At 35.5% G+C, this 72,089-nt stretch overlaps 5 protein-coding genes and 1 long non-coding RNA gene across 24 annotated transcripts; 3 read left to right on the forward strand and 3 right to left on the reverse strand.

Moving 5' to 3' along the window:
* Nucleotides 1-6,673: 6,673 nt before the first annotated feature.
* Nucleotides 6,674-14,235, reverse strand: LOC132627748 (kinesin-like protein KIN-7N). The gene is made up of 18 exons (XM_060343311.1): nt 14,003-14,235; nt 13,834-13,923; nt 12,273-12,391; nt 12,005-12,118; nt 11,839-11,920; nt 11,635-11,702; nt 11,458-11,514; nt 10,869-11,011; nt 10,689-10,791; nt 10,527-10,607; nt 10,039-10,107; nt 9,901-9,960; nt 9,654-9,806; nt 8,750-9,010; nt 8,215-8,301; nt 7,793-7,951; nt 7,449-7,703; nt 6,674-7,216 (listed from the first exon to the last, which is right to left on the reverse strand). The coding sequence occupies exons 1-18, from the start codon at nt 14,148-14,150 to the stop codon at nt 6,779-6,781; spliced, it is 2,487 nt and encodes an 828-aa protein (XP_060199294.1). The 5' UTR covers nt 14,151-14,235; the 3' UTR covers nt 6,674-6,778.
* A 2,603-nt stretch (nt 14,236-16,838) lies between these two features.
* LOC132627749 (uncharacterized) lies at nt 16,839-23,537 on the forward strand. 18 transcript variants are annotated; one of them, XR_009577977.1, is made up of 6 exons: nt 16,839-18,966; nt 20,978-21,108; nt 21,284-21,409; nt 21,891-21,955; nt 22,717-22,795; nt 23,247-23,537. XR_009577977.1 is itself a non-coding variant. In XM_060343315.1 (6 exons), the coding sequence occupies exons 3-6, from the start codon at nt 20,982-20,984 to the stop codon at nt 23,408-23,410; spliced, it is 456 nt and encodes a 151-aa protein (XP_060199298.1). In that variant the 5' UTR covers nt 16,839-17,058; nt 18,683-18,966; nt 20,978-20,981; the 3' UTR covers nt 23,411-23,537. The 18 variants fall into 18 exon arrangements, 8 of the variants coding, with proteins under 8 accessions (XP_060199298.1, XP_060199301.1, XP_060199300.1 ...); XM_060343315.1 differs by lacking the exon at nt 22,717-22,795 and having other exon boundaries at nt 16,839-17,058; nt 18,683-18,966; nt 21,310-21,409; XR_009577976.1 differs by having other exon boundaries at nt 16,842-18,966; nt 21,894-21,955.
* Nucleotides 23,538-25,291: 1,754 nt separating this feature from the next.
* On the forward strand, nt 25,292-25,977 carry LOC132629068 (protein MAIN-LIKE 1-like). The gene is made up of 2 exons (XM_060344808.1): nt 25,292-25,813; nt 25,924-25,977. Exons 1-2 carry the CDS (start codon nt 25,292-25,294, stop codon nt 25,975-25,977), a joined length of 576 nt encoding a protein of 191 aa, XP_060200791.1.
* An 8,329-nt stretch (nt 25,978-34,306) lies between these two features.
* Nucleotides 34,307-36,551, reverse strand: LOC132629069 (uncharacterized). Its single transcript, XM_060344809.1, has 2 exons — nt 34,406-36,551; nt 34,307-34,326 (listed from the first exon to the last, which is right to left on the reverse strand). Exons 1-2 carry the CDS (start codon nt 36,549-36,551, stop codon nt 34,307-34,309), a joined length of 2,166 nt encoding a protein of 721 aa, XP_060200792.1.
* A 12,775-nt stretch (nt 36,552-49,326) lies between these two features.
* On the forward strand, nt 49,327-54,042 carry LOC132627750 (uncharacterized). Its single transcript, XR_009577980.1, has 3 exons — nt 49,327-51,149; nt 52,938-53,013; nt 53,776-54,042. It is a non-coding gene; the product is annotated as an uncharacterized LOC132627750 (long non-coding RNA).
* A 6,617-nt stretch (nt 54,043-60,659) lies between these two features.
* LOC132627751 (uncharacterized) lies at nt 60,660-69,654 on the reverse strand. Of its 2 annotated transcripts, none has more exons than XM_060343322.1 (12): nt 69,419-69,654; nt 67,553-67,742; nt 67,367-67,432; nt 65,669-65,775; nt 65,236-65,296; nt 64,939-64,998; nt 64,764-64,838; nt 63,661-63,807; nt 62,896-62,950; nt 62,047-62,166; nt 61,298-61,524; nt 60,660-61,176 (listed from the first exon to the last, which is right to left on the reverse strand). In XM_060343322.1, exons 1-12 carry the CDS (start codon nt 69,448-69,450, stop codon nt 61,153-61,155), a joined length of 1,164 nt encoding a protein of 387 aa, XP_060199305.1. In that variant the 5' UTR covers nt 69,451-69,654; the 3' UTR covers nt 60,660-61,152. The 2 variants fall into 2 exon arrangements, with proteins under 2 accessions (XP_060199305.1, XP_060199304.1); XM_060343321.1 differs by having other exon boundaries at nt 67,367-67,441; nt 69,419-69,652.
* Nucleotides 69,655-72,089: the final 2,435 nt, after the last annotated feature.

The raw sequence follows: 72,089 nt of genomic DNA on the forward strand, positions 1-72,089 counted from the left end.
TCAAGAAGATAGAGTTCTAAGGTAAATGGTTCTTGTTGTTCTTGAAGGAATTCTCCAAGCACCTTTGACATAATTTTGAACTAGCTATGTTATGCTAAAGGAAATTGATAGTAATAAATTTGAAAGATTAAATGCGAATTGCTGGACAGGGCAAAAGGATAAGCAATTGGGCATTAAATTGGGAGAGACAATATAGGCATCTCTTTCCAAGTTTTGTGACAGAACAAAATATTTGTTTGGATCAGAGAGATGAAGAGAAGAGAAGAATAGTCCTGCAGTTTTTAATTTAAAGGGATGGGTCATTGGAGTAAAGACAATAAAATTATTCGCTTTTGTGCAAGAATGGATTTTCATATTAAATTTTTTACCGAACATTTTGTGACCATGCAATCTGAAGTCAATGAGCTAGGTATTTCTATAGTTTAAGATACCAAACCTCGAGAAGGTAGTAGCCCTGGTGGTCCCATCCCCCCCCCTTTTTTTTTTTACACGGATGATGTAAATGTTTTTTATACTATCAGTGTAGTTTAGCCAATCTATGAAAATGGGTATTCTCAATAATATGTCCTTGAAGAGGACTTGAACCTCCATGCTCTTTAGGATGATATTTTGAGCTCACAATGTCTAATATCTTGTGTCATGTAGGGAATATATTCTAAAGTGGATATATTGATTGGGAGTCCGGAGCCTAAAGGTATAAAAATATACGGTATTTACCAAAAGGGGATGATCAAAAATTTATATACCAAAAGGGGTATATCGTGGATCAGCCCACGATATACCCCAAAAATTTTTTGCGGCTGTCAACAAAAATTAAAAAAAATAAAAATTAAACGTATAACGTGGACTGATCCACGTTTTACCTCTAAAGTTTTTTTTTCTTTTTCCGAGCATTAAAAAAAAATTGGTAAACTTTTTTTTTTTTTTTTTTGCAACACTTAGTGTGTTTTTTCATACTTTGACCAATGATTAGTCGTGTGTGAAGACTCCGAAACGTCAATATTTTATATAGAACATGATATTTTTTTCTGTGTACAATAATGTAGGCTCAATACATCAAGGATACGTAGACGTTTGGATAGTCATTTTAGGGGTTGAAAAGGTGCCCGAAATAAGTTTTGTTTGAAAAAACTTAGTGTTTGACTGTAAGGTTATTTTAGTCAACTTTATATATCGAGAAAATTAGTCAGCTTTATTTTCAAAAATTGAAACCGCAGAAGTGAAATTGACATTCACAACTACATTACCTCGAGAGTTTTACGTTGAAATCTATTGCGTATCATCATCTTATAAGTAAACAAAACTGAAAATTTTACGCCAATTTGGGGGAAAATCGAAATTGAATAGGATAAAAGGCGTTTTTTTAAAAATCGGCTTGGCCAAACCGCCTTATGGCAGCTTGTCCGCATAGATCTCGAAAAAATACGCAAGTTCAAAAAAAAAATCGCGTAAAACGGACATCCGAGCGCAAAGTTATGACCATCTAAAGTTTGACGACTTTACAACTAGTTTTTCTCCCTATATTTTTTAGAATTATATTTATATTCAAAATAAAGTTATGTCGTGATTAAAAAATAACACGCGTAAATCAAAACTTTAAAAAATAAAACACTTAAACCTTAAACAAAACTTACTTCGGGTACCTTTTCAACCCCTAAATATGACTATCCGAACGTCTACGTATACTTGATGTATTGAGCCTACATTATTTTACGCAGAAAAAATATCAAGTTATATATAAAATATTGACGTTTTGGAGTCTTCACACACGACTAATCATTGGTCAAAGTATGAAAAACACTAAGTTTGAAATTTTCAAACAAAACTTACTTCAGACACCTTTTCAACCCCTAAAATGACGATCCGAACGTCTACGTATCCTTGATGTATTGAGCCTACATTATTGTACACAGAAAAAAATATCAGGTTCTATATAAAATATTGACGTTTCGGAGTCTTCACACACGACTAATCATTGGTCAAAGTATGAAAAAACACACTAAGTGTTGCAAAAAAAAAAAAAAAAAAGTTTACCAAATTTTTTTTTTTAGTGCTCGGAAAAAAAAAAAAAACTTTAGAGGTAAAACGTGGATCAGTCCACGTTTTACAAATATAAATATATTGTATAACGTGGATCAGTCCACGTTATACGTTTAATTTTTTATTTTTTTTAAATTTTTGTTGACAGCCGCAAAATTTTTTTGGGGTATATCGTGGGCTGATCCACGATATACCCCTTTTGGTATATAAATTTTTGGTCATCCCCTTTTGGTAAATACCGTGTATTTTTATACCCTTTAGGCTCCGGACTCTATTGATTGGTCATGTCACATAGGCCTGAGTTGGACAATCAGTTACTTGAAATTATCCGAAGATACTATGATAAGCAATACTCAGTGACCTGATAAATATTGTAACTCTATTGGGACCCTATTCCTCTTTGAATGAACTGAGAAATAAGTTTGATCATTTATCTTTTTTAATATATATCGAATAATTTAAGAAAAATAAATGATCAAACCTATCTCTCGATTCATTCAAAGAGGAATAGGGTCCCAATAGAGTTACAATATTTATCAGGTCACTGAGTAATACTTTTCATAGTATCTTATAGTAGTTGGATTAATTGTGTAAATCTTTTTACACTGTTAGTAGTTGAACTTGAAATTCAAGGAAAAAGAATAGAAAAAAGCAAAAGAAAGCTTGGATTTAGTATAGTGTGTGGTCCTGATAGGTTTTGGTTTTATTCAACAGCAGCCTATCTAAAAGAAGCAAAAAGGAACAAAAGAAAAATTGAAGACTTCTGCATGGCAAGTTTAATTTGGTAACGTGGATGGTCACTGATTTTGTAAGCAATAAGCTAAAGGAAAAAATAAATATTTGCATTATATAATAGTTTGAACACAAAATTTGGGAAAAGTTCATTCATAAGTCATAATCAACAAAATTGGGCATCCAGTTAAGTAATATAAGGGAGGATAATTTGTCTCTCATATATGCATGTGCATCCATCCTCAAACTTCGTTTTCATGTCTCCTTATCTTTTCCCCCTACTTCTTTAATTTTGACAATAAATTTGGTGGGAAAGTATATGAATTTATTCTATTATATTTTTGGAAAGCCACATGGTAACATTAGACTCAGACCTACTTCGTTTCAACATTTTAAAATAGTTCATCTAACTAATATGTAACGATTGCAATGGTAAAATCTTGCTAAATTTTGTGATGAATGGTAAACTAGCCATACAATGTACTAACCAACGGGATAAATATGCTCGCTTATGGAGATATTTTCCTTCAACTTGTTGGATAGCAAGAGCGATTTAGTGTTTTAGCATCCGATTCATACGAATTTAGTATTTTCGATGAGGGATATAAATTTATATGTGAGAATTCACTATAATTTCAATAGATATTATATTTGAACCTATAAATTTATCAGTAAAACGAGTTAGGAATTTAAAAATTCAAACTTATCAAGTTAAAATTTGAGATCTGCCCCTATTGAAAGACTATATAACAATAATATACTCAGTGTAATCCTACAAGTGGGATTTGGGGATGGTAGAGTGTACGCAAACCTTACACTATTTCTGAAAGACCCCCGGCTCAAGAAAAAAAAAAAACACGACAAAAAGGGTCAGATAAGAATTGACGAAAGTAATGAAGTCATGGCAAAATACTATAGATAAGCAATATGAAGAAAAGTAGCAGTAACTGCAGCAAACTAATACGATACACGAAGTACAAGAGACGGCAGTTAGCAAGAGATAATCGAAGGACAAAAAACTACAAAGTTAATACTATGTCTACTAGTATGAAAGGATACACAAGACAACGCTCTACTACCTACTGACCGTCTATCCTAATTCGCGTCTTCCACAACCTCCTATCTAAGGTCATGTCCTCGGTAAGTTGTAACTGAGTCATGTCCTGTCTAATCACCTCTCCTTAGTACTTCTTCAGCCTACCTCTACCTACCCTGAAACCATCCATAGCCAATCTCTCACACCTCCGCACTGGGACCTCCGTGCATCTCCTGAAAGACTATCTATGTCACGATATTAATTTCTTGTACAAATTATATGCAGGCTAATTAATTCATGTCACTGTGATAAGACCCTTTTAAATATCTTTTCATAGATCACATATGTCCATTTAAAAATCTAATGATTTAAACATCATAGACGGACTCCAGAAAAAAATATCTCTAATGTTTTTGTGGATTCTCAATCCTAAGTCCTCAAAAGTTAAAAAAAAATAAAAAATAACCGAGTATTATACTAAACCAAACGAAATTAGCATTCAAAAGTAGCTAGTAGTTGGAGTATATGAACAAAAACCTTTCATTTCTTTCGCTTGTGTAATGAAAACATGATTAAACCAGTTGTGAAGATTAATATGCCAAAAACTATATGGTAATATGTGTGAGAAAAGAAATGAGAGAATGAATGGACGAACATAGTGCATCAGCTACCGTTTTGATTCTCTTGCACCAACAAACATTAATTTTCTGAGCATATTTCCTCAATAATTGTCGAGACAAGGCGCTGTTTGTTTTCATTATTATAAAATTAGATTTCATTTTCGGTCCGAATACGAGGAATTCTACCAAAATCTTCAGTTTTGTCTCACATTAGACGAATATATTAAACCCCAACATCTTCCTAAGTTTTTGTTTGGTCACTTTTTTTTTCCGCATAGGATTTCTTCGTTTGTTGAATACTGTACCATACAATATTGTATTGTGAACTTAGCTAATTTTTGGGGGGTTGTTGCATTGATTAATTGTTTTTGCCGAAGAAATTAAATATCAATTTTTGTGTCTTTTCTCCATCCAATTGAGATTGAGAGATCTATAAAGAAACTTGTCTTTCAATCAAGAACATGTCAAAACTCGGGTTTAGCTGGATATAATCAGTATTCTAAACATCACAATCTAGTTTGTTGCTATTTTATTGGTTTTCCTCGCTATGTTTGGTATCCATTTTGGAATTCAACTAATTCAGGTCAGATTTGCACCAAGAAATCCAACTTTGAAGGGTAAAGCACACCCTACAAAAAATTATCACTTCATATTCAGGGGTCGAACCCGAGATCTCTATGCTCTGCCAGTGTTCGCTTGTTTGGTATCTGCTTTGGGATCTAATTAGTCTGAATTTACGTCGGAAAGTCCTGTTTTGAGGGTAAAACGCTCTCTATTAAAGACGATTTCATATTCAAGACTTAAACCTGAGATTTTTAATTATGGAAAAGAAGTATTTGTCACTCCACAAAATAAGGACAGAAGCTCAACTCTTCAACCTAAAGTTCATTTCGTAAGGAGAGTCTTTCATTAGGGCGTTTAAGAGAGTGACACGGGAAATGACCAGCGTAAAATATCTAATAATCCTTTTCCAATTCATTAATATTTGACGAGGACACCTATGTTAATCTTTCCTCGTTCCTTTTTCCTTTTCTTTATTTTTAACTTTCTGGTGAATTGCAAAAAAAACTTCAAGGAAAAAAGAAAATGATATAACTGAGCCCCAATGTTGAACATGAGGATATAGAGCAGACACGTATTACATCAACCTTCATTTGCTTTCAAGACTAAGATGCCTTCAGGCTACATCTCACTAAAAAGAAAGAAAAGAACTAAATGCCAAAAAAAAAAAAAAAAAAAAAAAAAAAGGTACAAAAATACAGTAGTGTGTGACAAAAAGTTTAATTTGCGGGAACATAAATATTCAAAACTTTAATTTAATAGATGCAGCATAGCAATTTTACCTATTATTTTTTTGTGACAAAAAGTTGTAAACTTAACATAAATGTGTGTTTTTGAAAAGAAAATTCAAATATACACCCTGCCCCAGGGGGAGTATCATGGACACAAATGCAATTGTACTTGTTACTGCTAGTATAGTTTTTGACACGGATTATAAATATATAAATAAAATTTATTAAAATTCCAATAAATATTAGATCTAAATCTGTAATTTTAACGGAAATAAGTTCAGTGTTGAAAATCTTAAAAGTTGAATACATTAGTTTCAATCTTGTATCTGCCGCAGGCATAATATCAATTAAAAACTTACTGGTTACAAATGAAACATTCTCTGAACAGATAGAAAGAATCCTCAGCTTATTAAGCCTTGAGCAAATTGTTGCATTAAAAGAGCAGGCAGAGTTATGGGCACAATAGATGATTTGCTAGTGACTTAACTATGGAAGACCATACTGTTCATGTGCACTGTTTCAAACTTCAAACACGAAAAGACAAACAGGTACCAAATCTGCAGGTACTATCCTGCTCAGGACAAAACTACCAATTATATGTCTCTGTAAAACCATGCACTAAAAGACAAGCAGAGACTTAGGACAATGACGCTTTTTCCTGTTTACCATTGTAGTCCTATTTCCCAAGTATGGCCCTCTGGCAAGTGATCTGTGTTTGCTGCATTTTGTGATTTGCATTTGTTTGATAGAGTGAATTTACATATAGCAATATGCTGGAGTCCCCTTTGTGACTCGGTTATTCTTGTTCCGTGATTGTAACTTTTATGATAAAAATTCTAAAAGAGAATATAAGGAGTTGATGTCTTGACTCATCATTTGCAAGAAAGGTTTCAAGTGAGGGGGCTCAAAGAAAATGTAGGTACATGACGGTGTAAATTCGTCTACAACAGGACTATGAAGTCATACAGATAGGTTATTCAATTAATAACGTGCTCCTGAACAGTTTTTAGGTTATTTGAATACATAACAAATTGTGCATGAGTTTGGAGAAATTCAACTCACAATCCAGGAGATCTGGACACTGAAATAAGCTTCTGTGCCTTAAAATTGTCAATAACAGATTCGAAGTCACTACGAAGAGAGATCAGGGATCTCTGTCGAAATGCAAAAGCAGCACTAAACTGTTTAATCTCTTCTTCAAGGTCTTTCCTCCTCTTAACTTCAGCATTCAAATCTTCGAATACCTTTTCATTTTGGTTAGTAACCAGTTCGAGCTTCTCACTTGAAGAGGAAACATTTTGCATCAATACATTCCTCTCTTCTTTCAAGAGATGAAACTCTCTTTCTAAGCTATTATATCTATCTCTGGAAGCAGCAAGAAGCTGATTATTGGCATCCAACTCCTTTTCCAATTTCTGGTACTTTTCCTGGATTGTTTTGATATCTTCATCCAGTTTCTTCTTCCAACAAGCAATCTCTCCACGCATAGTGCAGTCCTTGATCATGTTAAAAACATACACTTAAGAGAAAGGGGGAAAAGCGTCTATAACTATCAAGATGTTTAAGCTAAGACATGATTCCCATTTTGGGTTAAATACTGATGCTCATGGACCTCACAACTTAAATTGCCATGAGACTTGAACTTAGCAGATAATATCCCATTGTCAGAATCGAAAAACATGTAAGAATCAATAAGTGAGACCTTGAGAACTGTGACTGGGCAGCTACCTTATATTGGGAGCTGAGTGGTGGATTTCCTGAGATTTCATCCTCTGATAGTACAAGTGATGAAATTGTTCTATTCAACTGATCGTAAACCTTGATATGTTGCACTTCAATTGAAGAATTATTTCCAGTAGAGGACTTATCGCTGTCCATAGCTTCCGAGAAGTGAGATTCCAAAGTTGCAAAAAGACAAGTACCAATCTCACTTGTTGTAGAGAGCAATTTGGCCACTCCAGATTTGTCCGTACCTACAAATTTCTGTCCAAAGGACAAGAGAAGGCTGATATTACAAAGAGAACTTCACCAGCCACAGAAATTAGCCAACTTACACTATAAGCAGGCATTACCTGTATAACTGAAAAGACGTCCTTGTATATATCTTTACAAGTTGTCACAGACTCGCACAATCTTTGAGGGATCTCATGGATCAACAGTGCCTCTTGCTGGAGTTCAGATACCTCACTCATGAGCTGTTTATTTACTGATACTTGTTCTGCGTGTTGTCTCTGAAATTTAAAGATTAAAGGATAAGCTGAGAACTTAGTGCAGCCTGAAATTAGTTTGTCACCGTTCTCCTCAAATGACTGGTTCTATACTTAAAGAGGTGATGTCACTCAAAATTTAGTCTCTTGAAAAGAACTTGCACCAGGAATGAACAACTCAATCAGGAAAAACATCTTAAACAGTTGAATGTTAAAACAGGTGGTCAGTGACCTGTCAACTAAAGCAAGCATTAAGTAACAAGAAAACGATCTCAGTAGATACTTACCTTAAGTTCATCTCTTTCCTCTGAAACAAGTTCCAACTGCCTTCTGAGATCCTGTACCTCTTGCTTGTAATTCTCTATTGACAAATCCTGGTAGAAATACTGGTAAGTCTTACAAGCATGCATGGAAGGATTTGTTTATCAAGAATAAGGATTTGCGAAATAATTGGCTGACAATTGAAACTGCAAATCATAATGTTCGATACAGTTAATCCATGTTAACAATTATCAAATGAAAAAGATGACTTCCCCATTCTGTACTCCCCCCCGGAGCGCTAAGAAAGAAGTTATAAATAAAGGGTGAGAACCTGCAGAAACTCGTGCTAATAACTATTTGCTCATCAGATTTGTAAAACATAAAGAAGGGTACATATAACTTTCCCAGTGTAACTAAAAGTAATGTAAAGCAAGTTGTGTCCTGCATTCTGTTGGGGAAGAGAGCGTAAACTACACTGGGGCACAATGGCATAACTACTAAAAGCAACTGTAGGACACAGAGTTTTGGTAAGAAGTAAGATTGCAGCAAAAGTGGACTCACTTCATTTTCATCATCGGGTAAAGATGGTTGAACTTTCACTGCAGGAGTCATATGAAGTGAATCAAGATCAGCAACAAAGCCTTTATTCATTTTCATCCATGTATCTTCATCTGCAAAATTGCTAAAGGCATCTGGCATTGGGCTGTATTCTGCCTGTTGAGTCCGTTGTGATCTCTTAGCAACAAAGGCATTGGGAACCGCCTTCATACAAGGCGTACTAAAAGCATCTTCCTGGCAATTGTTACTGCTACCGCTTTCCTCCTGGTGTTAAGAACAGAAACAGAAGAAATTGTCATTCAAATTAGAGCTCTCAGATAAACAGCATGAGGGAAACCATTATCTACTTTTTGGTAGTCAATTTAAAAAGTCAAGTTTATCAGCACGATGAAAGTACAAAGTGCTAGAAAATGAGAAAATTTTAAGGTTTACTTTCTCACATATAAACTAAGTAAACATTACGCACAAAGCTAGCAAAAATCCTGTATGTGTGGCTCCCATACACTTCCTTTGTAAAGACGTCATGGAGGACATCTCTTTGTTCTGTCATCTGTGCAAATCATCTTTTTGAACAACGAAGTTTATACCATAAGAGGGGTTCAAAGGACATGAGGAACAGAGATAAAAAAAATGCTAAAACCACAGAAATTTCAATGTGAAAGGAGATGGCACTGGTAAAAACTGTAAAATATCACTCTCATGTATGGGATGCCTAACCACATACACACAAACTGAAAAACACTATACTTTAAGAGATGAAAAAGAAACAGGAATTAGGACATGAAATCCAAGCATCTCATTGGGTCATAAGTGGAGTGTCACCTGAAATTCTAAAAAAGAGCTGAGCTCGGACAAAGGGACAAGATAGTCTAAGGAAGTCCACAGCAGCAGAATTCACATATCTTACCTGTGTAGCACGCCCATTAGAGTCTGAGAGGGATGCAAGATTACTGAGATTATGGATTTTTTTCTGTTGTTCAATAATGCATTGCTCTCGCTCTTTCTGTGATCTTCTCTCCTCCTCCAACTCCATGGCAAGCTTCTCCCGCTCTAATTCGTACTAATAAAATAAGAATAAACAGTCATGAGCTTATGCAAGATAAGATCAATCTTCTATCTTTAACAAAAATAAAAAAGTAGTCATAAAAAATTACCGTCAGTAGATCATTTCTAAGTTTCAGTATCTCTTGCTCGAGCACCTCGGAATGTGATCCCTACGTAAGAGGTTTCATCCCATTTAAGAAAACTTTACGTGACTTATGAATATGAAGCCAGAGAGACAAGACAATCACCTGAAGTTTCATGCGCAGTTCCTCTATTTCCCTTTTTTGCCGCTTCAATAAGGCTGCATCATTTAGTATCTGCAAAGAAGTTGAACCACAATAAGCTTTGCCTTAAACGTCAAAGAAATAAGCCAGCAATTAATAAGAAGTTCCATTATTTGGTTTCACTGGGAAGAAAATCTGCAACAAAGGATTTGTGGTTTAACTGTTGCATCATTTAGGAACTTTCAGAAAAACGCATTTTATCGGTAGGGATTTGTTAAGCCTTGGTTATGACAGTAAAAGAATGTACTTCCTAAGTGCTGAAATTGAATTGGAGCGTGATTTGAATCTTTTGAATGCAAGCTATAGTGTCTGAGCAACTAGTATTAAACTAACCTTATTACAGTAAACTTCTATTTACAGGAACCTACGTGGCCATTTAATCTCATTAAGTGTTCCCTAGAGTGGATCATGAACTAGTAATTACATAAAAGGAATAGTAAATGGAGGCAGACCTCATTCACTTGAACACAGTTGGTGATCCGTTTAGCTCTGCTAGCAAATTGGAGTGTGCCCTTTGATTCCTCTATGTGAACCTGCAAATATGCATTGAGCTCTTTAAACTGATGTCCAGTTGATTCCTGCTGTCTCAACATGGGTAACAATAACTAGGTTACCTCTTCTGGTGCTACTGTGCAAATTATTGAAGTTTTAGCATTGCCACCCAGAGCAGGTTGAAGAATGCGAGTGAGTTTACTGTCACGGTAAGGAATGTGTCCCCTGCTCAAGTACATAATCAGTCACACGTCTGTGCTGTGCATGAACATACATTCAACAGAGGTTTCAAAAACAACTACCTTTGCTTTCCACCTTCACTTAGTTTATTGATAACATTACCAAGGATCATTAGACTCTTGTTAATGTGCTTTCCTTCCTTCAGACGAACTCCCCCAGCTCCAGTTTTGGCTATCCGTTCAGACCCAGCTAAATCTACTAAATTCTAGTTTCAGAGAGGTAAATGTTGACAAATTAGGAAATTAAATGAAGTAAACACTATAAATGAGGGTAAAGGGCAAGAAGCATGAAGGACCAGAAAGCTAAAAAGGATAAGAATGTTATGGATTTTGGATTCATGCTCTCCAGCCCAATGGGCTTCTTAATCAACTACAACAAATCAAAACCAAATGATATGCATTTACTTCTTTGCACCAAACAAAAACATAAATCAGATGATTCAAAAGAACTTGACATTCACAATGAGTTAATGACCAAGAAAAAGATAGTTCAACAACAAAAAGTACAAATTTTTGAGAATTTTCGAGATTCTTTGAGAGATCTATTACTCTTCTTGTAATCAATTCTAAGAATTTTTATATTAAAACCCCCCTAGGAATTCATATGGAATAATAAATTGCTTCCAGAGAACTTGAAGAAATGAATACCAACCAAAACAGAGACACGAACAGCATCATCAGGATTATGCTTTCCTTTGCTTTCAATTACCTGATTACAGAAAAGCAAAGGGAAAAGAATCACTCAATATTCTCATATAATAATTGGAGTCAATATGCATTAGCATTCAGTGGAAACATGACCAATTTACAGTTGACTCAAGATTATTACCATCCTGAAGATGGTGTGAGATCTACTGCTTCTAACATTCATGTTAGTTTCACCAAAATGCCTGTTAACTGCAAAATTTATTGCCACGTGTATTGAATGGGTAACACAGATAAAAAGAGTATCTTCAATAATTATAATAATCAATAAAAAGTAAACTAGTTCTGCAGAGAAGAGTGTCATGTATTATTGTTCATGATGTCAAACCTTCTCCTTGCTGAATGAGCTCAAGTACTTGTTCAGCATCATTTACGATTTCCTCCCTCAGTCCTGCAACAAAAACTCCACGCTGGTAGATAATATATATTAAGTTTTGTTGACATCAAAATAGACTTGTGAAAGTATATGATGTACTGTCCAATCCATAACTTACATCCAAACTTTCATGAATCTGCAGTTTCTGGTTCTCTACAGCAAAAAGATCATTAATGTCTTCATTGTAGATTTCCATATAAGAGACTCGAATCAGAAACTCCCTATTAGTCGTCTGAAAAAACAAGAAGTAAAGTAAGTGGAAAAAAAAAGGAAGCTTTATTAGCAAATGCCAGTAGGAACATACAAGAACAAAAGCTGGAGAAAAAGAATATAATTATTCTACTGATAACAGAAGTTATTGTAACAAATTAAAAAGTAAATAATACCATCTCAATTTTCTGAAATATCTCATTGACTGCACGCTGGATGATTCCTGGATCATTCTGAGTGCCGTTCATGGTAAAAGTTTTACCACTACTGGTCTGCCCATATGCAAAAGCAGTTCCTGAACAAAATTTCAGCTATAACATAAGGACCTTTTGAGTTGAGTAAAGTGTATTTTCGAGAGAATTTTCACATTAGACTAACACAAACACCATCTCTTCTTTAAAGCAGAAATGTTATTTCCCAAAACTAGGATTCAAAAGACTACATAAGGGATTAACTTGTTATGAAAATACTTAACATAAACTCAAAGCAGCAAAACTGGTTCAATGAATTTGTGAATTCTGCAAATGTTGATCAACAGATAACACATTCATTATGTTCTACCGTATTTTCCTACTGAAATTGACAAATTTGTCTATGTGGGGTTAGACGTCAGTCCTAAGTCTTTCCAATAAATTAAAAATTTGGCTCGCTATTCATTATAACCTCCGAAAATGTTATAAAAATCCTTGTTATAACAATCCTTAACATAAAGCTCAAAGCAGCAGAACCAGTTCCAATGAATTTATGAATTCTTCAAATGTTGATCAATCGATAGCACATTGTTTATGTTCTGATGTATCTTCCAACTGAAATTGACTAATTATTTAAGTGGAGTTACAATAGACCCTTGTGGTCCGCCGTCCCTAGGACCCGCGCATAGCGGGAGCTTAGTGCACCGAGCTTCCCTTCATTTAGCTATCAGTCCTCACCCTTTCCCAAAAAAAAAAGAAAAAGAAAATTGGTATACTATTCCTTATAACCTCCCGAAATGTTACCTTTAAGCAAAACAATGAAGTTAACTATCCCTCTGTTTGGATGGTTGTTTCCCGTAGTTCATTAATGTACAGTATGGTATGGTACAGTATGGTGTTGTATTGTACTGCATTAATGAACATAATGTTTGGATAGACTGTATCATTTGTTGTGGTCTAATACCATTTGTATTATTTGGTTTGACTGTATGGTACTGTATAATAACTTGTAACTCAGGTAAAGAATAAAATAGGAACTTTAAAAAATAAGTAGGCATTGGGTGGGAGTGGTGGAGGGGTGGGTGGTGTGAGGTGGGTGGTTGTGGGATAAGGGTCGGGGTAGTTGGTGGTAGGGTGGGGGTGAGTGGTTATGGGGGTGGGGGTGGTGAGGGGTAGTGCGTAGGGGTGAGTTGTTGTGGGGTGGGGTTGGGCAGTGGTGGGGGTGGGTAGCAGAGGAGTGGGGTAGTTGGGGTGGGGGTGGGTAGTAGGGCGAGGGTGGGGTGGGGTATAATGGAAAAACCACCAAATCTGTGGTTACAAAAATTGGGACTTTTTATGATTATATAACCATGGGATGAACCACGGGTTTACAACACCATACCACATAATTTTAAAAACAATGGAAACAAACATGGTTTCATAGAAAACCATACATTAATGAACCACGGGAAACCACCATCCAAACAGGGGTAGCAAAATTGTACTAAAATAAACGCAGCTACAATTGCCTCCAAAGCAAAAAAAAAAAAAAAACACATTCACATACCATTGAAACCTTCAAGAGCAGCATGAATAACGTCCTTAGTAAGAAGGTCATAAACCCTAGCATTCGAACAATCCTGATCGAACACATGATCTGTCAAATCAACACTCAACAGGTCAAACTTTTACTTCAAATAAACACACATATCTAATCACAGAAAAGTTTACGATACCAAATGTATAGGAGACACCGGAAGTAGGAGTGCCGAGAGACTTGTGTAAGGAAATGCGATTGTCTTCAACCTTCCAGAAGGTTCCATTGAAGTTCTCGTCGTTACACCGAGCAGGTCTAACTCGCACTGCTACACACACCTTTTCCATTGAAATCAAGCTGGATCTGATTGGGTTCAGAGAATTTGGGGATTTTACAAGTTTGAAAACGGCTATGGGCGGGGTTTTATTTGAATCTTTTTTTAGTCGTTGTTGGTTTGAATTTTGCTTTTTTTGCTTTACAGAAATGTCCTTGTTCCTGTCTTGAATTTACAAGTTATTTTGATGGGCTGATTAAAAGTGTAATTATGTTTTTGGGCCTGTGGACCGACATTCACAGTCCGATTAATGAGGTCCAGAACGCGATATGGACCGAATCACCCAACGGATTTAGCTGCAAAATTATTGTGTGATATTTGAAGGGAATGTTCAAACTCCAAGAATTAATTTGTTAAGTCTGTAATATTAAAATGAAATAATGTTGTTTTTGGCAGGGGCGGAGCTATAGTGTAACGTGGGTTCAGACAAATTCAGTAATTTTTTCGCAGACCGGGTATTTGCATTAGAAATTTCAGTAAATATATGTAACTATTAGGTGCAAACCCATATACAAAACCAAACAATTGGTTCAGCTGTAAGAAAGTGTGTAAGAAAGTCCTCGTGTTTGTCTTAAGCGGTTTCCTTATATTTTTTATGCTAAGAAAACATAATGCTGCGTGTGCAGATTTTCTTTTAAGACTTTAATAACAATTTCTTTTCTTCCCTATACGTTTTTCTCAGCAATATATATATAAAAAAATTAAAATATTTTTTAAAAAAACAAAACATAAAATTGAAACTTAGAAAAAGCAAAAATCACGTTAACGTTTATATTTATATAGTGTTTTAGTGGTTTGTTGTTTTTTTTTTAATATGTATTTACCGGTACTCGTTCATTAGTTTGGCCGTGATTATATATTAGCTTGAGATGGTTGTCCTGTCTTAAAATTTCGAACCCACTAACCTCAAATCCTAACTTTGTCTCTGATTATTCTCTAGTAATATGAAAACACTGTAAATGTATTGTTTTGTTAGATATCACATGGTATATCTTTTGAATTCCAAGATAACTATTATTGGAGTTTCAAGTTCTACAAATCAAAATTGGCACAATGTGTTGGAGTTTAAATAAGTCTTGCTATGTAAAAGTGAAACTCCAAGATTATCTATAGTAAAAATCCTCTAGTTCAAACGAGCAATGAATTGAAGGTCCAAGTGGAACTCGATTTTTTTTCCTTGAATTCGAAATGGTGCAAGTGAAACTCCAGAGAATGTTCAAAATGGTGTAAGTGGAATTTTGTATAAAAACTCCATGACACTGTATTAGAGTTCTCTAAGAAGACAATTCAAACTTCATGAATCTTCGCCGAACTAATAAGTTCAAACTCCAGAAAATTCTTTGAAGTATGAACTGCACATTTCAAATTCTGTGAATTTTTCAAACTTCAGCACATTGTTGGAATTTCACATGTAAAATCTTTGAAGTCTAACAGATTGTACTAAAACTTTTTTATCTTTTAACTAAGGATATTTTTGTTCAAACTTTTATTTACGTATAGGAAGGCCTAAATTTTTGGATAAATTTGAGACGCTGTCAACAACTTGATCAGCAATCCAAAAAGTAATTATTTTGCCAATATTTTCCGTCAAATTGCTCTATTGTACTATTATCTGCTAAAATCATTTATTTTTTCTTCAACATTTTGGTCCATGTGAGACTTTTCTTTTCTTTTTTCAAAAATAAATAAACATCCTTATGGGGTCCATGTGAGGGTTCATAAAGGTTAGAACCTTAATGCTAGAGTAGGGCTCGATTGCTTTTCCAAATAAGATAAAATAATCTTAGCATAAATAAAATACAATACGTGTGGTTGCTCTTGCTCTCTCTGCATTATGAGTACAACACTTGATTCATCATTTTGATTTTTCCTTTTATAACTTGAACAATAATATATGCACTTATATTATTTATGCATGATAGAATATGAAGTACGTTGTATAGTTAAAATTCTTGATCATAAACTATGGAGTTATATACTTAACGGCTAGTAATGCCGCTAATCTTATCTTATACATATATAAAAGCAGGTCAAAGGCCCGCTGACGTGACATCACAGAAATGGAAGGTTAGTATTTATCTTTTTTTATAGATTTTTCAAGGGAAAAAACATATAAAAAATTACCGTCAGTAAATCATTTCTAAGTTTCAATATCTCTTGCTCGAGCACCTCGGAAAAAGTCAGATAAAAGTCAGACTTTTCTTTTCTTTTTTCAAAAATAAATAAATATCCTTATAGGGTCCATGTGAGGGTTCATAAAGGTTAGAACCTTAATGCTAGAGTAGGGCTCGATTGCTTTTCCAAATAAGATAAAATAAACTTAGCATAAATAAAATACAATACGTGTGGTTGCTCTTGCTCTCTCTGCATTATGAGTACAACACTTGATTCATCATTTTGATTTTTCCTTTTATAACTTGAACAATAATATATGCACTTATATTATTTATGCATGATAGAATATGAGGTACGTTGTATAGTTAAAATTCTTGATCATAAACTGTGAAGTTATATACTTAACGGCTAGTAATGCCGCTAATCTTATCTTATATATATATAAAAGCAAGCTAAAGGCCCGCTGACGTGGCATCACAGAAATGGAGGGTTAGTATTTATCTTTTTTTATAGATTTTTCAGGGGAAAAAACATATAAACACGCTTTTAAAACTAAACAACGGCTAATAGCACCGCTTCGCCCTTTGCATCCCCAACAACCGCGGCCACAAAAAAACCCCATCAACATATCACCCTTATTTCCCCATCAAACGACCGATTCTTCATCCTTCTCTGTCCCTTCTTGCCAACATCATTCTCTTATTTCACCATTGTCACGCTGCCCAGAATAACACCAAACCCCGTCCCAGTTACATTCTCAACCACTATGCACCACTTCTGCCTGCGTACTTTTTTTAACTTACAGGGTAACCGGTTTCTTCGTCGACTTATTCTCATTTTTCACCTCTGAACATTTGTTTCACTCTTTTGCACCTAAAGCTAAGCGGAAGAAGAAAACTCGTACAGAGGCGAAGCCAGGATTCGAAGCTTGTTGGTTCGGGGTTTTAATTCTTTAAAGTTACTGGGTTCTTAATTAATAATTTGTACATATTTGACAAAAATTTTAATACAAATATATGGCTCGGACAAAAGCTACTGGGTTCGGCCGAACCCCCACCCGAAGGGCTGGCTCCGCCCGTGAACTCGTAGCCATAGGCTCCACTCCCATTGTCATCATCTGCTTTGTGATTTTGAGTATGTTTCCAATTTCGGTGCGCAGTGCCGCCTAAGGCATAGAGAAAAATCAACAGAAGAGAAGTTTACCCCAATCTATGTATTCTAATTACTGATGCAGGACATGACGCCAGACCACATCCTACTCAGTTTTCCGCCTTCTGAAATTAATTATTTTTGTCTACATGATAACCGGGACTACAAGAGTTGAGGATAACTATTAGAAGTCTACTTGCTTGTATTGTTGATCCAAAATCCCTTTTACTTATTCAAATCGGTGGTTATACATTGTGACAACTTAAAGTTAATTAATTGATTTATCTGTATCTCATGCTTTCTTCATCCTTCACTTTCAACTTAGATAATCATGAATTCTTACCGGAACTAAAAAGTAATTTTGTTTCAGGGGTTAATTGCAGTTTGTTTTCCTGGTACAATTAGTAACTAACAAAAAGTATAGTGATCTGTCAGGACCGATTAATAGAGAGAATACGTGAGTTTTGCAGGCTTAGTTTTGAGTCTTTATTCAGAAGATGAGAGATTGATAGTTGTGAAACAGTGAATGAATAGGAAATATCGGCTGAAACTTGAAACAAAAGATGAGGAAGATGAATTGCCCACACTGTACACGACACCAGTGGCTGCTTCTGCTCCTGTTAAGGATGAGACTGAGAATAATGTTGCCATACTAGCCTAAGGTTGAAGAAGCATCAAGAATAACAACTTAAGTTAAAGGCTTAATATGACAGTAAATAATGAACAAATCAATTTGGCTGGGGAATTCTTTCTCTATATGTAATAATTTTTCTTATAATCTTTTTTATTGTGTGCTTTTTCCCTCTTTCGCTTAAAGTAGACAAAAGCTGGATGAATTATTATTCATAGTTCTTCTTCTTTCTTCCTTATCCGTTGTAAGTTTGTGTGCAATTTCTCAAGCCAGTGTTCCTCCTGATTCCTCAAAGCCTTTTTCATTAGTACAATACAATATATGTTTCCTCCTTTTTCATTATTTCTCTTAATTGCTATTTATAGTATTATTGTTTATTTAGTATGATAATACAGAGGCGTTTCATTAAGATGAGCCTAGATGTGATAATCTTATGTTTTGACTTTCACTTTTAAGTGAGTAAGGATACAAATTTAACTGATATACATGATAGTGTAAAAGTTTTTTGTTGTTAATATAGTTTTTCCAGTTGTGTTATACAATTTACCCTTTATGATAGTTCATGGTAGAATCATGAAGAGATTGTAGTTGATAAAGATTGTTAGTAATGCGAATTAATTATTTACCCATATTTTTGTTTTTGTTATCAGTACGGATTGCGAAATCTCCTTAAATAGCCCCATGTAAAGCATATACTCAACTACCTATCATAATATTCCCGCCGTAAACAAACAACTACCACCAGAATTTATGGCGGCCCCGTCACAGAACAATGGTCGCTCTATCTAATAGTAACCAAATATTGCTCTCTCTTCCACTGTCTTCCTCTCAATCTGCAACTCCTCGAGTATTTAACCACCTCGGATTTTCTTACATTCGTCGGAGAGCTCATTCAAGGAAGTACAAACTCTGGAGTCAACTCCTCATCCTCTAGGTACTTCTCCAGATTTTTATTTGCGTATGATGCAATACTTCCGATTGCGTGGATTAATCTAGAATTTTAAGTCAATGTTAGGAAATATGGTTGCATCCACTACTCAGTTGTGGCTGTCCGTGCAAAGTTTGTATAAATGCATATATGTGTGCATGTCTTTTTTTATAGCTGTGTATTGGTTCTTTGCTAGCGTTTGTACATAAATTTGGTTGAAACTTGAAAAAAAAGTTTTTGAAGATGAGAATAAAATTGGCTTTTGAAAGTTGAAATTGTATTTGAACATGCATTTTACTTGAAAAAAGTTCAAAGTTTTATGAGTTGAAAACTTCAAAAACTTGAAAAACTAATCTAAACCACTTTGCGGAACTTGAAAAATACATATTCAATAACTGCCCAAAAACTGGTCACTTTTCAGAGCCAAACAATGTTTTCAAAATATTTTTGAAAAACAAAGTGGAAAAAAAAAAAAAAAAACCTTATGGCCAAACAGGAGCTTAGTTTCTATTTTTCAAGGTCGTGAAAGTTTGACAATTTGAAGCTTCGCAGTACATTTGATGATTCTTTTTCTTTGCTACTTTAGGATGCTAGCTCTGCTCATTTAAGCTTCAAAAGCATACTTAGGTCTTAAGCTTGAATTTTCTATGGATGGAGCTAGATTTGGTTACATGTAGTTTTCAATGTTATGTAAGTTGTAACTTAACCTTGTGAGTACAAGGGATATAAGACGTGAAATTTAAGTCCAAATGGCATTTTGAGATTGTTTCTATTGGTACGTTTTGTTTATAATTTAAGGTTGTTTATTAGATTATTGGTCATTGTGAAGCCAAAACAAACTGCCCTTCCCTACTACATGTAATACATACTTTAATTGGTTGGGCAATCCCGTTTTATTTTTCTTTTACGATAGCCCGAAGCGCTGGCAAATACACCAGGTGTCTATATATATATATATATATATATATATATAAAAGCCAGACAAAGGCCTGCTGATGTGGCATCACAGAAACGCAGGGTTTGTATTTATCTTTTTTTACAGATTTTTGAGAAAATAACTCAATTAAAGAAGCTTAAAAACTAAACAACGGCAAACACACACTGCTTCGCCGTCCACCGATTCTCTTTAAGAAATTGAATTCAGAGAATTTAGGAGTAAGGGTCTTCTAGCCTATAAAACTGTGATTGCATTCATATTTGTAATGCCCACTGTGATGTGCTTTCAGCTTTAGATACATTGCGAAGATTTACAACTGTTATTCCAATTTATAAAGTTCCACTGTTCTTTCTCTTTAATTACTTGTTTACTTTTCTTATTTCTTAATTAGCCTCCCACTCTTCTTCCTCATTAATTCTCTTGATTACCTTTCATAAACCAGAAGAGAGCGTATCATTAAATCTGAGTTTTAAAGAATACCTTTTGAAAACAAAATTTTAAAATGGAGTCTTGAAACGTATGTATTGTTATGGGTTTTCTAGAATTCTTTTGCTCTGTATTGTATTTCTGACGCCGAAAGAAGGAATTAAAAACGGAACTTCCAAAGCAAAAGACTTAGCAGAGGCGTCGAAGGTTGCCAGAAAAATAAAGGCAAAGGCACAAGGCATCTTCGGCGGCCGTTTATTCACGGAACGAAGCGCCAATAGGTTTTTTTGGGAAGTGCCAATAGTTTAGGTAGAACTTTCCCTCCTTTCTAGCAAACTTTACTGCTCCATCATTAAGGAAATTAATTATGTGTATGTGAATATCTTAAATTAAGAACATGTGCCCAGATTCGTTGCAGTAGTTCTATTGGGATTATGCAGTTTGTCATCTTAACTCCATTTAACTAGGCTTTTAGTTATATCTTCAGTTTTGTGGTGCTTCATTGATGGATTATAATTTTCATGATTACTTATTTATTAGTATTATTACTCCTTATTTGAAAAAAAAACATATGTTTTCTCACTGGGAAGCTTCCAAAGTTATTACTTATGTCGTGGCATTTGATTTTGATTATCGTATTGGATGTTTGATTAGGAACATGAAAGGACGACGAAGAGAATTGGCTACGTCAAGTATAACTCCTTTGGCTTTCCCAACTCTAGCAAAAACGCAGTGCACATCTAGATGCAACATCTATCAACAGGCTGGGACTATAGTTTCTTGCGGTATAATCATCTCTATTCGATAGGCTCTTTAAAATGGTGATATGATAATACACAGTCAATTTATGTGCATAATTAATTTGATCACTAGAGATAAAAGTCTATTATTGTTAACATTCAAATTATGGCGTATATTGTTTTATACCTTGATATTTTGCTATCTTATTTTTCTTGCAAGCCTACATTGACTTCGTTTTTTTTTAGCCGAGGGTCTATCGAAAACAGCCTATCTGCCCCACAAAGGTAGAGTTAAGGTCTGCGTATATCCTACTCTTCTCAGATCTCACTTATGGGATTACACTAGGTATGTTATTTTTATTGTTATTCAAATTACCGTGTATACATTAGGAGCGCCGATTAGATTTTTCACTAATTAATGGTTCTTAAACCCTTTAAGAAAATTCCTACACTGAAGATACCTTCTACAACCAAAAATTCCTACACTGAAGATACCTTCTACAACCAAGAAACGTGAAGTCAGTTTTAAAAAAAATGAAGTTGTATAACTTTACCATGATCAGATGGAACGAAGTTGTAATTACTCTTTGTTTGTAATAAGTAGAGAATAGGTCCCTTTGAAAATTGTTATGACTCAGTATGTATGGTTTTTCTTTACTTTGTGCTGTAAACCTGTTCTTTTGTGACCTGCACAAAATTAATACTCCAAATTTAAGTATAATCTCCTTATCTATTGATTAGTGTGAAGTTGTATCTATGGTTTGTTATGGGATACAGAATTATAAACCTCGAATATTTGACTTTCGGATTTGCATTTGTCCTTGAAGTAGGAAGTGCATATGCAGCAGGTTGAAAAAGGAAGTTAGGCTCTCTTTGCCAGGAGAACCATCAGGTTCGCTTCTTTATGTTTTTGTGTCTTTTTTCCAATTATACAGCGATTGAAAATGGAAGTTGACCTCTCAGATTTTACTGTTCTGGCTATATGTTTGTCTTGCTCTGTTATAAATCAATCATCAGACAATCTGTTATAAATCAATCATCAGACAATCTCAAACTTGTGAGCTGCACCATGGTAGGATTGCATCAACTTGACGATGCTTTAGTTTCATCTTAGTGCTATCTGAAATTGTGATGGAAGGGAAATGGAATTTAAAGTTAACTAAAGCTGGTGCTTTCCCATTTAATAGTTCTTTTTCCACTTGCAATGCCTACTATTTTTGAGGTACTCTACCCCTTCTCTATTCTTTTGAATAGAAAAGATTTCAGGTTGATTTTATTGTTATCCGATTTTTTTGGCTCTATAATGATGTCTTGGCAATTTATGAATTATTTAGTAGTATTTTCAAATTCCAAAGATAAAATAGACTGAAGTTCTTATGTCTTTCTATGAAGTAGTTTAGAAGATCTGGTTAAATTGAATCAGTTGGATCATAAAAGATGTGTCGGGTGACATTTTTTACATTTGCCGATTGAAGTTGCTCTAACATATAGTTCAGTTGATTTACATATTATTATGTTTGTTTTCTATTTTCTTTAGCTAGGAAAGAATTCGGTTTAGCATTGGTGGCCAACACATCCAGTGTCAAAAATTGTGAGAAAAGATAAATATAATTGGATAGTATTTTAATACTTTTTGCATCATTTTATCTGCAGTTGTAGCCTTGTAGGGTTATATCATCAAAACTCCTCTAAAGCCACTATTACAACCAGTATAAGATGGGAACAAGTTAAGGTGAATTCTTCTTCATCTGTTTGATTTGTAGTTATTCTTTTTATTTATTGGTACATTATCAAATTGGGAGTTCTTCTTAATTGTGCTCTGAATAATTATCTCACTCACCAAAACGGACCCGAGGATGCATATGTAAGGCTATAAAACCCATGTAAGTTATGGGATCTATTCATTCAAGGCAAACCCGTACTCTTGAACATCAGGATCTACACTTGTCTTTGAAATAGGAAGTGAAAATGTAGGAGGTATTTTATTTTTTGACAAGTGAAGTATTTTGTGTCATTTGTGGCTAGAGCTTTTATTTTTCCCATAGTGTCATCTTTCACAGAAAATCCCTCTTTGCTTGAAGTAGATAGAGAATTAGGAAGTTGTAGCAGCAATGCTATTTATTTTTCATGTGCTTACTGATTTAACGACCTTTCTTTTATTAATAATATATAATATTTTTTAGATTCGGTGCATCAACAACAGTGCAAAGCCAATGGCGTCAAAAGAAGACGATATAAACATTATGGACTGCAGATACTTTCCGCTCTCATGAGAGGAAAGAAGATTATGTTTATGTTGGTAGATTTGCTATTCAGTGTTCTCACATCTTTTTATTTGTTTAGATAGCTAGGTTATTTTGGAGACAATTTTGACGAGTGAGCAACGACAGAAAAGTGTATTTTGTTGTGATTTACTATAATTTTGGAAGCTCTTTTTGTCAGGCGTTATTAATATATGATACTTTCAAGTTTAATTTAACAGGATATTGGATTATTTTGGAGTATAAATATGTTTTTATACGTGAAAATCAGTTCAAGTATTTTTCACGTTTCTTTGTTTTTTGTACGTGGACTAATTTGTATGACATGATCACCTAAGCAAGGTCATTTATATATTTTAACGACCGCGCGAAGCACGAGTATATTAACTAGTTTAATTAAGTAAAATTGGACATTAGTTCAGTCAAAATAATACATAATTGACATGACTTTGGACTAGTTTGATGAAGACTACAAGAAATTAATAGGTTAGGTAGTCTTGTATAGCCCGACACCTTTTAACAAGCTAAAGGAAAATTAAAGATAATTCCCCAAATTCTTCTCAATCTGTGGACCAAACGAGTGAACAAGAACTCATATACTTTGCTTTATTTTAAATTAGTGAGGAGAGACATACTTTTATTACTAATAACAATGAACCTAATTAGAAGGGTCCAAGGCTTTTGTAAACCAAAAATAAATTTTTGGAATCAAAATAACTTATTAAAAAAACAAAAAAATAAAGTGTAGTTTTACACTTAAGTCCTTGTATGCACAGATTCTGTGTGTAAGAGCTCTTAAATATACGGGCTCCTTTTTCCCCATCACTGGTCCTCCACGATCAAGAGGAAAAAAAATCACCAATTAAAGGTGCATTTCCGAGGTCCCATGCGATCAAAAACATCGTTTTCTTGTCGATTTCCAACCCAAAAGTCAATATTTTTTGTATATTAAAGTCTAGGAACAAGTTTCTTCACAATAAAGCGGCGTATAATTCAAATCAAAAACTCAAAATCAAAGCTTCAATTTAGGTATGTTACTACGATTTTTCTATTACATTATTAACCTAAGCATTACTATTGTGTATTATTTGCGGATATGGAGAAAAAAAAAAATTTAAGCACTTTTTTTGTGCGCAAAATGGGCTGTTTCTGCTCGTTTTTTCATTTTTTTAATTTTTTTTGTTGTTAATTTGTTAATTGTTTATTTAGTATTTGTTAATTGTTAGATTAGTTATTTCAATTGTTAGACTAGCTAATTATTTATTTAGTTTTTGTTAAGCCAATTGTTTATTTGTTAATTATTTGATTAGTTAGTTAATTGTTTATTTATTAATTATATACTAATAATTTGATAATTATTTGATTAGTTAGTTAATTGTTTATTTATTAATTATATGCTAATAATTTATTAATTGTTTGATTAGTTAGTTAATTGTTTATTTATTAATTATATGCTAATTGTTAATTTTTTTGATTTATTAATCATTATATCTTTAATTGTTAATTTATTTATTTGCTAATTAGAAATTGAAAATCCTTAGTTTAGGATTCAATCCTTTGTATAATTTCTCGGTAAAAGATTACATAACTAATACTACGTATTAAAGATTAATTAAAAAAATAATGATTAATTTAAAATTCGTAAAAAAACTTACCACTTTAATCCTTATTTCATATATTAATGATTAATTTAAAATGCCAAAAATAGATAGGACACCTCCATGGAGCCGGGGCCCTTCGACAACAGAGGGATACTTTATTTATAGCATGAGCATAGGTCCCGAAATGTATGGAATGCACCGGTATCCTCTAGTAGAGTAGTCCGTACCCGTTCGGGGGAGTCAGCATGGGATATTCTAGAGGCTATTCCCCCATATCCTCGTGTCATAGATATACTACGTCCGGGTGGTATCTACCGGTGCATTGAGATTGGTCGGCTTGTGCACGATCGGGCTCTAGTGACGGCCATGATTGAGCGCTGGCGACCGGAGACCCATACATTTCATCTCTGCACTGGCAAGGCTACCATCACCCTGCAGGATGTCGAGGTGATTTATGGTCTACATATTAATGGACAGGCATTATATAGAGTGGAGCCTCCGCAGCTGTCGTATCCCCAGGAGTTAACTAGGCTCACTGATTTCGTGCCTTATCAGAGAAATGTGCGTGGAAGGAGTTGGTTGTTATGGTCCTCCCTCCATGCTCACTTACGCCTCGTACATCTGCAGCATCCGATTAGCGAGGCGAAGCCTCACGTTGATGTTGACCGATGTGCTCGCTTATATCTTCTCATCATATTCGGGGTCATCATGTTCCCGAACACATCGGGTGCGGATATGAGCATGAGGTATCTGCTCTTTATTAAGGATCTAGACCAGCTGGGATGTTACAGTTGGTGCGCCGTGGTCCTGGCTTACATGTACAGAGGATTTGATCGAGCCTCTATGGGTGAGAGGCTTGAGGTCGCTGCATTTAGCCCTCTTCTTCAGGTAATATATTTAAGTTCGTGTAATAAAACACTAAATATATTTTTTTGAAACGACGACTGATAAATAATTTTAATTTTTTTATGACTATGACAGATATGGGTGTGGACTAGGTTGAGACCTTTTCAGCCCATATCTGCTCACCCTCCCAATGGCTATGTTGCTGAGGATATGCTATACGCGCGGAGATAGTCGCGAGGCCGTACCAGAGGTGTGGAGACGCACCATGTCATTCTCCTGTTTAGGGATCAGTTAGACTGCATGACGGTGCCCAAGGTAATTTTTTTGATTTAACATTAGTTTGTTATTTTTGTTAGTCTTTTATTGTTAACTAGTTGAATTCTTGTCACGCCCCTTAACCCACCCTAGACGTGACCGGCATCCGACGTCATGAACAACATCGGAAGAACCTAAATGACACAATAATAACACTTGAACCTGCCAGGTTCAATATTCGCCTCCAACAGTTTATAAAATAAATGTAACAAATCATGAATATATGAATTAAATCAGCGGAAGTCATTATAATTTAGATAATTCAACCAAAACATGATAGTGTGCCCGAAAGAATTACACAACAACTCTTTTTCTACCCACATTTGAATGTATACTAAGGAGCTTTTAGGAATAAGGAATAAATGTCTAACTCATCGGGATGCAGCCCGGACACTAATATAAATAAATGGAATTAAATAAATAGGGTGTCCCACGAATGAATGTGTGGGCTCACCAAATCAGCAGCAACAACAAGTCCTTCCTGTTGACACGCAATTTTGTCCCACTTTTCCTTCAATTAATTTATCTGCGGTTCTTGATCGTTGATAATTTGGATGAGTTATTTCAAATTTACTTAACAAAGCATTATATTAATACCTTCAAATATTTATTGCACGGCTATTTATTTTAATAAGAAGTTATATTATATATTTGAAAGTGGTTAATTCTAGTCCAAATTATTAAGATCAAGATATCCAAACAAATTAATTAAAAAGAGGAAGGATCCATATTTTCAGCCAAATAAATGGCCCAAACTTACTCAGCCCACGTTTAAAAATCTAATCGACTAGCCCCTCCATTTAGCAAAACCCTAATTACCCTTAGCCGAAAACAGTCCTGTCCACACCATTTTCACACAAAAAAACGTCCCTATGTTGCTTTACCCGAGTTTTCTGTCGTTGACAGAGGAAGAGATTCCTTTTCTAGCTTCAAACACGAGCTGATCCTCACAGACCATAAATGGTCGAACCATTTTCGGTAACACCGAATCAAATCACGTGAACATTGCTCAGATTTTCAACGATTCACTTTTGATTCGTTTTCAAAAAAATCAAATTCGAATCCCGCCCAAATCGAAAACCCTAGGTTGATTTACACCTATAAATAGGTCTCTAAGTCCTCAGCCGAAGGGAGGGTTTTTTTTTTTGAACAGTTTGAACCACTTAGAAACCCTAAGCGTCTTTTGATTTCTCATTTTTTTGACTATCATTCTAAACTTTAAGACTGTTTAAACATTCATTCTGTCTTGGTGGACTTTGGCCATGACAAAGATCTTTGAACTCATTTGTGTGAGGTTCGGATCTGTTCGTAACAGAAGTGTAGATTCGAGGCCTCGCACCCCAGTTCACTGCACCAACAGAAGGTAAACAATCCTTCTCTAACTAGTTTAATTTCAGTTTTTTTAGTAATTTAGTAAGTGTTTATGTGTTTACACATGTCTGTCGTTTCAATCAGTTTAGCTCGTTCATGTGTATTCTGTTGTTAGTTGATCTAATCTTAGTTAGTAGCTTGATAGGATTCATGTATATTTGTGTTTAGTTAATTGCAGTTTAATAATCAATAGTACTTGCGCATTCATATCTTGGTTTAGTTTCAGTCAATACCTTCATGTATTCATGCCTTAGTATAGATTAATGTTAGTCCTGGACTATCTGTATGCTCATGTTGGGATGACTATGTTGATAGTGCTTGGCTTTAGTTTATTAGCATGTTTATAATAAAGGCCTGTCTTCCTTAGTCATAGAATACTATTTGATTCATAAGCATGATAGGTCAGATTCCTATCTATTTTGAGCATGAATGATAGTCTAAATGCTATGTGCTAGAATAAGTAACATCATGATAATTAGTGTTGTTTGTTTAAAACTGAGAAAGCTTATAGTTATGTAAGGATGGTGGTTTAGACTTAGATTGATCTGTGTTAGTGCATAACTTTGTCAGCTTGCAGTTCATATAAGCTCATGCTGTCTAGTTAACATAACTAGTGTCCATATAAACTTGTGTCATTTTACTGCTGTTTACCTCTATGTTGTACAATTATGTAGCTAAACAGAATCAGTATGGACATGAGTGTTTAGTTTAAATCTAAAATTTGATTATTGTATAAATGATTTTGGTTAACATTGCCTAGTTTAAAGTTGGAAAACCTGTTAGCACTCTTTGATTGAAGTTTGACCAGTGGCTTAGTTGAATTAGATGGATGTCTTTATGAGCTTACTTCATTTTTTTTTGAAACATAAATTGCCATGCGTAATCATGATGATCTGGAGTCCCCCTTTGTCATGTTTTAAAAGGACAGTTCTGTTTAATGTTGATTTAACTTGGATTCATGGGCAACCACTGATTTCTGTTCGAATCCTACTGTTTTTTTTTTATATAATCCATTCAACGACTCGAGAATAAATGAATGTACAAGTTGTTTCAGTTGATATTCTGGAGTCCGTTTGGGTTTTAAATGTCTTAAATGTTGAGTTGCCCCATGTATTGAGAGCCTTTTTGGCAGAATTCATTTTGCTGTGATGATTTCAAGACAAACTAATTTAAGCGATTGATAATTCATTTCTGTAATCTGCCTGCCCTCTCTGTCCTAAACTGTTTGGGGCATTATCTCTCTTTCCTGCACATATCGTTGTTGTATTTTAGGAGTTTAACTTAGTGAAAATCTGGTTTCAGTTGCTGTTTGACAGAAGCAGATATCGTTGTTCATTGTTATCTGGAAAGTTGTGAACTAATATTGTGATAATTTTGTGTTAAATGCAAACTCACGCATTAGTACTAACTGAAAGTTTCAGATCATTTTTAGTCAAATATGGCGAGAAAATACACCTGATTTCAGCTTAGTATGACACTACTACCAGGCGATTTTTCAGCTTTGTTTGTTTCTGTCACGACCCAGATGCCGCTAAGTCGTGCGGGCACCTACCATAACCCACCTCGGTAGGAGAACCCTTCCCTTAATCAGTTATACAACAATAATCCCTAAATAAAGCGAAATTAATAAAACGTCTAACATATATTATAAATACCAAGTGCGGAATTGCCAATTCTAAATACCACCCAAGGAAAATGGTCAGAAATAGTACAAGAGCCACTAATTCATGGGTCGGAATAATACATGAGTCTCAAAACTAGAAATACTGTCTAAGAATCAAAGTAAGACAAGTAGTAAAGAAGGAGTCCCAGGGGTGGCGGACTCGTCCAATAAGCTCACCCTAGCAAACTCCGCAGATAGCCTCGGGATCAATGTCGAGGTGCAGAAGTGGTACCGATCTCGTACTCTGCACTCAAAAAGAATGCAGCAAGGTAGGGTCAGTACAAACAACAGTACTGGTAGGTATCATAGGCCGACAACAACTAGCTAACATATACACAGGAAGAAACTGAAAGATAGACATGCTCGCAATCAAGTACAAGTAGAAATCACAATCCATTATATCAGTCTAAATATAGAAAGACATATACAAAATCCAAGGCATCACAGAATGATATGAAGAATGAATACGCAACGCTAGGCAATACAATATAATACAATGCAATGCAATGCCCGTACACACATGCTATGGCGGTGTAGATCGTTGCCCAACAGCCATGACCCACGGGGGAACTCGCGAAGTCCATGTACCACTCTCACGATCCCGGTAAGGACCTCGGGCCTCGTTTACTCTCACGATCCCGGTAAGAACCTCGGGCCTCGTGTACTCTCACGATCCCGGTAAGGACCTCGGGCCTCGTGTACTCTCTTCGTTATCATCACTTTCAATCAAATCACAACACAACCATATAAGGCTACGAGCCAACAAATCAGTCAACAATACCAACCTAGTCCATACCAACTTCGTACCCGAAAGCGTACATGCTTTCTCCCACAGTATCTAACTATACATATGTTTCGCTAATCGAAGTCTAACCAAAAAGGTAAGCCATAACCTACCTCGAAGCCGAACGAGAGCCACGAACAGTCAAACCAATGCCTTTCCTTTGCGTAGAGTCTCTGAACGATCAAAATCTATCAAATATGCGATCTACGTTAGAATACGAATCTAATGACACCTATATTGCTATTCTTATATCCAAAACCCAAAAATATACCCCAAAAAGTGACCACGGACCCACAGGGGTAAAACTGGAATTTTCTTTAAAATAATAATAATAATAATAATAATAATAATAATAATAATAATAATAGTTTCATTCATAACTTAAGGGTCATAAATTCTCAATTCTTAAGACTAGGATTGCAACCCTTAATTACCCCCAAATGTTAATTTTGGATTAAAATCTAACTTCCACAACTCAAATACCATGAATTCAAAGGTATATTTACTATTCAATACATCTAGTATTTAATTTCATATATGCTACAGTAACCAAAATAAAATAAAAATAAGAACTTTGCAGATTCAAGAATTTTAAAGAAGATAATTGTGTAGTATACTAAAGTTAGTCATGATATAAAAATTATTTCCACAACACAGAGAGTTGGTATATACTCCTATACACTCTCATTAACAATGTGTAATCACACAGGCACGAAAAAAAAAACAAAACAAAACATAATGACTACGTGTGAGATGAACCCATCATTAAAGAGATAAACTACATTTTCAATATTCACATCATGGCTTCCTCTAAACCAGTGACTAACGAAAATATGGCCACTAAAGTATAATGTTCTGATAATTTAAGCAACAATTAAAAAAAACTATTCATGCATTCACCAACTTTCTGAGTTTACAGTACATGATGGCCCACTATGAAGTACTATTTAGTCAGGCAACCAAATAAGGTGAAAAGCAACCAAACGTGTAGTACTCCATTGGTCAAACTAATGATTATATATTTTTTTTTTCTTTATAAACCACTACTAGTACAACAATTTAATTCCATGGTCACGGGAATTGGTTGAATAATTTACCTGAAAGCAGTTTTGTTTTCCCTTGCTGTGCAAAGTTCATGCGTAGTGTATTTCCAACTGCCCCTAAACCCTTTCTTTTCTATGCAATTAATGAACTAAGACTCCATATATTAGGTCTTCTGCAGATGGGCCACCAAGGAAAAATATATGGGCCTAGTCGGATTATTTATCACAGTAGCCTCCTTAATTCATTAATTCCAGTACCCACTTTGTCTACTTTAACATTTATCCACTCCATTAAATACTATATTTATCAACTTATACCTTATACGGGTGCAAATAATATTTCTATGAATAAACTATTCACACACGATAAATAAATAAATAAATAATAAACTATTCAAATGTTTCCCCGTCAATTAAATAACCGAGTCACCCATTACCGCAAGCCATAAACACTAAAATAAGACCACAAAAGGGATGTTTTAGGAATAATAAGTCTAAAATTACTAGACGACCAAATGGGTCGTTACATCAGATACCAATCAAGCAATCGCTCGTCCTCGAGCGAACAAAAGAAACTTGGTGAGAGGTAATACCTGAACCGCCAAATAACTGAGGGTATCTACTCCGCATATCTGCCTCAGTCTCCCAAGTAGCTTCCTCCACCGGACGATCCTTCCATTGAACTTTCACGGAGGCTATTTCTTTGGCCCGCAACTTTCTAACCTGCCTATCTAATATTGCTATAGGTTCTTCCTCATATGATAGATTCTCATCTAGCAACACCGAATCCCAGTGAATAATATAAGACCCGTCTGAATGGTACTTCTTCAACATAGAAACATGAAAAACTGGATGGACACATGACAGGCCTGGTGGCAAGGCCAACTCATATGCAACCTCGCCAATACGACGAAGGATCTCAAACGGGCCGATATACCTGGGACTCAACTTACCCCTCTTCCCAAATCTCATGACGCCCTTCATGGGTGAAACCTTCAACAAGACCTGCTCCCCCACCATGAACACCATATCTCGGACCTTTCGGTCCGCATACATCTTTTGTCTACTCTGGGCTGCCAAAAGCTTTTCCTGAATAAGCTTCACTTTATCCAATGATTCTCTCAACAAATCTGTACCCCATGGTCGAACCTCAAAAGCATCAAACCACCCGATAGGAGAACGACACCTTCTCCCATACAAAGCCTCAAACGGAGCCATGTCGATACTGGAATGGTAACTGTTGTATGCGAACTCAGCCAAAGGCAAAAATTGGTCCCAATGACCACCAAAATCGATAACACAAGCTCTCAACATGTCCTCGAGCACCTGGATAGTCCTTTCGGACTGCCCGTCAGTCTGGGGGTGAAATGCGGTACTAAGATCCAACTGAGTACCCAATTCTGCCTGTAATGTTTTCCAGAAATGGGAAGTAAACTGAGTGCCTCGATCAGAGATAATGGAAATGGGAACCCCGTGCAACCGCACTATCTCACGAATATAGATCTTGGCCAACCTCTCCGCATTATAAGTAATCTGAACCGGGATGAAATGCGCCGACTTAGTCAGCCTATCCACAATAACCCATACGGAGTCAAACTTGCCTAAGGTCTTAGGAAGACCCACAACAAAGTCCATGGCTATCCTCTCCCACTTCCACTCGGGAATGGGCATCCTCTGAAGCACGCCACCAGGTCTCTGGTGCTCATACTTAACCTGTTGACAATTTCCACATCGAACCACAAAGTCTGCAACATCACGCTTCATTCTACCCCACCAATAGTGTTGCCTCAAATCACGATACATCTTGGTAGCACCTGGATGAATAGAATAGCGGGAGCTATGAGCCTCCCCCAGTATCACATGAATGAAATCGCCGACCCGAGGAACGCATAGCCGTCCCTTCATCCTCAAAACTCCTTCACTATCAAGCACAGCCCCCTTGGCCTCACCTCGTAACACCTTATCACGAATCTTACATAACTGAGGGTCCTCAAACTGTCTAGTCCTAATCTCCTCCAAGAGAGAAGACCTCGCCTCAAGACAAGCAAATACCCGACCCGAATGTGAAAGATCCAATCGGACAAGACGGTTAGCCAGAGTCTGAACTTCCATGGCTAAGGGACGCTCAGACACCGCAAGTCTCGCCAAGCTACCCATACTCACCGCCTTGCGACTCAAGGCATCTGCCACCACATTCGCCTTACCCGGATGGTAAAGTATGGTAATATCATAATCCTTTAGGAGCTCCATCCATCTACGCTGCCTAGAATTTAGATCTCTCTGAGTAAACACATGCTGCAAACTACGATGATCAGTGAACACCTCACAACGGACCCCATATAAATAATGCCTTCATATCTTCAAGGCAAAGACCACTGCCAACAACTCTAAATCATGCGTAGGGTAGTTTCTCTCATGAACCTTCAACTGTCTCGAGGCATAGGCAATGACCTTACCCTCCTGCATCAACACAGCACCCAAACCAATACGGGATGCATCACAATAAACAGAGTAGTCCTTGCCCTCTACGGGCAGTGCCAAAATCGGAGCTGCAGTCAGCAAATCTTTGAGCTTTTGAAAGCTCTCCTCGCAACCATCAGACCACTGGAAGGGAACATCCTTCTGAGTCAATCTTGTCATAGGTGACGCAATAGCAGCAAACCCCTTCACAAATCGGCGATAATAACTGGCCAACCCCACAAAGCTACGGATCTCGGTCACGGTCGTGGGCCTCGGCCAATCTCTAACTGCCTCGATCTTTTTGGGATCAACCATAATCCCCTCCTTCGTCACAACATGGCCCAAGAATGTCACCGACTCCATCCAAAATTCACACTTAGAAAATTTCGCATAAAGCTTCTTCTCTTTCAACAAACCAAGGACAATCCTCAAGTGCTGCTCATGCTCCTCCCGGCTCTTTGAGTACACCAGAATGTCATCAATGAAGACAATAACGAAGGAGTCTAAGTATGGCTTAAAAATGCCATTCATCAAAGTCATAAAAGCTGCCGGGGCATTCGTAAGCCCGAAAGACATCACAAGGAACTCGTAGTGACCATAACGAGTTCTAAAGGATGTCTTAGGAATATCTTCGGCCCGAATCTTCAACTGATGGTAGCCCGATCTCAAGTCAATCTTTGAAAACACAGAAGCACCCTGAAGCTGGTCAAATAGATCATCGATGCGAGGAATAGGGTACTTGTTGCTAATGGTCACCTTGTTTAGTTGTCGGTAGTCAATGCACATCCTCATGGTACCATCTTTCTTCTTGACAAATAGCACAGGAGCACCCCAAGGGGAGACACTCGGTCTAATGAATCCCTTGTTCAGAAGATCCTGAAGTTGCTCCTTCAATTCTCTCAATTCAACCGGCGCCATCCTATAAGGTGCAATAGAGATAGGACGAGTGCCAGGCTCCACATCTATACAAAAATCGATATCACGATCAGGCGGCATACCTGGCAAATCGGCAGGAAACACCTCCGCAAACTCACAAACCACTGGCACGGACTCAAGAGATGGGGAATCTGCACTAGTATCACAAACATGCGCTAAGTAAACTAAGCAACCCTTATCCACTAGCTTCTTCACACGAAGGTAGGAAATAATCTTTCTCGGGGCAGGGCTAGGAGTACCCCTCCACTCTAATCTAGGAATCCCGGGCATGGCCAACGTAACAGTCTTGGCATGACAGTCCAAGATGGCGTGATATGGAGATAACCAAGTCATTCCTAATATAATGTCAAAGTCTAACATGTCCAGGATCATCAAATCTACCCAGGTGTCATACCCCATGAAAGTAACTAGACAATTTCGATAGACTCTATCAACCATCACAGAATCTCCAACCGGAGTAGACACATAAATAGGCAGGTCAAGATACTCACAAGTCAAATCCCAACCCACAGAGTGATAAGTAGACACATATGAATAAGTAGACCCTGGATCAAATAAAACCGAAGCCGGCCGACGACGAACAGAAATAGTACCTGAGATCACAGCATCTGAAGCCTCTGCTTCTGGTCTACCCGGAAAAGCATAACATTGTGCGCCACCCCGACCGCTCTGAACAGACTGTGCCCCACCTCTGGAGCCATGAGTACCACCTCTCCCGGACTGGTGTCCTCCTCTCGATGACTGAAAACCACCGCGACCTGACTGAGCGCCGCCCCTCCCTGAGGAACCACCCCGGGTACCAGTAGACGCCGGAGTCCTCGGAGCCTGAAACCTGGAACCCTGCTGAGCCCCACTCTGTCTAGCACGAGGGCAAAATCTAGAAATGTGCCCCGAATCGCCACAACCCCAGCAAACCCTAGGCTCGGAAGACTGATGAATGGAGGCTGAAGATCCGGAAGGGCTCTCACGGGCAGCTGACCTAGAAAATGAACCTCCCTGAGACTGGCCAGCCCCGTATCCACCCTGCCTGGGATGACCACTAGAAGAAGTCTGCAAAGATGACTGCACCGGACGATTGGGGACCGAATGATAGGACCTCAAAGAATGACCACCACCACGGTAACTAGAAGAGCCACTATACTGACCCTGATAACGAGCTTTCTTCTCACTCGATCCTCCCTGAGCTCGGACCTGGGCAGCCTCAATACTAATGGCATGATCAACAACCTTCTGCCAAGAAGCCTCAGGAGTCACATGCTGAAGACAGTGAACATGAATATCAGGAGAGAGTCCATTCACAAATCTACGGACCCTCTCCTCATCCGTCGGAATCATATGGGTAGCATACCTCGCTAAAAACAGAAACCTAGCCTCATACTCGGCTACAGACATCCCCCTCTGCTGGAGGCGAGTAAACTCCTCCTTACGCTGCTCTCTTAAGGGGCGAGGTACATACTTGTCAAGAAAAACCTGATGAAACTGAGCCCAAGTGAGAGGAGGCGAACCAACTGGCCTACTCTCCACATAATACCTCCACCAAGTCTTCGCACCGTCGCGAAGCTGGAAAGTAGTGTAGTCAACTCCATGGGTCTCCACAATACCCATCTGGTATAGACGTTCATGCATATCTACAATAAACTCGTATGCATCCTCATCCCGAGCGCCGTGAAACCTGGGCGGCTCCATCTTCAGGAACCTCCAAATGAGCTCCTGATCACGATGAGTCAATGTCTGTAAAGCAACTGGCCTAGGAATGCCCTCGGGGGCACGAAATCCATCCATACGCGGGGCCATAGCAGCGGCAGGCTGCATCCCATGAGTTTGTCCCTGCTCCGGAGTGTGCCGACCAGCCTGAGTGTGAGAACCTCCAGTACCAGCACCCCCAGCAGTCCGCTGGCCCTCCAAATGAAGAAGAATACGGGCCAACGTATCCTGAACCGCTGGGTCTGAAATATACTCGGGGTGGGTCTGGGCTGGCCCCGAACCTCCCCTATCTTGCTCCTCAACCTCGGGCTCACGCTCAGGAGATAGCGAGGGCGTCCGTCTCTGTCCAGCTGCAGGAGCCCTGTCCCTGGCTGGTGCAGCACCGCGACCTCTGGCCCGGCCACGACCTCTAGCCCGTCCTCGACCTCTACCTCGAGTGCCGGCCATAACAACAGGCTCGGGCTCAACATCCCTCGCATGACCAGCTCGTGTATTCATCACCATCTGAGAGAGAATAGAGAGGAATCAGATACTTCAAGTGTTCGAGATACCAATCAGAATAAAGTAGCACGAAAGAATCAAGAAAATTGAGGTTTCCTAAATGCCTTATAGCCTCTTGCAGATAAGTACGGAGCTCATCGTACCCATCCATAAGACTCTACTAGGCATGCTCTTGTACTTATAGACCGGGTAACCTAGGCTCTGATACCAACTTGTCACGACCCAGATGCCGCTAAGTCGTGCGGGCACCTACCATAACCCACCTCGGTAGGAGAACCCTTCCCTTAATCAGTTATACAACAATAATCCCTAAATAAAGCGAAATTAATAAAACGTCTAACATATATTATAAATACCAAGTGCGGAATTGCCAATTCTAAATACCACCCAAGGAAAATGGTCAGAAATAGTACAAGAGCCACTAATTCATGGGTCGGAATAATACATGAGTCTCAAAACTAGAAATACTGTCTAAGAATCAAAGTAAGACAAGTAGTAAAGAAGGAGTCCCAGGGGTGGCGGACTCGTCCAATAAGCTCACCCTAGCAAACTCCGCAGATAGCCTCGGGATCAATGTCGAGGTGCAGAAGTGGTACCGATCTCGTACTCTGCACTCAAAAAGAATGCAGCAAGGTAGGGTCAGTACAAACAACAGTACTGGTAGGTATCATAGGCCGACAACAACTAGCTAACATATACACAGGAAGAAACTGAAAGATAGACATGCTCGCAATCAAGTACAAGTAGAAATCACAATCCATTATATCAGTCTAAATATATAAAGACATATACAAAATCCAAGGCATCACAGAATGATATGAAGAATGAATACGCAACGCTAGGCAATACAATATAATACAATGCAATGCAATGCCCGTACACACATGCTATGGCGGTGTAGATCGTTGCCCAACAGCCATGACCCACGGGGGAACTCGCGAAGTCCATGTACCACTCTCACGATCCCGGTAAGGACCTCGGGCCTCGTTTACTCTCACGATCCCGGTAAGAACCTCGGGCCTCGTGTACTCTCACGATCCCGGTAAGGACCTCGGGCCTCGTGTACTCTCTTCGTTATCATCACTTTCAATCAAATCACAACACAACCATATAAGGCTACGAGCCAACAAATCAGTCAACAATACCAACCTAGTCCATACCAACTTCGTACCCGAAAGCGTACATGCTTTCTCCCACAGTATCTAACTATACATATGTTTCGCTAATCGAAGTCTAACAAAAAAGGTAAGCCATAACCTACCTCGAAGCCGAACGAGAGCCACGAACAGTCAAACCAATGCCTTTCCTTTGCGTAGAGTCTCTGAACGATCAAAATCTATCAAATATGCGATCTACGTTAGAATACGAATCTAATGACACCTATATTGCTATTCTTATATCCAAAACCCAAAAATATACCCCAAAAAGTGACCACGGACCCACAGGGGTAAAACTTGAATTTTCTTTAAAATAATAATAATAATAATAATAATAATAATAATAATAATAATAATAATAATAATAGTTTCATTCATAACTTAAGGGTCATAAATTCTCAATTCTTAAGACTAGGATTGCAACCCTTAATTACCCCCAAATGTTAATTTTGGATTAAAATCTAACTTCCACAACTCAAATACCATGAATTCAAAGGTATATTTACTATTCAATACATCTAGTATTTAATTTCATATATGCTACAGTAACCAAAATAAAATAAAAATAAGAACTTTGCAGATTCAAGAATTTTAAAGAAGATAATTGTGTAGTATACTAAAGTTAGTCATGATATAAAAATTATTTCCACAACACAGAGAGTTGGTATATACTCCTATACACTCTCATTAACAATGTGTAATCACACAGGCACGAAAAAAAAAACAAAACAAAACATAATGACTACGTGTGAGATGAACCCATCATTAAAGAGATAAACTACATTTTCAATATTCACATCATGGCTTCCTCTAAACCAGTGACTAACGAAAATATGGCCACTAAAGTATAATGTTCTGATAATTTAAGCAACAATTAAAAAAAACTATTCATGCATTCACCAACTTTCTGAGTTTACAGTACATGATGGCCCACTATGAAGTACTATTTAGTCAGGCAACCAAATAAGGTGAAAAGCAACCAAACGTGTAGTACTCCATTGGTCAAACTAATGATTATATATTTTTTTTTTCTTTATAAACCACTACTAGTACAACAATTTAATTCCATGGTCACGGGAATTGGTTGAATAATTTACCTGAAAGCAGTTTTGTTTTCCCTTGCTGTGCAAAGTTCATGCGTAGTGTATTTCCAACTGCCCCTAAACCCTTTCTTTTCTATGCAATTAATGAACTAAGACTCCATATATTAGGTCTTCTGCAGATGGGCCACCAAGGAAAAATATATGGGCCTAGTCGGATTATTTATCACAGTAGCCTCCTTAATTCATTAATTCCAGTACCCACTTTGTCTACTTTAACATTTATCCACTCCATTAAATACTATATTTATCAACTTATACCTTATACGGGTGCAAATAATATTTCTATGAATAAACTATTCACACACGATAAATAAATAAATAAATAATAAACTATTCAAATGTTTCCCCGTCAATTAAATAACCGAGTCACCCATTACCGCAAGCCATAAACACTAAAATAAGACCACAAAAGGGATGTTTTAGGAATAATAAGTCTAAAATTACTAGACGACCAAATGGGTCGTTACAGTTTCATTTCCATGCCTTAATTCCCCCCACATATAAACTATGACCCTTAAGGATCTATGTGAGAATGTCACTGCTATAAGATATCATTTTAATCCTTAGTCTTCAGCATTCTGGTTCAACGTTGTTGCAATATAATGGTTTGGATTTATACTAGCTCACGCCTATGCAATTGCTATATCTTTGGATTTTCGTGTGCATTCTTATTTGGTCTGTAAAGGATATGTTTGAACTCTAAGGAAGATATTAAAATAAGTAAAGAACTTGTGTTTAAATTATCTATGTTCTTTGAAAAATATGATTTGTGCAAGAATTGCTCGCTAATCTTTATCTTTATTTCTTCTTTCTTTACATGTACACTTCGGAGCACAACGGAGTCTCCATAAGGACTCTCACTGCCCGAGCAGTCTCGTTTTGAGACTCTATGCCGCCATTAGATTTGGGATTCAATATCATCGCAAGACCTAAATGTGCATCTACTCTATCACTCGCATCTCTCACTCTCTCAAAACTCATCTGAACGAAAGTCGAAAAGGAGCGAGTCGAAATGACACGCATCTTACTATACTCTTCCTTTAGTTACTCATTCCGAATGTCATCCTTTATAGCTTTCTTTTGTGCTTTGCCATGAATAGCTGTGAGTTTGTTTTTTGTTGACTTTGTTTGGAGTTTGAAGTGTCCCAAGTTAATCGATATTTAGTCTCGTCGTTTAGAGAACCATAATTGAAATTAGACCCCCTTTTTAATCAAGACGCAGGTCTCGTGCGTTTTTTTTTTCATCAACGGCAGTAACTAGAACATTTAAAATCATATTAAACAATTGGGAGTTGCATGAGTTAAGATACATTTTTAAACCAGTTGAGTTTTCAAAAAAATTCAGACAAGCTTAACATTCGGATTTCATTAGGGTCCAAAGTTGTTAAAATCTAATGAAATATTACCAAATTTTTCTAAGTCTTCAAACCAAAGGTCTACTTTCAAAATCATATCGGCCTTTTTGTTAAAACATCATGTTAACCAATTTCCACTCTATACTATATTTATAAACAAATCTTCAACATACTTTCTTTCATAAAATGTTCACATTTTACACTTAGCCTAATTAATTGTAAGTCTGGTCGGTTAACCATTATTAATGGATCTTAGAGGATGCCTAATACTTTCCCTCTAGATTAGTTGAACCCTTACCTAGAATCTTAAGTTTCGTAGACATTAAACGGAGTTAACTTTAGATAATTACTTTAATTAACCTTAGGTGCCCTAATTCACCATAAATAATTAGGTGGCGACTCCCTTAACTTTAATTAACCCCGAAATTATCGGGATGTTATAAACTATTTTGACTTCGGTTAAAATAGAGTATAACACTTCCTAAATGCCCGGAGGGTCAAGAACCTGCTCTTCTCCGTTACCTAACATACCATCAAAGACAACAATGGTATGCCTGAGTACTTCGTACTCAGTGAGTGCCTCGGGGACAATAAGTAATATGAAAATATAGTACAATAATACATAAAGAAATCAGTCTTGAAAAGATAGTATAAAACAGTTATTCCGCTTTGTGCTTCTTAATATGATTTGTTAAACAATTTACAAAGTCGTTTCAAAATCCCAGTTTCAATTATGCTTTAAATCAATCAAGCATCAATAAAAGTTCCATAATAAAGATGGATATCACAATCGCCCATATAGACCCAACTCAATATCAACAACACTGCGCAATATACCGGAATATGGATTCACGGTGGCTACTCTTCCTCCCGAATAGCAAGGCAATTAATACACCCCAGGTAGCGAACCCAGAAGTGGCCACTCTTTCCCCCGAATGGCAAGACAATTTATACACTAGGATCCATGGTGACTACCCTTCCTCCTAAGTAGCTAGGCATAAACGCACCAGAATATGAAATCCTCGTTGACCACTTATCCTCCCGAGTGGATAGGAAAAATCACATCAACAGAGTTCATGGCATAAAAGCCGAATTACAATTCATCTCAAGGTAGTCACATCACCATTTACCATTAAGGTTCATTATGCCATATCGTAACGATAAATCATTTCAAAGAATGATTTGAAAACGTATAACTTCTTTACGAAAGATTTCATGTCCTAATTCATCAATGAGAATATCATTACCAACCCTTAACCATCATTATTAAGCATCTCTTATAGAGGAAAACATTCATAATATTACATCCATATATAGGGTTTGTTTCCATCTAGGTTTAATATGGGTTTGTCCCCTCACACATATTAACCACCATTTAGACATGAATTGAAGTTCAAGAAATATGAAAAGATTACTTTTCATTTCATTCATTAAAGAATCTTGAATAAAATTTATGATTCCAACAATAGCTTCAAAAATGATTTTCATTCAAAATAAGTTTTCAAAAGAGAGACATACAAATCACTTTTATAGTCAACAATGATTTTAAAAAAGACATACCTTAATATGTTAAACAAAGTTTAACAATTCACTTTTCTAATGAAGAACACCCAAATCCTAGCTTGAATCACTTTGGGAAGAATTATGTTGCAAACCCAGGTTTTGGTCACAAGAATCATGTTAAGAATCATGAGTTTGATGTTAGAATGGATTAGTAATGTTAAGGATGTTCTTACCTTTGATTTGAAGACTTGGAGGAATGATTTTCTTTTTTAGGGTTGTTCAGAAAGTGGAGGAATAAACAAAACAAGTGTCTTATTTATATTTTTCTGGTGAAAACGGGCCAAAGGACTCCCCCGAAGGACGGACCGTCCTTTAGTGAAAATTTCTAGAGAGTTCTGGTGATTTTTGAGGCGCTACAATTCCGTGTTACGGCCCATAACACGTGTTACGGTCCGTAACGTCTTACAGTAACACAGGCCAAATTTCCAGCGAAGACAGGCTTCAGTAAAACGGGCATAACTTTTTGTACATAATGTTACTTGGGCTCGGAGACCTACCATTGGAAAGTTATTTCAAATATCTACAACTTTCATTGAGGAAGTTTTTCCAAATACACAACACATTTTTATGAAAATCGCCCAGAAGACAGACTTACCAAAACTTAGGCGAATTTAAGAGCCCTTAAGAACTTCAATTGTTGATTTGACTTCAAAACGACCATCTTCCACCCGAATTCATCAAGAATGGATTCATATAGATATAATATCATCTTAACACTAGATTTTTACACATTCACACCTAGTTCAAGTTTACGGGTGTTACAATTATTTTTATAGGCTTTCATATATATGCCGTATGATCAGACTTTGGGTCAGCTGCCGGCGTTTTGTAGGGCTGGTGAGCACATGTGGATGGCACGGTGTCCATTGATCCATATGGAAATCGTTGAGCATCATGCGCCCGACCGCGTGTTATGCAGTTTGGGCATGTACAGAACATACCCGCGGCTATACGTTGGGAGCACACCCACTATACCAGGGACGAGCGTTCGATCGATAATGCGGAATGGCGGGCTCGTACGCACCAGGAAGTCGATGCATGGAACGCGAGGATGACGACTCTAGCAGCGGTCGGACATATCACTCGCTCCTTGATTGCCAACCCCTCGACACCTCGTCCTGATAGCCGAGGATATGTATCACTCTCAGGAGCGTATGAGGCGCTAATAAGTTTTATTAGTTTTAAACTTAATCCATCGTCTTATTATGTATTACTTTATGAATTTATTCAATTCTTAAAGTTTGCAAATATATACAGCTACGGATGACTCTGATGATACACTATGAGAGCAATCCCCTTACGGAGTCCACCGAACCAGGGATAGCGGCATATGCAACACGGATAGTTCAGCATACCGACACTGGTATGACACGGGCACAGGAGTGGCATCGTGTCGATGAGGATGTTCCAGAGCTTGCTCTAGAGCCTGTACCAGAGGGTGTTCCAGAGGGTGGTAGGGTTGATAGAGGTGGTCGGGCTAGCAGAGGTCTAGTAGATGAGCCTGACGATATAGCCCGTCAGGCTTCGTCGGCTACAGATAAAAATCCCGTCGACTTCTTCTTCCAGGCCGTCGACTTCACAGAGACCTGGATATACGCCAGAGATGTTCGCACATTTTATAATAAAATAATGTATTAATTAATTATTTTATTAATGTAAACTAAATTATTTACATGTATTATAGGTTTAATTTTCTGCGCCTATGGACCCGTCTCCTCTTGTTCAGATTGACCGATCTCCACCTCCAGCTACAGCTCTGGGTAGCTCTGAGGAGACCGTTGAGGAGCCAACTAAGGAGCCGTCTGACCAGCTATCTCAGGAGGCCATCGACACAAAGGTTTGTTTTTTTACAATGAAATAATTTATTAAATAATTGTTTATATGTTATTTCATGTTTAGTTTATGATAAATCTAAATTAAATTGTTTATATGTTATTTCAGGTTCATTCTTCTGCTCCTGTGGTCCAGTCTCCTTCGATTAAGTCATCTCCTCAGGCATCTAATGAGGCTATACTCAGGTTTCGATCCCACAGGAAGCATATTTTCACCCATGGTCTGAAGAAAGAAAGAAAGAAAGGATTGGCATAAATCATCCTGTCATTAAGAGGAGGAGAAAGGATCCTGATGATAGTGAGGGTGGTGGGATTGGCCTTAGGCCTTAGGAGATTGTATATTTGTAAATAAAATATACATTTTATGTTAATATTATATATTTTTGGATATTATTTTTTAATGATAATTAGTTATTTTAGTATTTATTGTTGATTAATAATAACTTGTGCGACGTCCTATATTAATTAGAACCCTATAACGACGATCTAAATGTATATGTATAACAAGTTTTCAAACTTACTTCGAAGCACTTTACAACCCCTAAAATGACGATCTAAATGTATATGTATAGTTGATGTAATGAGCCGATATTATTGTATATTGAAAAAAATATTAAGTTCTATATAAAATATTTATATTCTGGTGTTTTAAAACGTGACTAATTTTTTGTCAAAGTATGAAAAAAGCTTAATTTTGAGTTTGATTTCCAAAAAATAAAGGCTGGGGTGCGGAAGGGGGGGGGGGGAGATCACGCACAGATTCTGTGCGTAAAGCCTACCTTTTTTTTTTTTAACGGGTTAATTTGGTTCCAATTTTTTTTTTTTTTTTGGTTAGTAAAGTTCGGGACTCTAATTAGAAGCATCTTGAAACCCTACGAAAAGCTGCATTATCCCTAGGAAAAGTGCAATATTATCACAACAAAAAAGAAAATGAGAAAAAGGCAAAGCAAAAGAAAGAGATCACACAAATCACTGACGTACAAACTAAAGTTTTTTATATTAATAAACAAAGAGACACACACATATGTGTAGGTAAGATCATCTTTATTAGGTGATAATGACAAATTCAACTTTGCCACTCTTCTCAAACAAGTCAAAAATGTGAAGAAGAAAAAAAATATCTGACACTTTCAAGAACTTTCTTTGATGAGGTACCAAAGAACTTGGACATGAAGAAAAAGACTGACCACAAAATTATTAAGGCATGGCCCATTTTATGAATATTTAACACGTAGATCTCCTGGAAATTGGAAGGAAATAGCAGCCGAAAAGGCCAAACTTTCATCATTTTAAGATAATAATAATAATGTTAATTACTACTAATTTCATGAAGCTAAAATAACTTTTTTTTTAAGTAGGTTCGAAGACCGTCTTATGATAAGGTGTCTTAATTCTATCATTGACAGAGGTAGATTATTCGCTACAGGTTCAACCAAACTTAGTTTTTTTTTAATCTAGAACATGAATATGAACGTGAAAACACCAAATTTTTAACAAATAACCCATAGTTATTTCAGTACTAAGAATTTTCAAGGCTGAATCCATCAGATTCAAATTATGGATTCCTCTTGGTGACTTTAATATGATCAGGGGCGGAGTTAGGATTTCAATTAGTATGAGTTCTGGATTTCAGAATGACGACTTTCAAATACTAATTATTGAGTTTTAAATTTACTTTTTATACATTTTAAATAAATTCTTAACATAAATACATTGTTTGAGCAAAAGTCATTGAGTTTGATTGAACACGTAACTGGATTATATTTCTACCTTTGCTCCGGTATAGGATTGGTTTAAAAAGCTTAGGGGTCATTTGGTTACCGGGATTAAGATACTAATTGTGTTTATCCATGGTTTAGTTTCTAGTTTTAGATAATACTGGCACAAACTTATTCAAAAACCGTTATACTCTGAATTATTTATCCCATATAGGAGATTAGGGGGATTGTAATTTCTAAAGTATAATTATGAGATAACTTTATATTGAATCAAACGATCTTAGGGTACATATATGATTGATAACTAATATAATCGTGCAATTTGTGGCCTTTGTTTTCCTCTTTGACTATACCAACTTTTCTTTCTTTTTCTCTTTGGACTGAGGAAAAATGACCAGATTTGATGGGGGCAACAAATCTGTTTCCATCCATGGAGATAACCTTCATATATGTTAGTGGTGCGTTAAAGAAAATCATACAAAATCTCCTTGTACATGCATGCAAATATATTCATTCATTTTGATCTATGTAACATTGAGAGGAAATACAATGTATAAACCTATTTGTAGAAAGATGACTCTTCCACTCAAGCTCTTAAAATAGTTTAATTTTTTTACTTTTTGGTATATATATTTGATGATTAATGGCACGATATAGCTTCTAACTTTCTATTAAAGTTGAAGCTGTTTTGTTTACACGGTAACTTTTTGAACATTAATTCTAGTTCAAACTTCAAACTAATCGCAACTTTTATAAGGAAAAATAAAAACTTTGTGTGCCGACAAATACAATACAATATAAAGGTTTTCAGATGACTAACAAATTTCAGTGTCAAGACCCAAAAGGGGAAAAGAACACGTTTACAATAAATTACTGATTCGGGTATTACAAAAAAGGGGGTGATCTGTTCTAAAGACATCAAATATTATTCAATCTATTTTATTTTATATGATATTTTTTTAGTCGGTTCTAAAAGGAAAAACGTCGTCCTATATTTGAAAACTCTTTAATTTTAAACTTCTCATTTTATTCTCAATGACATTCTCTTATAGTCAAATGCCATTGCATATTTAAAACATCGATTATAAAGGTACTTTTGATATGTGCTTATTTAAGATATAGTTAAATAAATAAAAGCTTGTGATTTTCCTAACAACTTAAGCTTTTAAATGAAATATATTATCACACAGTTCCACATGATATCATGAGCAGGCAGAGGTCCTGAGTTCAAATGCCGCTACCCGTTATAAAAAAAAAAATTCACGTATTTGACTCATAAAAAAGAATCAGGCCCACGCGTGAAAAGGTAAGTTGATAATATAATTAAACCAAAAAAAAAATATTTTTTCTAACAACTTAAACTTTTATATAAGATGATTACGCACTTCAATAATGCTAAAAAAACTTTCTTTCTTAATTTTCGTGTCCCATAAAACATCTGCCATATAATTTGAACAGAATAAGAATGAAGGATTCTTGAGCAACCACTTGGCTGCAAATCCAATACCCCGAAAAACAAAGAAGTGGGCGTTTGGCCATGCCATGATTTCAAACCAGCGTTTGGACATGTGTTTGGAACCATAGTTTCAACTTTTTAAAATATAAAATTTAACCCATAAGTTTATATTTTGTAAAAAAAAGACTTATAAGTTGGTAGATTTTTTTAACAACGGAAAAGGTCCAAAAATACCCCTGAACTATTGAAAAAGGCTCATAAATACCCTCCTTCCACCTTTTGGTCTAAAAATACCCTTAAGGTTTGTTTTTGGCTCAACTATACCCCTCAAACTAACAAAGTTAAAGTTAACTCTTTTAAAAAGCCAAATGACATTTTGTGATTGGACACATATATTATTTAATTTAAAAATTAAAAAATATGAACAAAACTGATTTTTTTTTTTTTGCATTTTGTGAATTAATCAACGAAATATGTTTTTTTTTGCATTTCGTGAATAAAAAAACGAAATAGGAAATTATAATTTTTTTTTTTGCATTTCGTGTATTGAAAAATGAAATAGGATAAAAAAATTAATTTTGTTCATATAAAAACAAAATTGGAAAATATATTTTGTCCAATTTTCCAATTTCGTTTTTATATGAACGAAAATAATTTTTTTTTATCCTATTTCGTTTTTTAATACACGAAATGCAAAAAAAAAATTATAATTTCCTATTTCGTTTTTTTATTCACGAAATGCAAAAAAAAAACATATTTCGTTGATTAATTCACGAAATGCAAAAAAAAAAAAACAGTTTCGTTCATATTTTTAAATTTTTTAATTTTTAAGTTTCCACACAATTTTTTTAAAAAAAATATGTAAATTACGGAATTTTATTATTGGCAATTTTTTTTTAAATCTGGAATTTTAAATTACTGGAAATTTATTATTGGCAATTTTTTTTTTAAAATTTGGATTTTTTTTTTAAATTACGGAATTTTATTATTGACCAATTACAAATTGCCATTTGGCTTTTTAAAAGAGTTAATTTTTATTTGTTAGTTTGAGGGGTATATTTGAGCCAAAAACAAACCTTAAGGGTATTTTTAGACCTAAAAGGTGGATGAAAGGGTATTTTTAGACCAAAAGGTGGAAGGAGGGTATTTATGAGCCTTTTTCAATAGTTCAGGGGTATTTTTGGACCTTCCGTTTTAACAATTACCCCATCAATCATTTATCAATCTCATTAACTTCCACCAAATTTTATTTATGTCTACCAACCTTTTAATTTTGTGAAAAAAGACCCATAGTTTAATTTTATTTATTGAACTAAAATTTGATCAATTGATGTTATATTTTTAGAAAGGTCTTCTAGTATTAATTTTGAGCCGGTTGTTATGAATTAGCGTATTAATTTTGTTATGAACTATGACTTGCTCATTTTGTAAGATTATATAAGAATTGAGAATGTTTTGATAGTTTTCACAACTTGTGGAGTTTTTGTGTCTAAAGCTAGATACTTTAGTTATCAAAAGAATATATTTCAAATGACGTACTAAACTCTACAAAATAAAATAATGGGTGGTGTTGCATTCATATATGGGAGAAATTTCAAGAGCCTACGAGTTTACAACGTACTATGCTATATTTTATGAAGATTTTTCCACCAATAATTCTTTACACGTTGTGATCAGTAGAACAGGCAGGCAGAATAATATTCTATTTTAGGCAGCAAGTTTGTTTCCTAAAATGTTTTCCACGGTGTAAAATCATGATAAGAAGTGGGAAATTAAAGAAGGAGTCACTGTGGCACATCGCAACGTTGTTGACAAGTATATATGCAGTAAATATATAACATTCAACTAGTGTTTATATTCCTTATCTAGTCTATTCTCAAGGTCTTTGTCAATTTGGTACGTTACCCAAATACTTTTTACTTGTGAATTGTGACACAACATTAATTTTAAAATCCTTAGTTGATAAGTAAATACCCTAACTTGTCCACCAATTGACAACTTACAACTTACGTTCATAATTCTCTGTGAGGACCATGCAATTTAAAGAATCAAAGTTCAATTCAATATATCCACAAATTAAAGCTCTGGCTGCAAACAATGCGGCTTAGCATCTGGCCTGATCACTTCGTTAGAATTGTAAAAAATGGATAAAGAGAAGATACTTAAAGTTGGACAAATTCAGCATTCATATATCTTTTATTTACATCTTTCACTGTCTTAAATTGAGTATTCTACTTTGTTTTGGCTAAGTCAAATTCAAAATCCATGCGGAGAACTTGAATACGTTCAAATCGTGAATATTTGTGCGAGTTGCGTATTCTATTTTTATTTTGAGTTTAAGTTTAATTTTATATGAATATAATGGTCATGTTTTCCCATTTCTTTTACTAAAGTAAGTTTATGAAGTAACTTACAGAGGTTTATAATCCACAATAGGTTTATAATCCACAATGAAGAATATTCCAATGTAGGGACAGACATATATACAAGTTACTATCCGAACAACGACATGTGTTTCTACGTACCTCCGCTAAAGAGTCCCATAAAACTAGCTAAGCATCCAAGTAATTAACAAGTAAAAGGTTGTGGTGGAGAGAAAAATAGTATTTTATACCTAATTAGTGTTTTTGGGTAAGAATCTTGTGGATATATAGAGTCATCTTTGGTAGAAAGCGTCCCATAAGTAGACTTTACATCACAAATATAAATCAATCAGCTCGTATCGAATATCAAGTGAAAAATAATAATTAAGCAGCTATGTCGCCACCCCAAAATTTTAATTCTTCCGGGAATAAAGGGTCCCTTTGGAGGATCCATCATTAGGGGCGGAACTAGCATGACAAATACATATTCAGTAAATTAAGTAAGTTTGGTCCAAACCCTATATACTTGTAGTAACATCTACTCTCTCTCTCTGTATACATACATATATATATATATATATATATATATATAACCTCTCTCCTTCTTCAAACCATGTAAGTTTATTTGTTATGTTTTCTGTACTAATCTCCCTATTATGTAAATTATTTTGTGATTATTATGTTTAAGTAATTACTTCCTTATCATCATGAATTTGTTATTCTTAGTATATGGTTATTCTCTTAACTTCTTAATAACCTCGATGGATTAACCTGTAAATTCCTAGGTTTTAAAGAGGCCGTTTTAATGTCCAAATGATAAAGGACGATGTTGGCCGTGGTTACCAGGGTGTGGTGTATATATATAAGCAAATTATAAACTTCAAATCCCAAAAATCTTCAAATCCAAAACTCATAAAGTTCAAATCCTGAAACCAGCTCTGTATATAATCGTCAGTTTACAGTTTTTTCCTATTATTGCCGCATAACTTTATTTTCTTATCACCAAAGGATTCAGGAAAAAAAAAAAAAAAAAAAACAAAGCAATGGCGATGACTGATCGATGCTATATGTCAATTTGTTAGTGCATATAACAGATCTTCCATTTGCATGAACGATGATTTGGTTGCCTAATTTGTTAAAGCTTTTGTGTGACATAGTTTTGGGTAAAACGTAAGAAAAATAACATGGTTAATAAAAGGTAAAAAGCTGCCATCATTGTCTTTCAGATTTGAATCAAATCTAGCTAGAGGAGTAAAAAAGTGAAGCTTTAATTATATTTCTGTGAAACAATATGGGGCCATCAGTATTCAGTCCGTGTCCGTGTGTTTTCAAAAGCAGCGAGAATCTGTCCTTAATTAACCTGAATCATATTTAATTTGTCTTTAATTAATGAATACTTCAATTGTTAATCGCTCTTTAATCTTCTTGCTTGTCTCGATTGTTTTTGCTTCAAATATTGAAAATAATGTCTTCTTGTAATCGACGACATTGTTAAATCTAATTCGTTTCTTGAGATTAAGTTTAAGCTAATATTTTTTGATATACTTTAGTTATTAAGAATAACAAACCGAAAAGCAAGGGCGGTGCTAACATGGGAATTTGGAAAGTACTGTTTAGCAGGACCAATAATTTTATTTCAAACCTTATATATTTGTTGAAAAATTCACTGAGCATGTACATATAGTAATAAACTTGAGAACCTATAACTTCAAATCCGAAACTTGTAAACTTTGAATTATGGATCGGTCTCTACCAGAAAGAAAAACATAGACGCACTAGTTGGGTAGAAATTATCACTAATAAAAAATGAATGAGCATCATTGCATCTTCAATTCAGAAAGTAAGCATTATTTATCTTACGTGCTTTTGTCTTTGTTAAGGTTTGGAGTTTGGGAATGTGCATGCACCAGTCATCATACTTAATTCTTGATTACAGAGAATTTAAGATAGAATCATAAGTAGGCGTAGCATTATTTATACTTGGTCTGTTTAAGTGGAAAGCACAAGTGTTATGCCTGTAGATAAAGAGCAGACAATTAAAGCCAGCTTTTGTGGTACGTAGTCTCATCCTCAATTTAAGTGTTCGATCCTCGATTCTGTATAAATTAATTCAAAAGTATATCAAACTCTCAAAACTAATAATGTACTAATTAAAGCCAAATTTTGTGGTAGTTTCTCCCTTGATTTAAGTGAATACATAGGGTAGTATATATAATATTGTACCATGATTATATTCTTCTTGTTCTTTTTTTTTTGTCTTATTTCATAAGCATACATGCTTAAATGGAACGACATACATATGTAGCTGACTCCAATTTTATTGAAATTGAGACACAATTATTGTTAATTTATAATAGCAGGGAACATTACGCAAAGAAGCTAGGTTTATATAGTTAAATGAATGTGGGTAATGTTGGAGAAAAATTAAAGTATAATAATATTTTGATTAATTAACATATGTGTATCTTTGTAACTTTATCACAAAAAGGGGACTTTTACCTTAAAGCTTTATGCATGGATGCAAAATCAGGTATATAACTAAACACCCTTTCAATTCCAAGCGGGAACAAATATATATAAAATCGAACAACCGGATAAAAGAGGAAAGCATACTGCTTATATTTACATTCATGATAAGCTACAATCTTAAATTTAATTTACAATGCCTTTTCCAACTTAACCCTAAAAAGCTTATATAATAGTACCAAAGTAAACAACATAATAAATATAGAAAATAGACAACATACAGGCTAGACGTAAGACTTTGTTTGGTTAGGCGTAAAGATGAAAATATTTTCTAGACTATATATTGACACACAAACTATGAGACTATTTACGCCTCGTCAAATATAGCCTTAACCAAACTAATTAACGGTCAAGACCCTCATCCAAAATCCATATATCCCACGCTAAATGGACCACCTTTTCACTATTCCCCTCATTTTCCATTTTTAACACTTCATGCACGTGTATAATAGAGCGAGTCATCCACAGACTGATGGACAGACCAAGAGAGCAATGAGAAGAAGAACGTAAAAAGAAGATGGAGGACACTTTAGGAATTCTTGAGAGATGATCGTGACGATGATTAAACTTCTTCTTTTTTTATTTATTTTTTAAACGTTAATAATGAAGTTTATTGGAGCTGCATGGGATCCAAGATTTGACATAAACCGGCTAGTTGTCGTTGAAGGACAATAGACTCAAGCATAAGCCAGTCCGTTTCACTTTGAGCCGCTTGACAATGATGAGTAACTACACACAACCGGTTCTTTAATTCCCGGTTTTCGACTTTGAGCTGGTCCACTTGGTACTCGAGGTTATCTATGTGCTTTTTCTTTCGAAATCTGGACCGTTTAGCTGACTCACGGTTCGATATCTTTCTACGTCGTTTCCTTTCTTCTAAGGATAAAACCGACCGGGTTGTTTCTGTTTGTAAAAGAGATAATATGTCATGGATATCACTAGGTGAAAAAATGACATCTTCAAGAACGGGGAGATGATCTTCAAACATCATGATGATAATAGTATTTTTTGGAAGTGAACCGGAAAAGAAAGGAAAGGGAAAAGGGAAGAAGTAAGGTGCATGAGAAGGGTATTTATGGAGGGAAGAAGAATGATATGTGGGACCGATTAAAGATTGCACTTTGTAAAGTGTGGGCATTATCGTCCACCAAATAAAAGAGTTACTCATATGTCTTTTGTATTTTAAGGGGAGAGCGTATTATTTACCTTTTCTCTTATTTCCGGTTTTGCCTTTTTCTTAAAGGCCTTTTTTTTATTTTTTATTTTGTTAAACTTTTACTTTTCATATTTTCACTAATCTCATGATTTGTGGTTAGGTGATGCCGGCATCGAACCAATTAATGCAGCGTAGGGATGCCAACAATGGTGAAGCGGGACAAGAAGTTTTTTTTGGTACATTGAAAATGTTAAATTAATAAAAAAAATCATAACCTACACGACTTATAGAGTTAATTCCTTAAAAAGCCACCCATATTTTGACAATTGCCTCCTAATATTAATTTTATTTTTTTTAGATATAAGATAGTTTTAAATTTTTATTAGCCTAACTATTAATATAACAATCCTAACAATTTTAGGGGAGAGAACTGTTATCAAACATTGTTCACATAATTAAGTTATAAAAGGGTAAATTTGAAATATATAGATTTCTAATTATTTAAACAAGTTTGGTTGTGAAAATTGAAATAAGGGATGTTAGTCTAAATATCTCAAACCACAAGAAAACTAAGTGTTATCAAGATAAATTTAGAGGGAGGTCTTTGAAATTATTTCATAAATTTATTACTAAAAAAATAAAATTTTAATGTGACATGACATGCCAACTAGGGGAGAAGGAGGGTTTTGTAATGTTTAGTATTTTTTGAGGAAAATGGGAATAGATAAGTGATATTCTAGTCCTAAAAGAAATAAAAGTGATATTAAAAGGCAATTGTCAAAACATGGGTAACGTTTTAAGGAAATAAATCCGACTTATATGGCAATATAGTCAGAAAATTGAATCACAACAAGTTTAATTTTTTTTTATTTTCAGAGTAGTTATGACAATCAAAGATAGCTTCTGCTTCGCTCTCTCAATCAAGATACAAATCTGGATTTCTTATTTCCTTAAAATTTTGGATTACTCATCTTGATGCTACTTATTTTTATTTACAGCTCGCGCGTGCTTATGGTTCTCTATACCTAATTTGTTGATGAATTTATTTAAATTCATCCTCAAAATCCCCCAATGTCTCCTTGTTGCATATAAGGAGCTTGGACTTCTTGCCTCCTGAGGGGTCTCATATTTTGATTAGCCATCTTTAATTTAGTCAGGAGAATAAACTCTATTTCCTTGGACGTATCTTCACAGATTAAGATCTTCTGTATGCTTGTAGATGGTTTCTCCCTTCAAATATATTTAATATATTTAAATGTATCTTCACAGAGTGAATTTTTGAAACTTTTTATTGTGGAAGTTTATATTTTCAATATTACCTTTTACTACTACAACAAGATTCTATATTCTTTTCATTTATGTGTAAAACATGAGTTACGTACCTATTACTTAATTATTTGGCATTTAACTTTTCCTTTAAATGGTACTAATTAAAACAAAAATATGAATAAATTATAAATGTTAAACAGTGTATTGAAATCGACAAGATTGAACTCCATCTTCACATCAAGTTTAATTTCAACGGTTAAATCATACAGGTACATACTAGTGGGGTTTGCTTGGGATTATACGTATAGAATATTCTGTTTCCTTCTTTCTTCTTCTTTTTTTCCCTTCTTTTTGGAGAACGAACACAAGTAAGAAAGAGATCTACGAATCAAAAAGGAAATTATAGCCATCCCATAATGCTGGTACTTTGTGTCTTTTCCCCCAAGTCTTTTATTCAAGAGAAAAAACTTATTTACAACTGATATTTATACCAAATCATTTTAATAGACCAAAGTTAAGTAATAAATTGTGGTAAGGGTTGTATTAATCAACCATGTTTAAACAACAATAAGTTAATAACATTCAATATAGAAGAAATAAAAAAGTCATGCATTCATTATTTGGGTTATTAAAATTAAAAGTAAAAACACACCAAAATTAGTGAAAAATGTATATATCAATAGTGAGTCTCAGTTATTACCCAAAAAAATAGTAAGTCTCGGCCCCTAACTGGTTCAAGTCTACTAGAATGAAAAAAGATTCATGACAAAACACTGAATTGATTATATGTATAATAACGTACGGATTTAGTAGCTCAGTTGAATGACTATCTAAACTTTTACCTCGTTGGTAAGAGTTCGAATCTCCACATTGTAATTTTCTGCCCCCTTATATAATAAAAATAAATTTTAAATTAAAATAAATAAATTATATGTATAATAACCAATATCTACGCCATAATCATAATTAACTGGTATCATCTACTCCCTCTGTTTCAATTTGTTTGAACTTATTTTCTTTTTAGTTCGTACCAAAATGAATGACTTCTTTTCTAATTTGGAAACAAATTCACTTTATGAATGATTTACAGCCACATAAATTTCATAAATTTCATGGCTTATTTTGAACCACAAGTTTCAAAAGTCTTTCTTCTTTCTTAAATGTTGTGCCCAGTTAAATGGGTTCATATAAATTGAAACGGAGAGAATATATGATTACTTGCTTCTTCTTTCTTGCTCTTAATCAAGCACTCTGCATTAATTTCGAATTGTACTTTCAGACAACTACCTTTTTTGTGAAATTATGTTGACATTTTGCCATGTTCAATCATTATAATTAATATCAAGTTTACATATATTGTACATAAATGTCTACATATACATACACCATCAAAAGATGTGGTGTAGCTGATGGATTACTCCTCCCTTAATCAGAGGTATCGAATTCGAGCCTTGAGTATGAAAAAATTCTTAGTAGGGAGTGCTTCTCCCAAATGGGGCCCCACGCAGTGCGACTCCGAATATAGTCGGGCTCTAATGCAGATATCAGATATCGGGTGAGAAACCGAAAAAAAAAAAAACATATACATACAAATATATATGAATAGATAGATACAAAATGTGTACAAGTCTATGATGCTCGTTCCTTACTTGCTCCATTTACAAATAATAATAGTAATACGGTATTGGTAAGTTGAGCTTTAGGCTTAAAATAGTCGTCTTAAAAGTAAGAGTTACATCATATATGCATAGAATTTTGTGGAAGGACAGGTGGCCCCTTGGGGATAGGTAAGCAGTGGGTGGTGATTGATCCTTTGTAGTACGCTTTTTTCACTGTAGTGGGGTTGTTTTTGTAAAAAAGAAAACCAAAGGGCGTAGAAAAATGAAAAGGAAGAAAAAGGAAAGATTAGCTTAATGACGAAGGATCAGACCAAAAACAGAAACAACAAATGAGATTACAGAATTAATAAAGTAGAGTCAAGTCATTGCCTACCTTGTTCGTGTGCTAATTCAGTATACGAGTAAAGCTATTACAGGTTAATTTTGGACACCCATGTGCCTTTGTGTTTTTGGTTTTTTTAATCTAAGCATTTTGTCCTCTCGTGGTTTGAAAAGCCTGCCATTTTTAGTATAAATTACTTTCCTGTTTTATCTCGTAGCATGGTTCAATTCATTCTTAAGTTTAAACAACATTAGAAAGAAAAGGTCATTGGAAGTTCGCACTTGCATGCGTGTTTAACTTTTTATGTTACATATATAGTTAGCGTAAGAAATTTTTATATCATTAAATTATCTTTTATGGATTGTAGCATATAATTTATTTTATTTTCAAAATTACAAATCTCACATTATAAAGAGGCTTGGTTGTAGATATTCTTTGAGTGACCTATGAGATTTGATATATTTTTTCTTACATTGATGATATATAAAACTTAACTTTAACTTAACTTTTTTGCATTATATTCTTGAAAATTGGATTACCAACAGTAACAACTGAATTGCGGTCTTTGGTTATTATCTTAAATAGAGTTAACAAATCGAAGGAGGCTACAATATCAAGGTGACATGATGATTCGAAATTTATGAAACTCTATATTCGGAATAGATGAGCTAATTATAAGATTTTCGTCTAATCTTACCATCCCAAGCATATAGATTCTCCCGACTGTGACCTAGTGTTAACAAAATGAGAAGACAATATAGGATCATTTCAGGTTCAAATTTCAAGGGGGACCAAAAAATAGGTGAATTTTTTTGAGTCTGGAGCCTAAAGGGTATAAAAATATACGGTATTTATCAAAAGGGGATGCCCAAAAATTTATATACCAAAAGGGATATATCGTGGGCTGATCCACGATATACCCCAAAGTATTTTTTTTCGGCTGTCAGAGCCAATCAACGAAAAATTTAAAAAAAAAAAAATTTGAACGTATAACGTGGACTGATCCACGTTATACAATATATTTTGTATAACGTGGATCAGTCCACGTTTGACAAATATATTTTGTAAAACGTGAACTGATCCACGTTTTACCTCTAAAGTTTTTTTTTTTTTTTTTGCGCGAGCACTAAAAAAAAAAAAAATTGGTAAACTTTTTTTTTTTGTGCAACACTTAGTGTGTTTTTTCATACTTTGACCAATGCGCAAAAAAAAAAAAAAATTGGTAAACTTTTTTTTTTGTGCAACACTTAGTGTGTTTTTTCATACTTTGACCAATGATTAATCGTGTGTGAAGACTCCGAAACGTCAATATTTTAGACGAAGAAGAAGTATGATTCTTTTTCTCCTTTTTGATTTCTTCCTTTCTCTCTTTTGTTGCCTTTTTCAAAAATGGAATGACCGATCATGAATTCTATGATGTTTTTAAGACCTCACTAATCAGCCAACCACTTTTCCATGAAGCGCCAGGGAACCATGCATTCCTCCCGGGCTGAGCTCTCGCGTGTCCGGGATCCGATCAGATCATATAGAACCTGATATTTTTTTTCTGCGTACAATAATGTAGGCTCAATACATCAAGGATATGTAGACGTTCGGATCGTCATTTTAGGGGTTGAAAAGGTGCCCGAAGTAAGTTTTGTTTGAAAAAACTTAGTGTTTGACTGTAAGGTTATTTTAGTCAACTTTATATGTCGAGAAAATTAATCAGCTTTATTTTCAAAAATTGAAACTGCAGAAGTGAAATTGACATTCACAGATACATTACCCCGCGATTTTTACGTTGAAATCTATTGCGTATCATCATCTTATAAGTAAATAAAACTGAAAATTTCACGCCAATTTGGGGGAAAATCGAAACTGAATGGGATAAAAGGAGTTTTTTTAAAAATCGGCTCGGCCAAACCGCCTTGTGGCAGTTTGTCTGCGTAGATCTCGAAAAAATACGCAAGTTAAAAAAAAAAACCGCGTAAAACGGACGTCCGAGCGCAAAGTTATGACCATCTAAAGTTTGACCACTTTACAACTAGTTTTTCTCCCTATATCTTGTAGAATTATATTTATATTCAAAATAATATTTTGTCGTGATTAAAAAATAACACACTTAAATCAAAACCTTAAAAAACAAAACACTTAAACCTTAAACAAAACTTATTTCGGGTACCTTTTCAACCCCTAAAATGACTATCCGAACGTCTACGTATCCTTGATGTATTGAGCCTACATTATTGTACGCAGAAAAAATATCAAGTTCTATATAAAATATTGACGTTTCGGAGTCTTCACACACGACTAATCATTGGTCAAAGTATGAAAAAACACTAAGTGTTTTCAAACAAAACTTACTTCGGGCACCTTTTCAACCCCTAAAATGACGATCCGAACGTCTACGTATCCTTGATGTATTGAGCCTACATTATTGTACGCAGAAAAAAATATCAGGTTCTATATAAAATATTGACGTTTCGGAGTCTTCACACACGATTAATCATTGGTCAAAGTATGAAAAAACACACTAAGTGTTACACAAAAAAAAAAGTGCTCGCGCAAAAAAAAAAAAAAAAAAAAAAAAAAAAACTTTAGAGGTAAAACGTGGATCAGTTCACGTTTTACAAAATATATTTGTAAAACGTGGACTGATCCACGTTATACAAAATATATTGTATAACGTGGATCAGTCCACGTTATACGTTCAAAGTTTTTTTTTTTTAAATTTTTCGTTGATTGGCTCTGACAGCCGAAAAAAAACTTTGGGGTATATCGTGGATCAGCCCACGATATATCCCTTTTGGTATATAAATTTTTGGGCATCCCCTTTTGATAAATACCGTGTATTTTTATACCCTTTAGGCTCCGGACTCGAATTTTTTTCATTTGTCTAAGCTTTGAGTAGAAACTCACCTACCCCTATCACCTGGGTATTTATATCTTGTTACTGGGTATTTATATTAAACTATACTAATTTTACCTAAGCCTTGCCGTTTACGTTGAGTAGGAGTAAGTTTTTATGCTAAGATAGCAGGTACCAAATGAATGATAATCAAAGTGCGTTCAAGCTGAGCTGAACATCATTTCATAAAAGAACCCCAAAAAGATTCTCCCCATTGATAAATGCTCAAATCGGACTTGTCTATCCTTTCGTCATAACTCTTAACATATCCTAATTGTTGATTACCCCTCTTGTGGCGTACACGTTACGTTTGGCTTTGTAATTGCTACATAAAGCTGATCAAACATAAAATGCATGATCATATGTGGTTTGTTGTTTCCTTACTCTAAATCAATTTTATAATCTTGTCCGACAAAAGGAGAGCTTGTCTTTGCATGTTAGATTTCATTAGAACTAGCCACTAAGTAAAGAGACCACAACAAATGATTAAGTTAATTTAAATTAATAGATTGAAGAATATTCCCCATCCAAGGTCAGTTTTTCTAGTTGGGGAAGTTGAGGTAGCTTTCTTTGTTGGCAGTTATTTCCTGTTTTGTCATGTTAGAAAACCCATTATAGTGGAGGCTAACATGCAGTCTGGCTTGGCTCTCTGTTACTTTGTTATCGTCCTTCATTTTGTAGATAAAGTAAAGACTGGCACTTGCCCCCATTATACTCTAAAACTTTCCTCCTTTCCCCTCAATAGTTTCATAGCTAGGTAGTAGTAGGTTCCATGTGATTCGGTACGATAAAGTCATAAAAAAAGAGCTATCAATTACTTGTGATCTTACTTTCTCTCTGTGTATTATCTTGGGACAAGTTGGGACTCTATGAAGGGAGACAAGTCGACACTACCTACACAATAAAATGCCTAGTTTTTATCCTTTTTCTACTCATTCATGTCGAACGTACCTATACAAGAAATGGCTAGGTCCCTTTTCTATTTCATTCAATTCTTCTCAAGCAAGAAAATATCTGCTTATTATGAACGTTTAAAATATGGGGCATAGTGATTGTGTTAAGAGAGAATTATTTCCCAAGGGATTGAACCAGGCTGAGTTTGTAGCCAGGTACAGTAAGTTCTCAAAACACTAGACCATCTTTTCATCTGCCAAAGTTTCGGTGGGCAGAATTACCGGTACGTATGCTCCTATGCAGGTGTAAGGTAGCGGGTCCTCGGTAAAATAATCAAGGTGCGTGCCAACCAGTCTTCAATACCACCGTGATAAGAAAAATTTTGTTAACAAACAGAGCTCATCCTCAAATGGTGGAAGTCTTGCTGGAACAGGTGTTTTACAAGTCGAATCTGAATCATCTACCTTGTAAGCTATATCAAATTGGGTGGTGTAGATTGACCAACCAGAATCACTCAAGGGAATGGTACAATTTCGTTGACTAGAAAAGGAAATTTCAAAACGCAAGAAAGAATGCCACGACTGACAGAAACTACTAAATTAAATATGAAAAATAATAAAGATAAAAATACGCGTATTTCAATGTTTGGTTTACAATGGAAAAGGAATCCCACTATTTTATCACAAGAAAACACACAGTTTCCAATTGTATCTCAAACGCAACATACACGCTCTCCATTGTCTATAACGGATTTTTGTACATTAATAGCCAGTCCAATCCTCCCATCCGTTCAGATTTTTGTGCCTCCCAATAATAGGTCCACACACTAGTTTTAGAACGGCAGTCAATCATTCAACCACGATACAAGAAAAATAGACCAAGAAATGAATCTCAGATAGCCAAACTAAAAGGATTTGTCTATATTGAACCAAATAGATAGCAACTAACATGCCAATTCAACACGAGCTAGTCGGATATCTACTAACTCAGAGGCCGAGCCAGAATTTCAACTTTATGGATTTTGGAATTTAGAACGAAGACTTTAAATGCTAATAAATGGTTCTAAATTTAATATGTGTACATACTTAATGAATTTCTAAACACAAATACACAGTCTGAGCAAAAGCTATTTGGTCTGGCCGAACAAGTATTTGGACTTCTACCTTTGCCCTTGTACCAACTATGATGCATTGTGAGGGGATAGGGATTGGCAACTTATATACATATTATCACCATTTTTTCTGTTTCATAATGGAGCAGCCATCTCACCTTCCAGTAATGCTCTTTAGTCTTTTCCATCGCTGGAGTAAGAAACTTCCAAGTCCTATTACTCTATTCAGTTTGCTGAAGAGTCATATGGTCCTCTTTGAAATCCACGAGATTCTTACAGGTTAACGGGAGGACTTCCCTGAAATGGAAACAAGAAACTTCATTCAGAACTACTCATGAAAGGAGCTCCGGTGAAAAAATAACCAAACAGGTTGATCTGAAGGAAGGAACAATAATGTACTAATTGAAATAGCTCTCACCTTGAACAAAAGATCATGAGCAATATGTTCCCAAGGTAATGATATAGACATCAAGCAGCACTTTAAGGGGATCATTCCTTCATCTCGGGTAGCAGAAGCAGCAGCGTATGCATGCTTTGCTGCCTCTGACGCAACTGATGCAGCTCGTCGCACAACTGCACTGAAGCTTAATCCTTTTTTAGATTCGTGATCTACAGAATTTTGGGAGAAGTCCTTCTTGCTTTGATCTGATACACACAGAGAAGTAAAAACATTGAATATTTACTTTGCAGAAGGCCTAATAAATCAATCTATATAAGGGAGACCGTCTGCAATATTCATTACAAAGGGCTGGAAGGACAAAATTAAGCTATTTAGCACATTTGATTGATGCCAACGTGAACAGTCACCATGCAGACTTCTATCTAATAAAATCTTCTAGCTCACACAGAAGACAGCACAAATGGAATAACCAACTAGAATGCACTAAAGTTGCAAGGATGTCATGCATACTATCACAAGATTCAGGTTTCTTTGAGATGCTCAGAAATATTAATCCCAATGAATCTAGATGAGTTCCCTGTACAAGTTATTGGTGCGTTTGAGTTTCTGAATCAACTGAGCAAAATTGAGAAGATATAATAAGTTAATCTTCAAGTAATTGACCAATTTACTACCATTATAACAAGAAAGCAAACAGCATAGCTCCATGAAGAGAGATCAAATGTTGTGATTTGACATGATGAATCAGTAACTATTTTTCAGTTTACCTACAACACCAGACACAGCTACTTCAACTTCCCCACGTCCTCCAGGGCCTTTCATGTAAATCCTGTCAGTTTTCCCAGCAGAATGAAGTGAGAGAAGGCTCCCAAATCCAGATCTTCCAGCTGAGAACAAACATAAAAGGAGTAGACATTAGATTAAGAGAATTCTTTTCCACTTGAAACTGCAATAAACACAGGACTAGGAAATCTCCCTGCAATTGAAATATGATGATTTACTACATCAACTGTTTTACATAAACAGCAGCATTGCAGAGCTGTAGCTGCGACATCAATTCCTTCCTTAAATGATACTCACTCATTCCTAATGGATGTGAGACTTACTAATTTGACACTGTTCTACAATTTTTTATTTTATCTGGGTGAATAAACAACTTTATTATAAGAAGAAGACAACCACTAAGATAGTGCAATACATTACAGAAAGGGTACCCATTCCACCAATTATATTATTTTATCCGACTTTTAAAAGTCTCAAGAGGTCGAAAAACTCTTAACAAATGAGATCAGAATTCAATGTGATATTTAATCCATCGAATTAACTTTTCAACTAGTACCACTTTTCATCGCAAAGAAAGGATTGAAGATTGTACAGTCATATCATGAAATGCAATCCTCACACTTCCAATAGTTCCCTATCAGTTATACAGCGCAGAAACCTTGTCTTAGCTGCTCCACAGGACAGTTTGGTCTACAAACAAGTGCAATAGGAACATGCAAAGTGGAAAAATCTTGATGGTTCACCAGTTTCCGTTTAAAATTGATTTGGTAAAATGATTAAACAAATAACTAGTGTATAATAATGAAGAACACATGTCGAAACAGCAGGTTTACCATCATATGCATCTCGGACCATTTGATAGCTAACGAAGCCGGAGAAAAGAGTAATCTGGAATCATATTAAGAACTGTCAGGACACCAACAACTTCACAACTAAATTTTCATGAGAACTACAACTATATGCTAAATACATAATAAACACAATATCTAACATATGAGGACCTCAAGATACATTGTCAGAAAACTAGTAAGCAAGAGAAAAAAATAATCACATAACTCTTTCAAACATTTGATAAAGTAAAGTATAAGTGCTTAATTTTAAGTGCAAGTGGAAAAAAAAATAATACTCTAGAGAAAGTGGTTGGTAAGACGTCAAATTAGGTCAGATGACCAAATATATCATCCCTAAAAGAAATTCTTTTAGGGAAGCCAAACAGCCCAGAGATGATGTTTATTTCCTGATGAAGTGATTGGCTTCATTAATGGCATCAAGAAGATGCAAAGTAGTTATAAAACAGAACCAAAGAGCAAAAAGAAACCCAGAGATGGTGTTCTTTTTTTATCTCATCTAGAAAAAAACACATCTCTGGGCTGCTTGGACTCCCTAAAATTTTCCTTTAGGAGGCAGGTTATTGACACTTTTGCGTGTCAATAACTGTCAATTATATTAATTCCATAACTTTCCATTTCTTCAACAAAAAACGAAGTAGAATTCAGTCCTATCATTCACTTAAATCATGTCATTCCAAAATAAAAGCACCAAAGCCAAGCAAGAATTATAAATACTATTCACTTCTAGAGAAAATCAAGTTCTCGAACCTTTGAAGTTGGTGCTTTTCCAGAACGTGTATCACTCCTCGAAGTATCACCAGGACTGCAGTCTTGTTGTATTCTCTCCCTTGGAAATGCAGCTCCATCATGTGCATTTAAAAGTACACAATAGCAGTGATCAACATCTGTTAAGACCTGAAGGACAGATAATTTGCAGTGCTTATACAGTAGTTTGTCACATCAAAAGTGAATGAAGAAGTTTGCTATAATCTATTTTTGTAAGGGTGCTAATTTAAGTGATCACCAGACTTGTGCCCTTTCGTGGAATGCTGCCTTGGATTTTACGTCTCCTCCTAATTTAATGGGAGAAATCAATCTCTGACAAACTTCAAGCAACATTTGTTCTTTCCCGGAGATTAGTTGGGAAACACAGGAATGAATAGCCCGGTCTCATCTATTCTAATGCTCTTTAAGGGTGTCATTCATGGCAGCTTCAAATTGGATTAGCTGGTATAAGCCATCAATCTCTATTCCATATCTACACTAATTGAAGGATTATCCAACCTAAAGCCTTCGAGAATAGGGGTTCATACTGCTTGATGCTCTCTTAATAAAAACTTGTGAGAGACACATTGACTTGAATTTTCACAAAAGATTTTACAGTTAGAGGCGGAACAGCCAAAAATGATTTGGAGGACTCTATGATCATGACGCAAAAATTTAGATATTTAACAAAAGCTTCTAGAATTTTGCAATGCCAAACATGAACACAAACTTTAGGTACAGAATTCTTGTATTATCAAATGAAGGTATTTGGAAAAGGAAGGCATTTACAGTCTGAAACTATAAAAGATGTCCAAAATGCTTATCGTACACGATTGCATGCAAAATGGTAGACCACACGTGATCCTTCAAGAGGTAATTGTTTGCTTACAGATCTAATGCGGAAAAAAAAAAAAAGGGCTAGAGTAAACATGAAAATCCAGGGTGATTAACTGATCCAATAATCCAAATATAATAGCTTGAAAAGTATCTGAGAATGGCAACAATCATTGACCATTGAAGTTACAAACAAGGTTTCCATTACATTATGCCTTTCATATATTAAACCACATAGCAATTTAACAAAGTGGTGGGAGTTGATATATTACCACTGCATCAAAAGTGGAATCATAGTCATCAACTGCAAAACATATCTCTGGGTAGGCAGAGGTTGTTTCTACTTCCTGAATATATATATATATATACAAAAAAAATGTCATTAAAAGACATTTAAATCAAGCATAAAAGGAGTCATATGGATCTCTAGACATTAGAAACACTTGCCTTTCTTGAGTCCAAGTGAAAATTGATACGACTTGGAGATGCATAGACAGTTTTGACAACCTGAAAAAAGTATATAAATAAAAGAAAATACAATCATATTTGCTGTTCACTATTGAAAAACTTTAAGGAACGAAAACTAAAATAGAGAGAGGCAAGCAGCCAAACATGCGATAAAGATTCTACTTGGCTTCTACAGTAATAAAAATGGTAGCAGGTTTTATTTAACAACTACTTGAATAGTAAAGGGAACCAGAGTAGTATGAACACTAACAGGAAGTTTCTGATCTGCTTACTTGCCTTGTATATAGGAGACAATGGTCCGTCTTTTCCAGTCTGGTAATTTTTAAGAACCTGTTGACTAGCACAAAACCAGGAAAAAAAAAAAAGAACGGGAAAACCATTAAAGAGAATACTAAAAGTTAAGCTTTAGCTGATGCAATAAACGTATGATACAATGACAACGAATATCCTGGCAAAAGTTAATTAACAGCAGAAGTTCCTCTTTGATCAAAAACCAAATAACAGAAATATGTTGAGAAGATACTCAAAAAATTTATAGGCGTTTTTCTGTGTATTCCCTTATTAGCCAGAGCTCATGAAAAACTCAAAGAGTCATACAAACTTTATTTTTCTCATAAAACGCTGCCTACAGTTAAAGAGACATCACAACCATGCGAAATAGGACATTAAGAAACCCCATCATGGAACAAAGAGAATTAAGGAATAGTACCTGCAAATTGCAACCGTCACACTAAAAGAAGTTTGAGCAATTAAGTTCAAGTAAAAGGAGCGCCTCCAATCAACATCTGATGCACTGGCACCAATTAAGTCATCCAGCTGACATGAAGACAATGAACAATAGAAATTTGTCACCTTTAAAACATCTTCTATCATCTATTATCCTGACGAAGGTAAATAACTAACTGTTATTGATCAGTCTCACCTTCAACGTGACCACAATCAAATAGAGTTAAGCAAATCTTAATTCATTCATCTTCAAACTTAACTACTAGGTTATCGAAGCAAAGAAGCTAGAAAACCATCATCTCTATCGATTGCACAATTTCTATAGCGATTGTCGAATAAATTTCATAACATCAAAATGTATCATCAATGTTAGAGTGAAGTATGTGTCCTCTAGATAATATCAACCCAGGATAAGGATGCCCATGAATACATAAAACTTGAAGATTCCAAAGAAGACAAGTGACCGTGGAATTTGGACTAAATGTTATCCGATCAGAGTATCTTAACTTTTCAGTAAAAATTTTTGGAGTACTTAACCAGTTAATAAGATAATTATATCAAGTAAGCAAGTAGATACTGTTACACCATAAATTTAGGGAAGTTGAGAACCCATACCATTCCTAAAAAATATTTTCTCATTGCCGTAATGTTAGTAGGAGTAGACTTAAAGACGAGAGTGAGGCAGTACTTCACAATGAATGGAAAAGGAAACAGTCTATCAGTCTGCAGGATGAAGAATATCAGTCTGCAGGATGAAGAATGTCAAGTTCTTTTAGTGTTGCGTGATCTTAAAACACAAAAAGGTGGAATTCCTCATAGCATACTGCCACATCAATGGCCACTGGTACTCATCCAAAAACATAACTAGGATACAATCTTGAAAGTCCATATCCCCAACATATTGTCCAAGTAGAGTGATGAACCAACAAAGTGAAATCATCAGGAAAACTTAATGAGCTCTTGGAATGTGTTACAGACACGTTTTCTGACTACTAACCAGCAAATTAGGCTACAGCTTTGTGATGAACTTACAAAATTCTAGTATTTCTATCTACCAGTTGCACATTGATGAATCACCAGACTTTATTTAGAATACTCCTGTATTGCCTATTTTGAGAGACGACAACTCATCTTATCACAAAAGACGGAAAAATAAGAACACCTCACCATCATTCCCCAAGGTAGCATTTGGCAACAATTTTTCAGAGATGTAGCGCATCCAACATCTACCCCTTTTCAAAACCAAGATGTAATTTTCCAGTCCCATTTACTTGGATTGGAGTCTTATTTCAGGCTTAATCCAGAATCTTGAATTACCTTCATTTTTTTCTTTGACATGTAGAGCATCAAAATAGACCTTAAAGTAATTATACTGAAACGAGGATAAGAGAATCCACTTAACCGTTGGGCTGCAAATTTGCTTAAAATCCAAATAAAACTAAACAAGACAGTCCACATAAATAAAGAAGAAAATCTTGATGAAATCTAAACCTCCCCAATTACATGTAAAAAAGACTACGCTTGATGATTCATACAAATTTCCAAGCTTATTGGCCCGTATCGACCATAATATTCTAGTGAACATACAGCATACACTCAGATGATTAACACCTTAAATGAAAGAAAGTACTTCAATATGCGTGTCAGAGAAACCTGAATAAAAAACTTGTTCTGCTTTTACCTTAGGTGCCCACCTGCGTACAAAGTATGGAGAGTTTGCAGATTCATCTTCATTTGATCCATGTTTCTGCAAATGCTACACCAGAATATATCCTCGTATTAATTCACTTTCAGTAAACTATTATTCAGATTCAACAGGTTGCAACTTCAAAACCCTATAACAAGGAGAAAATGGAAAGAGGTGTACCAATTTTTTAACAAAGAATACAAGATCATCTTCCTGACGTCCCCTAGACTCCCTGCCACGAATGAAGTACACATCCATAACGCCATGCCAGAAACGTGGATCTGTTTCAACATCCGATGCTTCTTCATCTTCCACTATGGTTTTCCCTAACATATTTGAATTCTTCTTCACCATACATAGCAACTCAGATCTGCATGGAGTTTGAATTTGAGAAGGCAAAAGAACACAAATAGAAGCGAACAGCACAACACTCTTCACTACCCTACCATACTCTTAAGAGATAAATAATAAGGTATCGCATAAACCTAGAAAATAAAGAAATGTGAGGAGCAAAACAAAGCCATTTTGAACCTTCTTATTAATCATTCAACGCCGATCAACCGAAGTAAAAGCCTCTCATCAGTTACATTTCCGGAGGAAGTTCAAACCATATTGACTTGAAAACATGAAATGCTTATCGGAAATTCGTTATCTAATTACACAATATCAGAGGAAAGTGCCAAAATCAACAGTTGTTACTTCATAAGTAAAATTGATAAGCAACTATCAGCATCTTAGGAATCATTATACTTGCGAAATTCACTTGGCAGATTATAATTTCATTCAATTGACAACATAAACGTGCAAGCCTATCAATTATAGCCACTTGTACCTCCAACTAAGGATTTCATTCAATAACACCAAAAGAATAGGAAAAAAGAGAGGAAAAAACAAGAAGACAAACTTCACCTCCTAAAGGTTAACTCCTGAGCCAGCATATTCCCATTGGTAATTCTAGTCAAATCAATTTACCAGGTTCATTATCTCTTCAATAACTAACATAATCACAAAAATATTTTGTCTCAGGCTACTTGTATGTTGTCTAATCCAAATAGAGATTTCAACTCTAACTCAGTGCCAATCGTAATGCTAGTCAAATTAATTTAGCAAGTTCATTATCTCTCCACTCTCTTGCTACTTGTATGTTTAAATCCAAATGGAAATTCCAATAACATGAATTTCAACTCCTAATTCAGCACCTTCGGAATCATAATGCTAGTCAAATCAAGTTAGCTAGTTCCTTATTCTTCAACACATAACATAAATACAAAAATATCTCAATCTATAAGCTACTTGTGTGTTTCTCAACTCCTAAATCAGTGTCTTCTGAACTGTAATGCTAGTCATATCAATTCAGAAAGTTGATTATTAACACAAACACAAACGTGCAAGTAGCTAAGAGATTGAGAAATCTTTGTGTTTGTGTAAATTGCACGTTTTACTAAACCAAATAGAGATCTTTTTTTTGTTGACATGGGAACCCGCAGCCGCTACCCTTCTGGTGCGCACAGGGTAAACCCAGCTCTAACTCCAAACTCCCCAGAATCGTAATGCTCAAATCGATTTACCAAGTTCATTATCTCTTCAATAAATAACATAATCACAAAAAACAATCCAGCTGCTTGTATGTCCGGTCATCCAAACCTATATATTTAACAACATAGGTTTCAACTCCTAAAACACAAATTTCGTGCATTACTTCTCTAACAAATAACCTAAACACAAAAAATTCTCAATGTCTTAGCTACTTTCGTGTTGTGTAATCCAAATAGGGATTCCAACCAACACAAAAATTTCAGGTCCTAACTAATGCAAATCCAGTCAATTGACAAGTAGAATATTCCTCAATATATAAAACATGAATACAAAACTATCCTAAAACTCCAGCTACTTAATATGTTTTGTATTCCGAATATAAATTTGAAAAGCAAAGCTCTTCGATTCAGTCTTCATTACTACAAAAACAAATCATCACAGTCAATCCTTCGAAACCTAAATACAGAAAAAACGACAGGAAGTGAGAGTAGAGGTAATAAGTAGACTGACCGAGTAGGGGTTTGGGCGCCATCCCCTAGCATTTTCTTCTTCTTTCTGTGATTGGAATACGCTTTCGGAGAGAACGATGCAATGGAAGAAGAGGACGAACGAAGTCGCAGAGTAGCCGAGTCGGAGAAAGACACCTGTTCTGTATTGTGTTGATCTGCGTAAATTCTTTCTCGTGCTGGGTACGGTAAAATTGACAAGTTTAATTGGTGTAATTGAACTTCCTTCTCGTGTCCAAAACATGACTTAGAGCCCTCCTTCTCGTGTCCAAAACATGACTTAGAGCCCGTTTGGATTATCTTATAAGTTGCTTATAAGCTTTTTTGAGCTTAAAGTCATTTTATACTTAAAATAAACTCAAAAAAATAATTAGACTCATTTAACTTAGCTTATCTAAAGCAGCTTATAAGTTGTTTGCAGTTTATAGGCATAAGCCCATCCAAACAGGCTCTTAAAGTTCTATATTGGGAAGGCCAAAGTCACAGGTGTACCCTGAACTTGTATTTTCTATTTAGATCTCCTAACTGAAATATTGACTATTTGAACCCTCGAACATAAAATAAATTGTGTCATTTGAACCCTTCGTGCCAGATGGGCACACGCATGCAGCTCACTTGTTGTGACCTGGAAAAACAGACCAATAAATATAAGCCATATCAACAAAAAAAAATTAAGAAAAATTAATTTTAAAATCTATTTAAATAATTTTTAAAAAATCTGAAAAACCCAACTCATCCTCTCCGATAGCCCACTTCACCGCCGTCACTGCCGCTGCTGCCTCCGCCACCCCCACTGTTGCTTCAAAATCTATTTAAATAATTAAAAAAATAGTGTTATTTTTCGTCAGAGATTTGTTTAAATAAATTTTGAAGTGGAGCAACGGCGGCGGCGGCAGAGGCAGTGGCGAGGATGGGTTGGGTTTTTTTAATTATTTAAATAGATTTTAAAATAGAATTTTTGTTAAAATTAATTTTTAATGATTAAAATTTTTAAAAAAGAAAAATATTGGTCTCTCACGCTCTGTCACAGCAAGTGAGCTGCACGCGTGTGTCCAGCTAGCACGAGGGGTTCAAATGACACAGTTTATCTTATGTTCGGGGGTTCAAATGGTCAACGTTTCAGTTGGGGGGCTAAATGGAAAATCAGGACAAGCTCAGGGGTTCATCTATGACTTTGGCCTATTGGGAAAAAAGACCCTTTGGGTCGTTTGATACAAAATTATTCCAGAATTATAAACTTGGGATTAATTTATTCCATTTCTTGGGATTAATTTATTTCATCTACGAAATGGGATAAAATAATCTCAAGATTAATGGGATACGATGGGATATCCCATCTTTAAATTTAGAATGCACTTTATATTTTGTTTGATACAAGGTATAAATTTATACCTTCTACCAAACATGGTACAAAATTAATCCCACAGTTAGTGCTGGGATATCCCAGCTAATACCGTGTACCAAACGACCCCTTAAGGCTTTAACTATTGAAAATAAGATAATTGTACTCTCAAAATTCATTTTTGCACGGATTTCTCTTCAAATGCGCTGGTCTAAGTTTTGGACCTCAAATTGTTGGTCTTTAATTTTTGATCTTTGGTTAAAAAAGTGATTGAAAATATCCTGAGATTCTGAGTTCGAACTCCCGCTCAGTCAATACAAAAAAAAGAATTTCACAAGGCAAGACTTTCGCGAGACCTCTGCCTTAAGGTCTAACATTTCCCCAAAATTAGGCCTATTTGGGTCAAAAGTTAGACCTTAAGGCAGAGGTTTGTCTAAAGGCCTAATGTTGGGCAAAAGTTTCCCTTAAGGCAAACTTTTGCCTTAAGGTTCAACTTTTGCTTGAATAGGCCTAATTTTGCTACGAAACTCTGTCTTGCGATTTTTTTTCCTAAGCTAAGGTTCAAAACCTGAACCTCGGGATGTTAGGCGAAGGGCAAAGATTAAAGACCAGCAATTTGAGGGGCAAAAAATTAAAGACCACCCCCGAATAAGGACAATCGTGCAAATTGCCCCTTTAATTTTTTCCTCTACTTCTCATTTAATGAAAATTTATGGGCCAAAGTACCCTTATTTCGCTGATCTATGAAACCAGAGATTTGAGTTCAAAATCCAGCAGAGGCACAAAAATAGCAATTTCGCAAGGTAAGATTTCATAGCAAACTCTGCCTATTAGGGCAAAAGTTATGCCTTAAGTATAGTTTCTATGCAGTTCTTTTTCCGGCCAAGTTTTGTAGTATAACTTAGTTTATTCGAAACTATGTGGGAAAAGGCATAATTTATACGTAGTTACACAGAATGTGGTATAGTTCTGTAAAATAACTTAATTTCTACAAAACTATACCAAACAATGCATACTTTACACAGAAACTATCCCTTAAGACATAACTTTTGCCCGAATAGACATAATTTGCTGTGAAATTTTGGCTTGTGAAATTATTATTTTTGTGCTTCTACTGAGATTCGAACCCAGAATATTTTTGACCACTTAAAATAGCGAAGGCCAAAAATTAAACATCAACAATTTAAGGGACAGAAATTAAAGACCACCCCGAAATAAGGCATTTGTGCGAATGCCCCAGTGGGTGTTGGGTCTAGGTCAGCACGTAGCAATGGGGCTTTTCAACGCTTTTTAGCCAGTTTGCATTCGTGCTTCTCCAAAACAAAGACCACCA

Source organism: Lycium barbarum, chromosome 2 (assembly GCF_019175385.1).
Source record: "Lycium barbarum isolate Lr01 chromosome 2, ASM1917538v2, whole genome shotgun sequence".
NCBI classification, from domain to species: Eukaryota; Viridiplantae; Streptophyta; class Magnoliopsida; order Solanales; family Solanaceae; genus Lycium; species Lycium barbarum.

Bases quoted from the DNA above. Each gene is read 5' to 3' on its own strand.
- LOC132629068 (XM_060344808.1), top strand. From the start codon at position 25,292: ATGATTGAGCGCTGGCGACCGGAGACCCATACATTTCATCTCTGCACT. The intron at 25,814-25,923 runs GTAATATATTTA...GGTGTGGACTAG, and splicing joins CATTTAGCCCTCTTCTTCAG to GTTGAGACCTTTTCAGCCCA.
- LOC132627751 (XM_060343321.1), bottom strand. From the start codon at position 69,450: ATGCTAGGGGATGGCGCCCAAACCCCTACTCG. The intron at 65,776-67,366 runs GTAAAAGCAGAA...TCTTCATGTCAG, and splicing joins TACGCAGGTGGGCACCTAAG to CTGGATGACTTAATTGGTGC. The intron at 62,167-62,895 runs GTAAACCTGCTG...GTTTGTTCTCAG, and splicing joins GGTCCGAGATGCATATGATG to CTGGAAGATCTGGATTTGGG.
- LOC132629069 (XM_060344809.1), bottom strand. From the start codon at position 36,551: ATGGTGATGAATACACGAGCTGGTCATGCGAGGGATGTTGAGCCCGAG. The intron at 34,327-34,405 runs GTATGCCGCCTG...TGCACCTTATAG, and splicing joins GTTTCCTGCCGATTTGCCAG to GATGGCGCCGGTTGAATTGA.
- LOC132627748 (XM_060343311.1), bottom strand. From the start codon at position 14,150: ATGGAAAAGGTGTGTGTAGCAGTGCGAGTTAGACCTGCTCGGTGTAAC. The intron at 10,608-10,688 runs GTAACCTAGTTA...GCATATTTGCAG, and splicing joins GCACAGTAGCACCAGAAGAG to GTTCACATAGAGGAATCAAA. The intron at 10,108-10,526 runs GTCTGCCTCCAT...ACTTCTTTGCAG, and splicing joins ACTGTGTTCAAGTGAATGAG to ATACTAAATGATGCAGCCTT.
- LOC132627749 (XM_060343312.1), top strand. From the start codon at position 19,956: ATGTGGCATCACAGAAACGCAGG. The intron at 19,979-20,977 runs GTTTGTATTTAT...ATGTTTGATTAG, and splicing joins TGGCATCACAGAAACGCAGG to GAACATGAAAGGACGACGAA. The intron at 21,956-23,246 runs GTTCGCTTCTTT...AATATTTTTTAG, and splicing joins TTTGCCAGGAGAACCATCAG to ATTCGGTGCATCAACAACAG.